The following is a 72089-nucleotide window of genomic DNA, read 5'->3' as shown; positions in this document are numbered from 1 at the left end:
ATCAATAAAGCAGAACAGAGAGCCCAGAAATAAACCCAAAATTATATGGAAAATTAGTCTTCCACAAAGGGGGCAAGAATATGTAACGGGAAAAAGGAAGTCTCTTAAAAAAGCGGGGCTGGGAAACTGGAAAACTGGTCAGATACATGCAAAAGAATGAAACTGGACTACTATCTTACACCATACACAAAAATGAGCCCAAAATAGGTTAAAGATATAAATGTTAGACCTGAAACGCTAAACATACTAGAAGAGAGCACAGGCAGTAATTTTCTCTGACACTGGCTGTGTCAACATCTTTCTAGATATATATTTTCTAGATATATATATATATATGATATATATATTTTCTAGATATGTATCTTTCTAGATATATATTTTGAGCCAAGAGGAACAAAAGCAAAAATAAACTATTAGGGATTCTTAGTTAAATAAAACGTATCTGCACAGCAAAGAAAACAATGAACACAACTAAATGGCAACATACTGAAGGGAATAAAATATTTACAAATGATATATCTGATAAACAGTATCCAAAATACATAAAGACTTACACAACTCAATACAAAAAATCCACTTAAAAATGAGTAGAAAATATGAATAGACGTTTCCCTGAAGAAGATATAAAGATGGCCAACAGACACATGAAAAAAATGCTCAATAACCATAATCACAAGGGAAATGCAAATCAAAGCCACCATCAGATGTCACTTCACACCTGTCAGAATGGCCAAAATAAAAAGCACAAGAAATCAAGTGTTGAGAAGGATGTGGGGAAAAAAAAGGAACCCCTTATACATTGTTGGTGGAAGTGCAAGAGGGTGTGGTCACTGTGGAAAACTGGAAAATAATTTCAAAAAGTTAAAAATAGAACTACCATGTGATCTGGTAGTTCCACTACTGGGTATTTACACAACAATACAAAAACACTAATTCATAAAGATATGTGCATCCTATATTTATTGCAGTATTATTTACAAAAGGATTTTAGGATTTTAGGTTTCACATTAGGTCTTTAATCCATTTTGAATTTATTGTGTGTATAGTGTAAGAAAGTTGTCCAGTTTCATTCTTTTACACATAGTTGACCAGTTTTCCCAGCACCATTTGTTGAAGATACTGTCTTTTTCCTAGTGTATATTCTTTGCTGCTTTGTCAAATATTAATTTGCTGTATAGTTGTGGGTTTACTTTTGGGTCTTCTGTTCCACTGATCTATGTGTCTGTTTTTGTGCCAGTACCATATTGTTTTGATCACTACAGCTTTGTAATGTAAGTTGAAGTCTGGAATTGTGATACCTCCAGCTTTGCTTTTCTTTTTCAAAATTGCTTTGGCAATTCAGGGTCCTTTGTGGTTCCATATAAAATTTAGGATTGTTTGTTCTAGTTCTGTGAAAAATGCTGTTGGCATTTTGATAGGGATTGCATTAAATATGTAGATTGCTTTGGGTAGTTTAGACATTTTAACAATATCTGTTTCCAATCCATGAACATGGAATATCTTTCCATTTTTTTGTGGTATCATCTTCAATTTATTTCATCAATATTTTATAGTTTTCAGAGAAGAATACACTTATCTTGAGGAGCACTGAGAAATGTATAGAATTGTTGAATCAATATATTGTACACCTGAAACTAGTGTTACACTATATGTTATCTGCAGTATAATTTTCAAAACTTCGAAGAAAATCTAAGCTAAATAAATGGAAAACACGGTAAAAGAAAAAACAAGTCTGACACCACCATGGTTAATTTTCTTTTGTGTGTATCCTGCATTTTTTTCTGTATGGTACTATTTAAAGATTTTATCTTTATTTTTATTATTCTAACATTTCATCACTGTGTATCTCAATGTGGATAATTTTCATTCATCCTGTTTGCCATCCAATTGGCAGTTGGATAGTTAAGTCTTACAGTCCAGGTCTTTTTTTAAGTCTGAAATTTTCTTCCATGATTTAGTGATTTTTCTCCTCACATTTCCTCTAAACTGTCACCCTGGAAATCCAACTAGAAAAATATTGGTACATTTGGATCTATTTTGCCAAAGTTCAGTTTTTCTCTCCTACTCCCAAGCATTTACTCACTTAACCTGCTTGAGAAAGGATTTTTGGCTCTTTATTATGTGGTAATTCATTCCTTAGCAGTCTTTTCCACTCAGGCACAAACTGTTAAGTGCCTTACCCCCTCTTTCTAAAAGGTTAGCAGTGTTACATTTACTGTTGCTTACTTTCAGCATTTTACTCTGTGATGTTTGTTTAACTCAAATGTTTGTTAATTTGTATTTGTGTGCTCAACATTATTTTTGAGCACCTCTGTCTCCCTGACTAATCTGTGTGCCATAATCTCTGTTCTGGCTGAATGAAGGAAGAAGATGTTCCTTATGGGGATATCTTTTGACTGTGAGAGATCCCATGCTTCTCCTGGTTATCTAATGGCAATCTGCGTTCTGCTTTTCCTTTCCAGCCTTGGAACTCACACCCACTGCTTTAGCCTACAGCTTTTGGTCAGGTTCTTAGCATGAATAAAAGTGGAAGGAGAAAGCAATAAACATAGCTTCTCCAAACAATGTTCTCTAGTTAATCATCCTGATGTACCCTTCAGAACTCCTTTCTTTCCTTCATGAACTGACTTAGCTTGCAGCTACCACAGAAGCTGTAAACAACTTATTTGCATCTATTGAGATCTCATGTTTCTAGTCAATTCCACTCTGTCTACTTGCCACCTGTTAGGACTCTCTCAATATTTCTGGACCACTTGTGGTACTTTTCCTTATTTATCACGGCTTTAGTAATTTTTCCTCCTCTGCAAGACTTTTTCCCCATTAAAAAAAAATTCATCCGACTAGGAAATTAGAAATGCGTGTCCAGTTTACCATCTTATTCTAAACTCTCATTAGTCTATTATCATATGATTCTTTGCAATTTATTCAGTGTTCCATAAGTGCTAGAATTTTGGAAAATTTTTCCCATAATTAGTAAATGTCCTGTTAATAGATAATGTGTTGAAGAGTACTGCTAGAGACTACTTTGCCCAGAAGTGCCTGGGAAATAATTTCTCTCACCACTTCCCACTGCCAGTCCGCCAGGGCAACCCTTAAAAAATGATTGACTGCTATGTGAGTATAAAAGTATTATAGCTACAGCATCCCATAGCTGGAATAATATGGAAATTTTTTTCATGGTTTGCAAGGTTTCCCTGCAGAATTAATTTCTAGTTGTCCATTATTGTAGGTGATATAAGAACACACTCATTATCAACTGTCTTGTCTTCCCTGTCTCACATCACTTTGTTCCTGCTGGTGTTCCTTCTCCCTCCAAATAAACTACATGTGCTTAAATCTTTGACTATGTGGAAATGCAAAATAAGCATTTGTGTTATGAAATGTGACCAATTAGCCACCATCTAAGTATTATTTGATTAGAGTAGTAAACCAGATATGTATATATGAAGTAATCATGCATTTTTCCTAATGTATCATGGTTATTTAAATCTGAATAAGAAAATAACACATACTACAATAAGCCTTGCTATATGGCATACATTAGAATACTCAAAGTGTATTTTACAGCACAATAGTCTGTCGAAATGTTCAGGAAATAAAGGATTCTGTGATCATATTATCTTGAGAAATACTACATACTATATTCTTTCTTAGAGATTTGCAGTTCATATGAGCATATTAAAAATAAAGAGAAAGTCTACAGTAAAAATAACACAAAAAATCTACAGTAAAAATAACACAAAACATGTTTTCTTTATTTGGATTTAATATTTCTGAAACTAATTTGACCACTTTATAACATAATTCCCGTTAACATCCTGTGAAGTCAGTATTTTGTTGAACATGATCCTCATCAATAGCAATAAAAAGAAATATGGTATGTTTATCTGTGGGAAGCTAATTCACCTATGCAATTATGAAAGCTATAATCTTGATTTTGTTAGACCCATAATTTTACTGATCACACAAAACTGCTGAGACATTAGTAATTAATTATTAAATCTGTGGGCTACATTGGAAAGTGGCATTGCTTCAAAGAGTCTTTTTAAAACTTGAATTGGAATTCACATAAAAACATAGACCTCCAAAATGTGTAATCTTTTTGATATTTTGCTCCACTTTCTTAAATATCACATTGGTAACATGATGTCGAGGTGACAAAAATAATGGCTATGTATACTCTATCAAAGTCCATAAATATAATTTTATTGTTGGTTCAATGGAGAAGTCTTATCTGATTAAGTCAATAAATCACTTTGGTAGATGACTATAGCTGTTTATTCTTTTCTAAAGATTGAAAAATAGTCTTTAAATACTCATTAACTGATACAATATAATTCCTAAATGATGGCATTTTTGAAATTCATGTGATAGTAATAGACATTTAAGTGTCCCCCTTTTTGAGTACATAGATATCATTGGCTTCTAAGTTCACTATACTTTTGAGCACTGGTACATAGTTCGTCTCTAATTTTATAGACTAGCTTAAATTACAAGGATTTTGAGAGTTATTAAAATATGCATTTCTCACAGTGTCAATTTTCATTCAAGATGAATTTAATGTCTAGTTTTTTTGTTCTTGATAAGAAGTATTTATACTTTCCACTATTTTCTTCAAATTTCTGTCAAAGCTGTCTTCAAAGTACAGTCCCAATTAGTGTCACCTCCTCACTTAAAAATCTTTGCTACTGTTTTGGTGTCATTAAGCTATTCTCTAAATATGTTTAGGAAAATCTCACCCATTTCCAAAAAGACCCAGTTCAAACGCTTTTCCATCAAAGAAACAGGTCTTGAATTGCAGTCCACTGGCACCAATTTGTTCTTTCTCTGGGTTCTTCTAGAACACAGCTTCTATAGTTTAAAGACTTCACCTCCTTTTTCTTTATATATTGAGATGGTAATAGCAATATCACTAGTTATTATATGCAATACATAAGCTGAAGTATATAAAGTACCAAGCATAAGGTTTGGCAAATATTAACTCAACAAACTGTAACTATTAATATGCTTTATTATTATAGCCCGCAGTCTGCTGTGTGTTAGGGTTATATGTGAACAATCATGTCTTTTCTATTAGCATATAAACTATTTGAAGTAAGATTTTAGCCTAAATTGATACCAATATACCCCAAGGTGTTGAGTATTTCTCTGACATACATATTTGTTTTACTCTTAATCCATAGTAATCTAATGTAAAAATAGGCATATGGATTCATATGTAATACCTCTGTCTTGTAATTATTAAAACCAATACATTTTTCTTTTTTTATTTTTGTTAATGTTTATTTTTTTAGAGAGATAGTAACAGAGGGCATGTAGGTGAGGGGCAGAGAGAGTGAGAGACACAGAATTCGAAGCAGGCTCCAGGCTCTGAGCTGTCAGCACAGAGCCTCACAGGGCAGCTCAAAATCACTAACCAGGAACTCATGACCTGAGCCAATGTCAGACGCTTTACCGACTGAATCACCCAGATGCCCCTAGAACCAATACATTTTTCAACTCACAAATTCCCTGAGCCTTTACCATGTGCTTATCTCATTGTAGGTTCTATGAGCAATAATGGAGTAGGATTGTCTATTGCAAAGTGATATTTTGAAATATTTACTTAATGTATATTTGTATGTGTTCATCTCCCTATGTAATAGCTTTGTCTTCCCCATTGACAGCTACTGTTCAAACAAGACTTTTACTGTCCAATGCAATGTGGGCCATGGCAGAATTTAACTAGAAATACTTTGGGGAAGAGGAACAGAGTCTAAAAATAAGCACAGAGTAGATGCTTGAATGAGTTTCTGACATGGGATCTTCCATGAGGCCTCATTGGAGGCACATCCAAGTGTTGATGGGGGTGGAAGGGGAATAGAACTCCAAAACAGATGAAAAAATTTTGAAGTTGTTAGAATATGTGCTTTTTTAGTAATGTAATCTAGAGATCTTGAAGATTCAAGCATTTTTTACACTTCAGCATGGTGCAAGAGCAAGTAAAGTAAGCAAGGATATAAAGTTTGGCTAAGTGTATAAATCTGGTCTAAAACAGTTCATGGAGCTCATGGAGTTCATGAAACAGTTCATGCAGTCTCCAGAATGGTAAAGGAAAGAAGCCAAATTTTCCTCTGCTCTCAAGAGTAGCACAAAAGTAAGCTAAAAACTGGTACTTGCAGGGGCACCTGGGTGGCTCAGTTGGTTAAATGTGTGACTCTTGGTTTCAGCTCAGGTCAAGATCTCACAGGTTCATGGGCTTGAGCCCTACATTGGGCAGGGCCTCCTTGGGATTCTCCCTTCCTCCCTCTCTGTCCCTACCCTTCTCTGTCCCTACCATTCTGGTGAGTGCTCTCTCTTCCTCTTGCAAAATAACTAAATAAACTTAAAAAAAAATAGAGCTTGCAAGTAAGTGAGAGAGCTAGCTGGAAGATCCTAAGGGTCACATTGTTGAAATAACAGGGTGTTATGGCAGAATATAGCATGGACCTCATAACTGGGAATTCAAAGACCTACCTTAGTAAATGTCAGGATGGAAGATGATTATAGTTGAGAGCATGACAGAACAATAAACATTCCAAAGGATGCATGAGATGGACACATGAGAATCTGGAACCCGATCACCCCTTCTCTAACACATTTAAAATTCTATATGAGCGTCCCATATATACCCTTAATTGCATATCACCTCAGGGAAAAGAAGAGGGAAAGTAAATCCTTTCCTAATGTAGACAATCCTGAATTGAATGAAAAACAAAATATTGAGTTAATTGTTTTACAGAAATGACCAAGTCCAATTGTGTCCTACTGAGTTGAAGAGTGACTCAATAGAGAGATCACTATAAATTATAAAAAGAAAATTTGTCCACCTGAGTTACACGATGTGAATTTTGTATCTAGAACATATTCACAGTGCCTTGAAGAGTGTCATTCAACAGTGTAGATGATTTTTCCACCAATTACAGTTTTGGAGAAACATAATATTGCAAAGCATTGCACACACACATGCCTACAAACACACAATCCATAAGTAACAATAGAAAATAGTATAAAATTCAGTAGGAAAATGAGAGATATAGGTTTATAGTGTTTATTACTCCCAATGCGGAATGTTATTTTCATTTATTTTTAGCGTTAATTTTCAAATATAAGTTGTATATATTTAAGGTTTACAAAATGATTTGGATATATACACTGTGAAATGACTACTACCATCTAATCAATTAACATAGCATCTCTTCACATAGTTACTATGTATTTTGCATGTGATGAGAACACCTGAAATCTACTTTCAGCAAATTTCCAGTATGCAATACAGTATGATTAAATATAGCCACCATGCTGTACATTAGATCTCTAGCCTTACTCATTCTGTATAACTGCAATTTTGTAGCTTTTGATCTACATTTCCCCATTTTCCCCACCTCTTTACCCCTGATAACTTATTTTTTTAATGTTTGTTTATTTTTGAGAGAAAGAGAGACAGAGAGCAAGTGGAGGAGGGGCAGAGAGAGAGGGAGACACAGAATCTGAAGCAGGCTCCAGGCTCTGAGCTGTCAGCACGGAGCCCCATGTGGGGCTCAAACTCACAGACTGCGAGATCATGACCTGAGCTGAAGTCAGATGCCTAACCAACTGAGCCATCCAGGCACCCCCCTGGTAACTTATTTTTAATGGAACATATATTTTTTCCAGCTTTGCTAAGATATAATTGACATATAACATTGTGTAAATTTAAGGGGTACAGTGTGATGATTATATATATATATATATATATATATATGTATATATATATATATATGTATATATATATATATCTCAAAATGATTACCACAGTAAGGTTAATTCATATATCCATCACCTCAGTTATCTTTTTGTGTACATATGTGTGTGGTGACATATTTCAAGATCCATTCTCTTAGTAGTTTTCAAGTATACATTACCGTATTGTTATTACCTATAGTCATCATGTTGTACATTAGATTCCCAGAATTTAAAGTCATCTTACAACTGAAAGTTTGTACTCATTGAATACTTCATCCATTTTTCTAACCTCTCCACCCTGGAAACTACCAATCTACTCTCTTTCTGTAATTTTTGTTTTTTAGATTTCACATATGAGATCATTCAGTATTTGTCTTACTTTGACCTATTTCTCTCAGCATAATTCCCTCAAGGTTCATCCATGTGGTTGCAAATAGTTTACATATTCCCTTACTTAATGAATGAATAATATTTCATTGTATATGTACTCCACATCTTCCTTGTCATTTCATCTTTGGATGGACACCTAGGTGGTTTCCATGTCTTGGCTATGATAAGTAAGCTCCAGTGAACATGGGGTTCAGATATCTCTTCAAGATAGTGATTTGATTTCCTTCATATATATATTCAGAAGTGGGATTGCTGGATCATATTATAGTTCTACCTTTAATTTTTTGAGAAACCTCCCATACTCTTTTCCATAGTAGTTATACCAATTTATATCCCCTCCAATGGAGTTCAAGTCTTCACTTTTCTCTACATCCTTGTCAATACTTTTAATCTCTTGTCATTTTTTAAATGTTTATTTGAGAGAGAGAGTGTGCGCGCAAGCGGGGGAGGGGCAGAGAGGGACAGGCCCCAGGCTCTGAACTGTCAGCACAGAGCCTGATACAGGGCTTGAACTCACAGACTGTGAGATCATGACCTGAGCTGAAGTTGGACGCTTAACCAACCCAGCCCCCCAGGTGTCCCAATCTCTTGTCATTTACGTACTATTCCTTCTAACAGGTGTTCAGTGATACATCATTGTAGTTTGACTTCAATTTCCCTGATGTTTAGTGATGTTGAGCACTTTTTCCTGTATCACTTGGTCATGTATATAAGTCTTTGGAAAAACATCTATTCAGTTCCTCTGACCATTCTTAATAGAATATTTTTATATGACTTTATTTTATTCTTACACTATCCAGTTAAACTTTATAGGGCTAATTTCTCATAGATCCTGTATTAGTTTAGCCTACTATAACAAAATATCATCGATTAGGTAAATTAAACAACATATATTTACTTCTCACAGTTCTAAAAACAGGGAATTCCAAGAGCAAGTTGTCAGCACAGTCAGTGTCTGGTGAAAGCCTTCTTCTTGACTTGCAGAAGGCCTCCTTTCTGTGTCTTCATATGCCAGAGAGACAACCAACTCTGGCTTCTTCTAATAAGGATACCAGTCCTATTATGGGGAACCTATCCTCATAAAATCTTTTAAATCTAAGTACTGCCCAAAGGTTCCACTCTTAATACCATCACATTTGGTCAGGGTTTCAGATTTTGTGTTGTTGTTGCTGTTGCTATTGCTGCTGCTGCTGTTGTTGAGTCGTATGAGTTCTTTATGTATTTTGGATACTAAGCTCTTATCTGACACATTGTTAACAAATATTTTCTCCCATTCTGTAGATTGCCTTTTCATTTTGTGGACTTTTACCATTTCTATGCAGAAGCTTTTTAGTTTGATGTAATCCCACTTGTTTATTTTTGCTTTTGATGCTTATGCTTTTGTTGTCATATCAAAAAAATCATTGTCAAGACCAATATTAGGGAGTTTTTTCCCTATGTTTTCATCTAGGAATTTAAAGGATTCGAGTCTTACATTTAAGTCCTTAATCCATTTTGAGTTAATATTTTGAGTAGTATAAAACAAAATTCATTCTTTTGCACATTAGTATCTCATTTTCCCAGTACCATTTTCTGAAGAGGCTCTCCTTTCCCCATTGAGTATTCCAGGCTCCTTTATCAAATATTAGTTGACCATATATGCATAGGTTTATTTCTGGGCTCTTGTTTCCTTTCCATTGGTCTGTATGTCTATTTTTACGCCAGTACCATGCTATTTTGCATACTATAGCTTTGAAGTGTAGTTTGAAATCAGGAAGTGTGATGCCTCAAGTTTTGTTCTTCTTTCTCAAGGTAGAACTCGTTCTATTATAGGAGGGGGTGTCATGATTCCATGAAAGATAATATTTCTATTATCGTCATAGAATCAAAATTTTAGTCAAGGAAAGATTTTACTCATCATTTGGTCTAGTCTAATTATTTCAGAGATTACAAAACAAAATTCATTTATTTAAGACATATTTTTGAGATTTTCCTATGTGACAGGCAGTCACAATGATAGCTTATTCCATTGAAGAAAAATAGAAAATAAAGCAAATTCATTCCCTATATAGATGTTGAATACTGATAATACTAAAAGACAATAAATTCAGAAGTTTTGAGGTAAGGGCAAGGTAAGGGTGATCTTTTAAATAGGGTGGAAAGAGAAGGGCTTCTTACTATGTGAGCAAGTAATGTGTTAGCAAGAATATAAAATTCTAATGACTAAGGTGAGGAATGTGATCAAGGTGCTACTTTTATCCTTAAGGAAATAAAAAGTGATACATGAGGGTGAAAATAGTATAACTTACAAGGCTGTGAATCATTTGCTTTGACTTACTGTAGACCAAAAAATTAAAATACAGACTACTGTTGTGCAGGATTGGACATCTTTGAATCTTTAGAAAATTATTTGACATTAAAAATAATTAGAAATACTATTGGTGTTATTTTACTCAGTATTTCAGCTAATTGTACAGATGTGAGAAATGTCTCGCAAACAACTACTAATAATGATGATATGTTTATTTTTTAAGCTTATTTACTTATTTTGAGAGAGAAAGAAAGAGAGAGAAAACAGGGGAGGGGCAGAGACAGAGAGAGAATTCCAAGTAGGCTCTGCAAGGTCAGCATCAGGTTGGAGCCCGATATGGTCTCAAACTCACCAACATGACCTGAGCCAAAATCAAGAGTTGGACGCTTAACCGAATGAGCCACCCAGGTGCCCCATGATGATGATCTGTTTAATATACACACACAGACCCATTCTGAAAGTATGGAAAGAGTATAAAATGTAAACAAATGGCTTTTATTAGAAAAAGAAATAAGACAAAGAAAGGCCTTTTAAATAGATTCCAATATAAGCAAGACCTACATGGGACGTGAGGGAGTGAGCCATGGAAAAGATGCAGTCACAAGTGCAAAGTCCTGAGATGGCAACATTTCTTGGGATGTTACAAAATAACTGTTAAGTTACATGTTTAAAAGTCAAATTCTCGTTAGAGGCAGAGGCAAATCATGAAAATACTCCCTAGATTCCCAGTGCAATCTTCTTTCCTCCATAGGCTAATCACCCTAATCACCATACTTAGTGTTGGTAGAGTATTAATGTGCAATTGCCCAGAGGCAATTAGAGGTCTAGTCCCAGTCCTTTACATTTAGAAAATGTTACAGTAAATTAATGAAGAAACTGGTAAAATGGGTGAGCTCTCCTTGACACATAAATGCCCTTTTAGACTAGCTAAAATCTAGCAATTTTTATCTCTAGGAATTGGTAAAAGGTTTCACAATTTAAATAATTTCTATCCAATCTTGGAAACCCACATTCCATTTTTTGTTTGTTTGTATGTTTCTGCAACACTGTGATGACAGAATGATGTGGTATTGACCTAAACATAACTCTTCTCTTTGTTAAAACTCAGAAATTCACATGAAAAGTACATGCAGAATAATATAATAATCTGGCAGATTTATTCAATTTTTTCCTTTATTTAAAAATATTATAGAGGCGCCTGGGTGGCTCATTCGGTTGAACATCCAACTCTTGATTTCAGCTTGGGTCGTGATCTCTCAGTTTGAGATGGGGCCCCACCCCAGGACTCCCATGCAGGGTGTGGAGCCTTCTTAAGATTCTCTGCCCTACCCTGGCTAGTTCGTTCTCTCTCTCTCTCTCTCTCTCTCTCTCTCTCCCCCTCTCTCTCCCTCCCTCCCTCCCCCCCTCCTTCCCTCCCTCCCTCCCTCAAAACAAATATATATTGTATAGTTTTGGGGCATTTGGGTGGCTCAGTCAGTTAAGCAAAGGACTTTGGCTTGGGTCATGATCTCACAGTTCGTGAGTTTGAGCCCCACATTGAGCTCCATTGTGACAGTGTGGAGCCTTCTTGGGATTCTCTCTCTCCCCCTCTCTCTGCCCCTACCCTTCTTGGTTTTGGTTTTGTTTTTTTTTTTCTCTCTCTCTCTCTATCTCACTGTCAGATATATAGATAGATAGATAGATAGATAGATAAAGATATAGAGATATAGAGATATATATCTATAGATAGATATAGATATAGATATAGATATAGATATATAGATATATATACATATACCTTAAAATATATTAAGGCACTGTATACTCACCCAGTGTCTAAAATGAAAAAGATTTTAAAAAATAACAAATGTTGTTGAGGATGTGAAGCAACCAGAACTCCATATACTCCTGTTGATAGTCTACATTGACACATGGAATTTGGATAGTTGGTAGTTAATTGTTAAATGTGAATATAAGCACACCCCAGTGAATATCCTCCCTCTATACATAACAGTGTGCATATAGTCACCAAAATAAATGTGAAAAGATGTTCATGGCAGCACTATTCATAGTAGCCCCAAAGTGGAAATTACTCAGGTGCATGGATAACAAAATTTTTTTATTTCTGGGCAACAGAAAACACACAGCAATAGAAAAACTTACAACACCAAACAATGTAGATGAGCCTTCTTTCATCACCACTACACTTCCTGGAAACCCACTATGCTTTATTTTCTATGTATCACTTATCACCCTCCAACATCTATGTGTTAAACATATTTATGATAACTTTCCCCCTTTGAATTGTAAGCATTATAAGGGCAGGATATATTTTTATATTTCATTCACTGCTCTGCCTCAGGATATAGAAGAGGAAACTCACAGTAAATACTTAAATGAATGAATACTGTGTTCTTATTTCTAAAGAATCTACACACAAAAGATCAGGAACTGTATGGATTCATTTATATATAGTTCAATAACAGACAACACTCATCTATGGGTTTACAAGTCAGAAAATAGTAATTAGTGCTTGAGAGGAGCTTCTGGGATGCTGGTAATATTCTGTTTCTTAATCTAGGGGTTCATGTCACAACTGTTCCATTTGTAAAATTAGGTCAGGAATATACTTATTAGCAGTATACGTATGAATCATGCATGTTTTCCAAAAAAAAAAAAAAAAAAGGAAAACAACACAATGTAACAATAATCCAATAACTACCATATACCCACCAACTAACTTCTGACATTAAATATTATTACAATACAGAGGAAGGCCCCTGTGCTTTTCTTTTTGAAAATATTATGCATTCTTCCCTTGTCTCCCCTCCCAGTGGTTATGCCTGTGATGTTAAGTCATTCTCCCAGATTCAAAGGCAAGTTCTAGCTATACTAGTTCTGTGACCTTAGCAATCGGTTTTGTACCTCAGTTTCCTCATCTATAAAATGAAAGAAACAATGGTTTTTAATTCATAGGTAGGAGTCAGGATTGAAGGTTTGTATGTATACAGAGTACTTAGACTAGCCTTACGTGAAATAAGCAATATAAGCTCTATTACTAACCTGAATTTGGTGTTTTTCATTTTTCATTTCAATGCATGCCTTTATCCTTTCATCTATAGGTATGTATTGGTAAAGCTATGCACATGCACACGCACAAACCTATGGATATTATTGTTTTGATGGCTTAAAATTTAATATAATTGGGAAAAATTAAAACTTTGTATACATAGTATATCATACAGCATAGTATATCATACAGACTCTTCTGCAACTTTAAAAAATATTATATTTGTGGTGTTTCACTCTAATTTAAAAACTAGAAGTTTTGGGGCGCCTGGGTGGCTCATTTGGTTAAGCGATTGACTTTAGCTCAGGTCACGATCTCTCAGTTTGTGAGTTCCAGCCTCCCGTCAGGCTCTGTGCTGACAGCTTGGAGCCTACTTCGGATTCTGTGTCTCCCCCTCTGTCTGCCCCTCCCCTGCTCACGCTCTGTGTCTTTCTCTCTCAGTAATAATAAATAAACATTAAAAAAATGTTAAAAACTAGAAGTTTTATGAAGGTACATATATAGGATAGAAATTATTGAAATTATATCTACTCGGTAATATCACGTTTCTTTCCCCCAAAGTAGTTGTCTCAATTTATATTCCAGAAAATAGTTTGTAAGATTTCTTATTACTTCACATATTTGCCTAAACTTCATGTTGTCAGACTATTAAATTTTGCCATTTTGACAGGTGTGAATTGTATTTCTGTATAGTTTTAATTTGCATATCTCTGATTATTAGAGATTGACCGTTTTTTCTTAAGTGTATGGCTTTTTTCTTTTCTTTCTTCTGTGAATTGCGTATTCAACTTTATTGCCCATTTTCTCATTTGTTTATGTATTTTTTATTTGTAGAAATTCTTCAATATTTGCTCTAATAATTCCTTGTGAATCATAATATATTGAAAATCTCTTCATCAAGTCTGCAGTTTATCTTTTCAATTTCTTAAGGTGCCTTTTGGCATTCTTTATATATAAATATAAATACATGCACACACACACATTTTTGTGGTTTGGTTAAGCAATCCTTCAAAAAATATGAAGCACCTGAGTGGCTCAGTCAGTTGAGTGTCCGACTTTGGCTCAGGTTATTATCTTACAGTTCTTGAGTTTGAGCCCTGCATTGGGCCTTGTGCTGACAGCTCAGAGCCTGGAACCTGCTTCAGATCCTGTGTCTCCCTCTCTCTGCCCCTCCCCAACTTGCTCTCTGTCCCTCTCTGTGTCTCAAAAATAATAAATAAATGAGGGACGCCTGGGTAGCTCAGTTGGTTAAGCATCCAACTTCAGCTCAGGTCTTGACCTCATGGCTCATGAGTTCAAGCCCTGCATTGGGCTCTGGGCTGACAGCTCAGAGTCTGAAGCCTGCTTTGGATTCTGTGACTCTCTCTGTCTCTGCCCCTCCCTTGCTCATGCTCTCTCTCTCTCTCAAAGAATAAATAAATGTTAAAAAAGTAAAAATAATAATAATAAAATGTTAAAAACAGAGAAATCATTAAAAAAATCCTTATATTCCTTGAGGTGAAGAATAAATACTTCATCATTACATACCAAACATTTAAAAATTCCACTTTTCATGATTCATTCTTAATATATCTTGAATTGAGTTTTGTTTATTGCATGAAGTAGGGAATCAATTACAGTTCTTTTATTTAAAAAATTGTTCTGGCATTCTTTACTGGATAACCTATCTTTTCTTTAACTATTTGCAGCAGCCACTTTGTCAAATATCAGGTTTCCATGGATGTATGAACTTATATCTATGCTATTATTTTATAATAGAAATATTATTTTTTTTAAGTTTATTTATTTTGAGAGAGAGAGCTCAAGCAGGGAGGGGGGCGGAGAGAGAATCTCAAGCAGGTTTCCCTGTCAGCCTGGAGCCCGATGTGGGGCCTGAACTCACAAACTGAGATCATGACCTGAGCTGAAACAAAGAGCCAGATGCTTAACCAACTGAGGTGTCCCAGGTGCACCATAAAGGGCATTTTGAAGAAATTTAATTAGCATTAAAAGATGGTAAATATGATTCTTAAGAACATCAAAGTTCAAATTAGGTTTTGGGGGGAAGATATAGAGATGTGTATTTATGTTCCTAGGGTTAACAATAACAAGTAAGTGATGACTTTTATATGTAACCTCTTGTTTCCAACGAGTAACAATCTTAGATGAAAGCTGAACCCATAAATCCATGTTTCATAAAGAGGGTATATCAATGTCTTAGAAGGATCATATTTGGGGAGAAAATATGTTCGAAAGCCAAAGATAATTTACAAACCAGGAACTTTGCATTTAAGAAATTATAAACCATTAAGGGGCGCCTGGATGGCTCAGTTGGTTAAGAAATTATAAACCATTAAAATAATATAAATGGATATTGAATAAGCATTAATTACTTCCAAATCCTAGGGAATAAAGTCAGATCTGTAACACTGCCATTTGCACTGAAATAATATTTTGTTCAAATTATAAAGCACAAAATGAACTTCAGATGACATGAAAGTTTCTGAAACCTCCACCTTAGAAGTCTTTATTATAAATATTTATTCTCGAATTTTAATTAAATTAATATAAATAATTTTAACTTATCCCTTGTGCAAAAGATATTGGATGTCTGTACATCTGACAGATTTTTTTAAATGATAAATATTTAGACTATGTTGTTAATCAAGATGTTAAAATGTCATTGTTATCTAAATTATGGATAATATTCACTGATTATGATAAAATCTGTGTTCACTAAAAAGTAAACAAATGAAATTAGAAATGGAAGATACATATCTGAAAGCAGTATGCATAAAAAGCTGACAGAAGGCACAGATGGTAATATGCTAAGTGTTCTTCCTAATTGCAAGGAAACCTTTTCTCTTGGGCAAACCACTCCGAAGCTTGTTTAAATGTCTTTCATGTGAAGATGCTTGGTACAACAGAATCCTATTGTCAATTGCCATAATCTCTAGAGGATTAAAGAGTTATCTGAGTGGGTGATGCCAAAAATTTAGGAATAATTCCCTTACAAAGGTGGCAATATGCCTAATGGCAGTGTCCTGAGGATGAACTAATGCTAAGGCCTTATTAGAAAGATGCCATGTGAACATAGATCTGTTGGGAAATAGTACATGCTTGCATGGATAGCATGGTGTTTTGTAACCTTTATTGAAGAAAGAAGAACCCTGGAATTCAAGTGATCCTAAGAAAAAGAGCACTCAGTTTTAGCTGTTCCTTTATTTTTACCATTTCCTTCCAAATTCGTCTTTGTGAATGTGGAAGTAGTCAGGAAAGGTAAACAAACAATGAAACTATTTACATTTCCCTTAAAACTGCATAGGCAGAGGCTTATTACACCAGATAGAATGTTTAAGACAGGATTTTCTACAACCAATTTGATACCATTTTTTCTTCTTGCTTTGATTCACCCTTCAAATAATTAGTGTAAATAGTTACACTGAAGGCAAGTGAATTACTGTTAATTTAAGTATAATTAAATGTATTTATAAGCCCATATTATTAAATTTATTTTTAAAAACCAATGTGCTAAAAATGCAATTCACAAGCATGCTAACAACTTCATATACATAATTGGTATTAATGTAAAATAATGGACAGTTTCCCGGTAAATTGAAGGATAAACAGGCATTAGCAGATTGATTTACATATGAGAAATTGTTGGTTAATAATTTAGAGAAGAAAATATAAAGGAATGTGAACTATAAAAATTTATAAAGGAAATAAAAGAATATTTTTCATAAACCTTTGGAAACAGGATATCAAAGACTTATTTGTGCATTCATGTTCATTGTAGCACTATTCACAGTAGCCAATAGGCAGAAGCAACCTGAATGTCCACTGATGGATGCATGGATAAAGACAATGTGGTATACACATACAATGAAATATTATTTGGCCTTAAAAAGGGAGGAAATCTTATTATACATCACAAAATGGATGAAACTTGAAGATTTTATGCTAAGTGAAATAAGCCAGTCACAGAAAGACAAGACTGCATGATGACCCTTATTTGATGCATCTAAAATTTTCAAAGCCATGGGAACAGAATATAATAGGCGGTTGCCAGAGGCTGAGGGGAAAGAGAGCAGTTTCTTGTTTGGTGGGCACAGAGTTTCAGTCATGTAGGATGGGAGAGGTTTGAGAATCTGTTGCAACAACCACATGTGTGTGGTTGACATTATTGCACTGTACACTTGGAAGCTGTTGGGGAGGTAAATTTTTTATGTTTGTTTGCCACAGTAAAAAAATAAAGTAAAATAAAAAATATATACGTGTGTTAGGCACAGACTACGTCTACTGAATGGATATCTCTGTGCTGTTGGTTGTGACCAGGGTAGTTGCAGTGATTTATAGTTTTACTTTTTCTTTCACACATTTCTGGACATTTAGATATTTTTAGACAAAGATTTTCTGTAGAATAAAAAATTCAGAGAAAAATTACAATTCAGTGCAAAAAAGTTTCTTATATAGATAAAAACAAAGCTAAAGCATTTGCAGATAACTAGCTAGCAACCTTTTCTTTGATTCCAAATAGCTAAATGAATACACTTTGCTCTTGCCATTTAATGAAAATTCTAAAGGAAGAAGAGCTGTGTCCTAATACAACAAGATAAAAAAAGTGTTGTTGAATCAAGTGTTGTAAAAAGCAATATTAAGGAAATACTTTTATCTGAACTAAGCTGAAGATGAAAAGAAAATAATTAAGTTGGGACTTCCCCCAAGAATATTAATGCAGAATGTGAAGTTCAACTGTGTGGGTGCTGAAGCATTAGATGCTGGCTGCTTTAGTCTACGTACTATTCCAAGTGAGCAGATGCAATTATTTAATGCTAATTTTTTATCTTAATACTATAGCATAGGAAATTGCTAATGGGGGTGGGGGATCCTGGAGTTACTTAGGAACTAGCTCAAAGAGAAATACTTAATTGGAGTTAAAGATGATGGCAGAACACATAGTCATTTAGCAAGTACTCTATAGAGAGGTTCTCACCTTAGTCAGAGGAAAATCAAGGGTTCAGATCAGGGAACATGGATGATAAAGAAGGAGGTGGATTAATAATGATGATAATAATAGCTAACATTTCATGAGCATTTACTCTGTATCAGGCACTGTGTTATTTATTGTCTTATTATTTATTTATTTGTTTATTGTCTTATTTTATCCTAAACAAAACTCATCTACCCCATTCATGGATGAAGAAATTGAGGACTAAGGATGTAATGTAACTTTGGTAAGGTGGTATTTCCATTGAACACTGGAGCAGGATTTGAACCCAAGGCACATGGTATTGGAGTAATACCGACCTGGATTTGTATCTTTTCTTTACCAAGGAATCATTTTATAAATTTAGACAAATTTTTAACTGCTCTCTGTGTTATTTTTCTTATCTGTAAAATGGGAATAAAAACAAAACCTATGTATAATGCTATTATACATAGCATAGTATAGCATAGTAAAGAATCACTGGGGTAATATATGTGACAGGCACAGAGTTAAGTACTTAGTAAACAGTTATATACTTAGTAAACAGTGATATTCCTATTGATTTTCTTTTTAATGAACAAGCAGAGGAGGTGCAGAGAGAGAGGGAGACAGAAGATATGAAGCTGGCTCTGTGCTGACAGCAGAGAGCCCAATGTGGGGCTCAAATTCCCAAACCTCAAGATCATGATCCAAACTAAAGTTCGATGTTTAACCGACTGAGCCACCCAAGTGACCTGATATTCCTATTTCTTGATGACATGAAGTGAGAATAACAGCCTAAAAGAGTCTCCAAGAACTTTTGCTGTCAGGTTGACACAAACTCATCAGGCCTTCCTGAGGCAACAATTAAATTTAACTGTTTTGTGAAAATAATAAACTTTTAAGTTAATAAAAAAATCCAAAAGATATAAATTAGTGTTAGATTAATATGTCAAAAGTTAGTGGGAAATACCTAGGAAATTTAAAACTGCTTCTGAATGTCTATCATAAATTTACATGCAGGTTTTTGCCTGTTGATTTTAGCCATTGGCATACAAATGATCCTAGAGAAAAATAACTGAATAAAACGTGTAAACTGCTATTCTTTTCTAAGGTACATTCTTTATTTTTTTTTTTAATTTTTTTTTCAACTTTTATTTATTTTTGGGACAGAGAGAGACAGAGCATGAGCAGGGGAGGGGCAGAGAGAGAGGGAGACACAGAATCGGAAACAGGCTCCAGGCTCTGAGCCATCAGCCCAGAGCCTGACGTGGGGCTCGAACTCACAGACCGTGAGATCCTGACCTGGCTGAAGTCGGACGCTTAACCGACTGCGCCACACAGGCGCCCCCTAAGGTACATTCTTTAAATGTGGACTGAGAGTCCTGGAATTCCTATATGATAGTCCTTCTTGTGGGAACAGATTGGACTAATAAATGAGAATCATTCTTTTAAATAGTTTGCTGGGCCCTTTCTTAAAAAATAAGCTGCACACCTACAATGAGTAAAAATAATTGACATTTGGAAATTCTTTCCACTGTTTAGGGATCCAGTACCTTTTAGATCTGGTAAAATGTCTCCATAAAGAAATCAAGGAGACTTGCATCTTTTTCTATCTCAATTAAGGTAAAAGAAAATGTCACTGTATTTAATCATGGACCCACAATTTCTACCTCAGAAAAAAGTTTAAAAAAAAATTTAGAGTATAGAGTACTCCCACCCTTTGGTGAAGTATTTTCTGTGTTTTCTCTACAGAAAATTGTCTATGGGCCAGAACATTTCATCACTGACACCTGGTCCTTCAGTGAGGTAAGCAACTCTGGGGATCAAAATTGTTGTGACTTAAATATTCTCACCTTCACACAGGGACATTTAATGGAGTATAGACAATACTTAGATATTGCTTTTTATGGATTAGATTCAGGATAAAGACTGTAACTTTTTTTTTAAGTTTTTTTTTTAACATTTATTTATTTTTGAGACAGAGAGAGACAGAGCATGAATGGGGGAGGGGCAGAGAGAGGGAGACACAGAATCTGAAACAGGCTCCAGGCTCTGCGCTGTCAGCACAGAGCCCGACGCGGGGCTCGAACTCACGGACCGCGAGATCATGACCTGAGCTGAAGTCGGCCGCTTAACCGACTGAGCCACCCAGGCACCCCTAAAGACTGTAACTTTAACTGGTCTTGGCATCCTGAAATGTCAACCTCTTTATGATTACAGAGAATCAGCGTATGGACTGGTACAAAGAGAATAAAAAAAATTAAAAAAGGAATCCCCAAACCTTGAAAATACTCAGTTTTTTATACTGGTGCAAAAAGAGAAGTCGGGATGGATGAAACCTAAGTCCCAGCAGACTTGATTTCAATATGGTGTGGAGGTCACTTTACTGTTGTGTCAGACAAAGAAGAAAACAATCTAGTAGCTACAAAAGAAAATACATGGGTTGTAAGGTTTTAATATCAGAATAAAATAAGAAAATATTTGGTATAGTTAGTGTGAAATGAAAATAAGGGAGCTGTTCGTTTTAAAGGGCTACCTCCTGGGGCGCCTAGTGTCTCAGTCAGTTAAACGACCAACTTTTGGCTCAGGTCATGATTTCACACTAGGTTAGTTGGAGCCCCAGGTCTGGCTCTGTGCTGAAAGCTCAGAGCCTGGAGCCTGCTTGGGATTCTGCGTCTCTCTCTCTCTCTCTCTCTCTCTCTGCCTCTCCCCTGCTTGTGTTCTCTCTCTCTCTCTCTCTCTCTCTCTCTCTCTCTCTCTTAAAAATAAATAAACATTAAAAACTTTTTTTAAAAATTTTTAAAAAATTAAAAAAGGGCTTCCTCACAAGCACTCACATGACCTACGTTTTTTCTGGCCAAACAACAAGTATTCATATGAAACAATGTGCACATAATATCATAGTTTTCTAGGGTTGCTGTAGCAAAGTATCACAAACTTAACGGCTTAAACAGAGATTTTTCTCTGACAGTTCTGGAGGCTAGAAGTATTGAGATGAGGACACTGGCAGGGCTGTTTTCATCTGAAGACTGTGAGGAAAAATCTGTTCCATTCTACTTCCCTCGCTTCTGGTGCTCTTCTCCCAGTTTTTGGTGTCCCTAGGCTTGTAAAATCATCACCCAGATCTCTGTCCTTGTCTTCATACGTGTTCTTCCCTGTACGTTTGTCCCTGTATTCAAATTTCCCCTTTTTATAAGGACTCCAGTCATATGGAATGAGCTCTAATGACCTCATTTTAACATGATTACCTCTGCAAAGGTCCTACCTCCAAATAAAGTTGCATTTTGAGGTAGTGGACAATAGAATTCCAATATATCTTTTTGTGGGAGGGGGAAACAATTCAACCCAGAACACCTTGAGACCTAGCTGGTGCTATTTCTAGGGAGACTTGAAAATCAGTATGGTCCAGGACATCCAGTTATTTTCAGAGAGCATAGATAGTTTTAGAACTGAATAAGAGAGAATTGAACAATTTAGAGGCATTGACAAGGCCACATTGGAAATTAATCCCCTATCAAGGGCCTTATTCTATAATACCAAAGGAAAAACTCCTTCAATGGTAAGGTTGGATAAGGCTCTAAAATTGGATTGTGAAACAATCTGAATGGAGGTTTTGTTACATTTGATTGGGATTTTAGGGAAGTCTGGGCCCCTTACATTATTACAAGATCTTTATATCAAACTTTATTTCAGAAGGTTAAAATAATGTGTTGAACTATTGTCTGAGAAGTTTACAGTCTAGACAGTTGAGATTTGGAGGTAATTATCGTAAGCTGGTAATGTACAGTCTTTTCCCTCTCCTTTTGTCTTAAAAAAAGGTCTGCTACACACTGAACATCTGATGAGTCAAAAAGGACTAAAAACCATTTTAAAAAGTATTTGTTTGCTTGCTAAATAATGCAAAGAGGCCAGCTGAAGGTATTTCCACTGGATAAATGATGAAAAGCTGAGCATCTAAATAAATAGATAAATTAAAACAGATATAGCCAATTGCAATAGTCGGGTCTTTAAATGGATCTATGACTTCATGATAAGTTTCTTTTATTATTATTATTGAGGTATAATTGACATACATTATAGTCGTTTCAGGTAAACTGCATAATTTAATATTTACATATATTGTGAAATGATCGCCACAGTAAATCTAGTTAATATCCATCACCATACATGGTTACAGAATTTTTTTCCTGTGATGAGAACTTTTACGATCTACTCTCTTAGCAACATTCAATATGCAATACAATATTATTAACTATAGCCACCATGCTGTAAGTTACATTCCCATGGTTTAGTTATTTTATACCTGGAAGTTTGTACCTTTTGACTATGTCATTAATTTGTCCCATTCCCCTCCTCCCCACCTCTGGCAGCCATCAATCTGTTCTTTGTATCTATGAGTTTGTTTGTTTTTTAGATTCCACATATAAGTGAGATCATACAGTATGATCTCTTTTTCTGACTTCTTCACTCAACATAATGCCCCCAAGTCCATCCATGTTATTGCAAATGACAGATTTCCTCTGCTTTTCAGGGCTGAATAATATTGCATTGTATATATGTACCACATTTTCTTTATCCCTTTATCCATTGATGGACACTTGGGTTGTTTTCATATCTCAGCTATTGTGAATAATGCTGCAATGAACACAGGGCACAAATATCTTTTCAAATTAGTATTTTTATCTTCTTTGGATAAAAACCGAGAAGTGGAATTGCTGGATTATGTGGTGGTTCTATTTTTAATTTTTTTTGAGGAAACTTCATACTGTTTTATTCAACAAATGCACCAGTTCAGGAGTGTCTGGGTGGCTCAGTCAGTTAAGCTTCCAACTTCCAGCTTCCAGCTCAGGTCATGATCTCACAGTTCATGGGTTCGGGCCCTGCATACGGCTCAGTGCTGACAGCTCGGAGCCTGGAACTTACTTCTGATTCTGTGTTTCCCTCTCTCTCTGCCCCTCCCCAGTTGTGCTCTGTCTCTCTCTGTCTCTGTCTCTCTCTCTCTCTCAAAAATAAATAAACATTAAAAAATTTAAAAAAATGCACGAATTCATATTCCCACCAATAGTGCAACAGTGGATGTTCCTCCACGTCCTCACCAACACCTTGTTATTTATTGTTAGGTTGTGGTTTTTTGATAATAGCCATTGTAAGAGCTGTGAGATAATATCTCATTATGGTTTGATTTCCACTTCCCTGATGAGTAGTGATGCTGAGCATCTTTTCATGTGTCTATTGACAATCTGTATATCTTCTTTAGAAAAATGTCTGTTCAGGTCCTCTGCCCATTTTTTAACTAGATTGTTTTTTTCTGCTATTGAATTGTATGAATTCTGTATATATTTTGGATATTAACCCCTTGTCAGATACATGAATTGCAATTATCTTCTCCCCTTCAGTATATTGCCTTTTCATTTTGTTGGTGGTTTCCTTTGTTATGCAGAACTTCTTAGTTTGATGTAGTCCCACTTGTTTATTTTAGCCTTTGTTGTCTTTGCTTTTGGTGTCAAATAAGAAAAGAATTATTACCAAGACTGATGGAAAAGAGCTTACTGCCTATTTTTCTTCTAGGAGTTTTATGATTCTAGGTCTTACATTCAAGTCTTTAATTCATTTTTAGTTAGTTTTTGTGTATGGGGTAAGAGAGTAGTCCAGTTTCATTCTTTTGTATGTGGCTGTCCAGTTTTCCTAACACTATTTATTGAAGAGACTCTCCTTTGTCCATTGTATAGTCTTGCCTTCTTTGTCATAAATTAATTGAGCATATAAGCCTGGGTTTGTTTCTTGGCTTTTGATTCTGTTCCATTGTTGTATCTCCATGTTGAGGTACATTCCCTTTATGCCCACTTAATTGAGTTTTTTATTGTAAATAGGTGTTGAATTTTGTCAAATGCTTTTTCTGCATCTGTTGAAATGATCATGTGATTTTTATCCTTCATCTTCTTAATGTGGTATATCACATTGATTAATTTGTCGATGCTGAACCATCTTTGCATCCGGGGAATAAATCCCACTTGAATATACTGTATGATTCTTTTTATATATTGTTGAATTTGGTTACTAATATTTTGTTGGGAAATTTTGCGTCTGTGCTCATCAGGGATATTGGCCAATAATTTTCTTTCTTTTTTTTCTTTCCTGTGGTGTCCTGGTGATTCTTTTTGAAGTAAGTTCCACACCCATCATTGAGTTTCAACTCATGACCCTGGAATCAAAAGTTGCATTCCTTAGGGGTGTCTGGGTTGTTCACTTGGTTAAGCATCCAACTTTGGCTCAGGTAATGATCTCAGAGTTCAAGGTTTTGAGCCCCATGTTGGGCTCTGTGCTGAAAGCTCAGAGCCTGGAGCCTGCTTCAGATTCTGTATCTCCCTTGCTCTCTCTGCCCCTCCCCGACTCATGCTCTTTCTCTCTCTATCTTTAAAAAAATAAATGTTAAAAAAATTTTAAAAAAAGAGTTACATACTTTACTGACTGAGCCAGCCAGCTGCCCCGATGATGATTTTTAAAAGAGACAAGATATTCTACAAAATATCAAGCACATTTACTATATTGATGACACCACAGTTATCAAATCTAGTGAACATAAACTACAAGTTCCCTATATTCCATAACTAAAATGTGTTCCACAGAGTAAGGGGTACATCACACACAAATTCAAGACTCAAACACTTTGGTAGACTTGAGGGATTCAGTAGTCTATGGCATACTACAGCATCTCCTCTAAGGAAAAGGAATTTCCCATGTTACCACTAATGAAAGACTTCATACTTGGTGGGCTTATTTGGATTTTGGAGGCAGCATGTATCACATTTGGGAATACTGCCCTGACTTATTTTGAATGATCTGGAAGTCTATCAGTTTTCAATGGGATCCAGAGAAAGCGAGGACTCTGCTTCAGGTATAGAATCTGGTTGTAAGCAGTCCTGCTACATGAGCCATATGATCCAGTGAACCCAATAGTGCCAGATGTATATGGGATATATACCTTTCCTTGATAACATATATCAGAGAGATGTGGTGCATTTCTAGAATAATTCTATTCCTTCTTTGGCAGAGAATGAATCTCTATTTGAAAAATCGCCTATAGGAAAGATAGAGTAATTGACCATGGAACACCAAATAAATAAGCAATCATATATACATCCAAAAAAGTGACTGTTCTCTGCTTTACAAAACACATGTCAAACTACTGTCCCATGGTCCAAATCTAGCTTTTCACTTGTTGATGCAAATAAATTTTTATTAGAATGCAGCCATACACATTCATTTTCAAATGGTCTATGGCTGCTTTCATTCTACACCACCAGTTGGTTAATTGCAACAGAAATCTTATGTCCCACAGAGTCTAAAATATTTACTCTCTGGCTCTTTATAAAAAAAAAATAGCTGATCCCAGTACTAAGGCATAAGGTCAGGCAATGTAATCATGATCCATTGTAATGTTGAATTTTCCATTCTGGACTTGGATTGAGAAAAATAAGAATACCCATGAACAAGTAGTGGAAACTCCCATGGCCCCTACCTTTACTCTGCTGATGCTTCTTCTTCAACCCACACCTATTGCTTTGAAAAAGATAGGTTAGGTGGGTTATTTAAACATTTGTTGGAGAATAAATTACTTTAGCCTGCTTCACAGGATGTGAATGTATCTGGGAGTGGGTACATGACAAGTTGATATTTTTGTCTGGCATAAATTTCAACTAGATAACATCCACCACAAAAAAGTTAGTCAAAAATCAGGTGAACATCTTTAACAAATGGTGCTGGGAGAACTGGACAGCAACATGCAGAAGGTTGAAACTAGACCACTTTCTCACACCATTCACAAAAATAAACTCAAAATGGATAAAGGACCTGAATGTGAGACAGGAAACCATCAAAACCTTAGAGGAGAAAGCAGGAAAAGACCTCTCTGACCTCAGCCGTAGCAATCTCTTACTCGACACATCCCCAAAGGCAAGGGAATTAAAAGCAAAAGTGAATTACTGGGACCTTATGAAGATAAAAAGCTTCTGCACAGCAAAGGAAACAACCAACAAAACTAAAAGGCAACCAACGAAATGGGAAAAGATATTCGCAAATGACATATCGGACAAAGGGCTAGTATCCAAAATCTATAAAGAGCTCACCAAACTCCACACCCAAAAAACAAATAACCCAGTGAAGAAATGGGCAGAAAACATGAATAGACACTTCTCTAAAGAAGACATCCAGATGGCCAACAGGCACATGAAAAGATGTTCAGCGTCGCTCCTTATCAGGGAAATACAAATCAAAACCACACTCAGGTATCACCTCACGCCAGTCAGAGTGGCCAAAATGAACACATCAGGAGACTATAGATGCTGGAGAGGATGTGGAGAAACGGGAACCCTCTTGCACTGTTGGTGGGAATGCAAATTGGTGCAGCCGCTCTGGAAAGCAGTGTGGAGGTTCCTCAGAAAATTAAAAATAGACCTACCCTATGACCCAGCAATAGCACTGCTAGGAATTTACCCAAGGGATACAGGAGCACTGATGCATAGGGCCACTTGTACCCCAATGTTCATAGCAGCACTCTCAACAATAGCCAAATTATGGAAAGAGCCTAAATGTCCATCAACTGATGAATGGATAAAGAAATTGTGGTTTATATACACAATGGAATATTACGTGGCAATGAGAAAAAATGAAATATGGCCTTTTGTAGCAACGTGGATGGAACTGGAGAGTGTGATGCTAAGTGAAATAAGCCATACAGAGAAAGACAGATACCATATGGTTTCACTCTTATGTGGATCCTGAGAAACTTCACAGGAACCCATGGGGGAGGGGAAGGAAAAAAAAAAAAAAGAGGTTAGAATGGGAGAGAGCCAAAGCATAAGAGACTGTTAAAAACTGAGAACAAACTGAGGGTTGATGGGGGGTGGGAGGGAGGAGAGGGTGGGTGATGGGTATTGAGGAGGGCACCTTTTGGGATGAGCACTGGGTGTTGTATGGAAACCAATTTGTCAATAAATTTCAGAAAAAAAAAAAAATCAGGTGAACAGTGTGATTCACCCTACTTCACTTGATCCTTCCTTTGCACAGTGGGTACTAGTTATGAAAACAAAGGTGGAGGCTTTGCATTAGTTCTAAAGCATGAGCTTCCTCCCCGCATAGCTCATATCACTTCTACTGCTCCTGAGGGCCCAATCTGTGGGCAGGAGAGACTTTTACTGGGTCTTTGATAAGATAAATTATTCCTCAAGGAGATCAGTTGGATACTTGTTGGTAGGTAGATTATAGATCTCATCCTCCTTGCAGGGGTCACTGGTTAATCTTTATCCAAGTTCATACATAATCCAGAAATGAATTTGGCTTTTCTGCCTGAGTGTTTGTACCAGCATCACAATGTGAAAGTATGTAATCCCTTAGTTATTGATATGGTACACTATTCAACATTGTGTTGGACAAAAGGAAAGAAAAAAGATGCATGAATAGGCTCATGATCATGAGATTTACAAGTTGTACTATGTGGCTATCTTCCAGATGCAGCTGATATGATATAATATTGCATAGAATAGTGGCTTATTTGTGATCCAATTAAAGTCACCAACCCAGAGACAACAATCTGGATTTTTGAGTGCTTTCCTTCAGGCCATGGTGTATGCATTGAACTAATGGCTAATAACGGATGATGTGGCCTCAAGAATTTGAATAAATATGTTTAGGAACCAAGGAGTGGAAGTAAGAGTGTTCACAGTCAACATCACCTTCAATACGTACCTGAAGAATTTGTGCTTCTCATATTCACATACTCAAGCTATGCTGAGCTAGTGACTTTGATTTCTGGGGGCAGGGCATATTTCATTCAGGGGATTCAGTGAGTTATTTTGTACTTGAATATGATTAACGCTTGACCTTTAGAGCTTTTTAAAATTTTATTTATTTTACAGAGAGAGAAAGCAAGCTAGGGAGAGGGGCAGAGGGAGAGAGAATCTTAAGCAGGCTCCATGCTCATTGCAGAGCCTAATTCAAGGCTAGATCACACGACCCTGGGATCATGACCTGAGCCGAAATGAAAAGGTAGACACTCAATTGACTGAGCCACCCAGACACCCCTAGAGTTTTTGTTTTTCTTTGTTTGTTTGCAGTAAACCACAGATGCAAGAAAGGATTTACTGTACTGGCTAAGGTAATTGACCTTGATAACCATTAGGACCAAAGTCTGCAAATACACAATGGAGGCAAATAATATTATATCTGAAATCTTGGGATTCGCTGAAGCATATCTGAGCATTCCCTCTTGCTAGAGTGGGATAAGGTGTCCTTCTGCCGTATCAAAAGTCCTGCACCTCTGTAGCTTCCATCACACATTTCTTCTGGATTTTCTAAGCCAATGTTTCATTTCCCTTTGTTCTTCATAGCCACATTTATTAAGTAAATTGTGAGTTTATACCTTCAATGCACTGCTTTAATCAAGTTTATTTTCTTATGGAAATCTTCAACTCTTGAGGTGTTAGCAGCATTTGACACTATTTACCAATCCCTTCTTTCTAAACAGTGTTTATTGGGTTTTCCCGATATCCAAATCTTCTGGATTGTTTTTCCTTGTTTTTGCCCAGTACCCAGCACAAAACAAGCAAGCTATAAAGTATTAAATAATTGTATAGATTATGCCATTTGGTTATTAATGATATAATCACTTACATGTTTTTTCTGCTCCACATAAAGCATTATTCATCTAAGGGAGGAGTTAAGATGGTGGAGAAATAGGGGACCCTGAGCTTTCCTCATCCCTCAAACACGGCTGTATTGAGGTCATATCACTCGGAATACCCATGAAATCAATCTGTGGAGTAGCAGAAGGATCTCCACAGTTGGAGAGAGACAGCCTGGTGGGTGCAGGTAAATTTAAGGGAATTGGGGGAGAGAAAAATGGCAGTACCATAGAGGAGAGGGAATCCTTTCTGTGGGAAGACAAAAGGGAGAGAAAGAGAGAGGGGTTGAGAAAGTGGAGCATTGAGTTTGCCTAAGAGGAAAACCCCTCTAGACCACAGACTGGGGTTGAGAAATACTGAGTGTCACAAATGTTTTTTACAAACAGCATTTGGAGCTTAAACTCTGAAGTTTTGGAAGTGTACCACGTTCTCCAGAGCAGAGCTCTGGTCCCAGAGTGCATAGTATGGTGTAGGGATATCTGGGGTGACTGGGAGAGAAATTACGCTTCCTGGAGTGTTTCTGAAGGAGGGTACATTGTCTCCCTAAGGATAAAAGACCTTCAGGCACCAGCAAAATGCCTTTCACTGGCAGGGAAAGAGGTGCACCCAGAGTGGGTATAACTTTTGCTGCTTTGAGTGGTGCTACACCATAGATTCTGCACACTGTGCAGGCATGGGACTGATTTTCAGGGACAAGGGACTTAAGACATAGGGTGGAGAGGCCCTACTCTGGAGCAGGGGAGCAGATCCATGTGGTACCAGTCGTTTAGGGCTTCAGGTTTTGAATCACAGCCATGTTGCAAAGAAAAAACACAGGAGAGCTGTGGTGCAAGGGAAGCTGACTGCCCTCGCTCTTCTGTGAGGGCTGCCTGAACAGCAGGGTTGTTAAGATCCCTGTTCCAAGGGGGGCCTGGGTGGCGCAGTCGGTTAAGCGTCCGACTTCAGCCAGGTCACGATCTCACGGTCCGTGAGTTCGAGCCCCGCGTCGGGCTCTGGGCTGATGGCTCAGAGCCTGGAGCCTGTTTCCGATTCTGTGTCTCCCTCTCTCTCTGCCCATCCCCCGTTCATGCTCTGTCTCTCTCTGTCCCAAAAATAAATAAACGTTGAAAAAAAAAAATTTAAAAAAAAAAAAAAAGATCCCTGTTCCAGGGACGAGACATTGGGGTGGTGCCATTTTCTCCCCAACACCAACACTGTGGGAGAGCACACAGTGGCCCCAGTGGAGGCAGGACCCACTTACAACAAACCCAGCCCCCCTGTCCCTGGCAACTGCTTATTTAGTGGGAAAACATGGACCCTGAGCCAACACAGCTCACCATGATTAAGTGGAATTTATTCCTGGGCTGCAGGGCTGGTTCAGTATTTTAAAATCGATCAACATCACATAGTACATTAATAAAAGAAAGGATAAGAACCATATGGTCCTCTCAATAGATGCAGAAAAAGTGTTTGACAAAATACAGCATCCTGTTTTTATAAAAATCCTGAAGAAAGTAGGGATAGAAGGAACATACCTCGACATCATAAAGGATATACATGAAAGACTCACAGCTAATATCATCCTCAATGGGGGAAAAACTGAGGGCTTTCCCCCTAAGCACAGGAACATGACAGGGATGTTTACTCTCACCACTGTTGTTCAATATAGTACTGGAAATCATAGCCTCAGCAGACAACAAAAAGAAAAGGCCTACAAATGGGCAAGAAAGAAGTCAAACTTTCACTCTTCACAGATGGTGTGATACTTTGTGTGGAAAACCCAAAAGACTCCACCAGAAAACTTCTAGAACTGATACATAAATTCAGTAAAGTCACAGTATATAAAATTAACATACAGATATTGGTTGCATTTCTATACACCAATAATGAAGCGGCAGAAAGAGAAATCAAGGAATTGATCCCATTTATAATTGCACCAAAAACCATAAAATACCTAACAGTAAACCTAACCATAGAAGTAAAAGATCTATATGCTGAAAACTACACAAAGCTTATGAAAGAAAATGAAGAAGACACAAAGAAATGGAAAAACATTCCATGCTCATGGATTGGAAGAACAAATATTGTTAAAATGTCAATACTACCCAAAGCAATCTACACATTCAGTGCAATCCATATCATAATACCAACAGCATTCTTCAGAAAGCTAGAACAAACAATTCTAAAATTTCTATAGAACAGAAAAGACCCTGAATAGCCAAACCAATCCTGAAAAAGAAAAAAGAAAAAAAAACTGGAGACATCACAAGTTTAGACTTGAAGTTGTATTACAAAACTGTAATAATCAAAACAGGATGGTACTGGCACAGTAACAGACACATAGATCAATGGAACAGAATAGAGAACCCAGAAATGGACCCACAAATGTATGGCCAACTAATCTTTGACAAAGCAGGAAAGAATATCCAATGGAAAAAAGACAGTCTCTTCATCAATTGGAGCTGGGAAAACTGGACAATGACATGTTGAAGAATGAGACTGGACCCCTTTCTTACACCATACACAAAAATACATTCAAAATGGATGAAAGACCTAAATGTGAGACAGAAAACCATCAGAATCCTACAGGAGAAAACAGGCAGCAACCTTTTTGAACTCAGCCACAGCAACCTCTTACTAGACATGTGTCTGGAGGTAAAGGAAACAAAATAAAAAATGAACTTTTGGGACCTCATCAAAATAAAAAGCTTCTGAACAGAAGCTTGAAACAGTCAACAAAACCAAAATGCAACCAACAGAATGGGAGAAGATATTTGCAAATGACATATCACATCCAGAATCTATAAAGAACTTATCAAACTCAACACCCCCCAAAAAATAATCCAGTGAAGAAAATAGGCAGAAGACGTGAATAGATACTTTTCCAAAGAAGATATCCAGATGGCTAAAAGATGCATGACAAGGATGCTCAACATACTCATCATCAAGGAAATACAAGTCAAAACCATAATGAGATACCACCTCACACTTGTCAGAATGGCTAGAATTAATACCTCAGCAAACAACAGATGTTGGCGAGGATGAGGAGAATGGGGAACCCTCTTTCACTGCTGGTGGGAATGCAAACTGGTAGAGCCACTCTGGAGAGCAGTATGGAGGTTTCTCAAAATATTAAAATTAGGTGGGGTGCTGGCTCAGTCGGTTAAGTGTCTGACTCTTGGTTTCAACTCAGGTCATGATCTCACAGTTTGTGAGCTCAAGCCCCACATCAGGCTCTGCTGACAGTGCAGAGCCTGCCTGTGGTTCTCTCTTTCCCTCTCTCTCAGCCCCTCCCCTGCTTGTTCTCTCTCTCTCTCTCTCAAAATAAGTAAACCAAAAAAATAAAATTAGAGCTACCCTATCACCCAGCAATAGCACTACTAGGTATTTATCCAAAGGATACAAAAATACTGATTTGAAGGGGCACATGCACCCCAATATCTATAGTAGCACTATCAACAATAACCAAATTATGGAAAGATCCCAAATGTCCATCGACTGTTGAATGGATAAAGAGGTTGTGGTACATATATTCAATGGAATATTCCTTGGTGACCAAAAAGAATGAAATCTTACCATTTGTAACAACATGGATTAAACTACAGTGTACTATGCTAAGCGAAATAAGTCAGTCAGAGAAAGACAAATATCACATGATTTCACTCATATGTGGAATTTAAGAAACAGAACAGATGAACATAGGGGAAAAGAAGGAAAAATAAGATAAAAACAGACAGAGGGCAAATCATAAGAAACTCTTATATACAAAGAACAAGGTGAAGGTTGACAAAGGCAGGTGGGTGGGGGATGGATGAAAAGGGTGATGGGCATTAAGGACAGCACTTGTTGCGAAAAGCACTGGGGGTTATATGTGAGTGATGAATCACTGAGTTCTACTCCTGAAACCAATACTGCACTGTATGTTAACCAACTTGAATCTAGATAAATACATTTTTTTACAAAGATAAAAAAAAGCATTATTCATCTATATCCTCATTGGAATCCTTATGGATAGGATGGAAAAGAATTCAAATGATTCCATGGGGATATCTAAAAATTCATAGATGCACACATTTAGTCACAAGAATTTATTCGTATCAATTTTTTTAGCTAAGTCACCAGCCCATATATTTCTACATGATCTAATACTTCTGATATCTGTTTAAAATTAGTAGGACATTCATCCTACATTTTTTAACTTTCTAAGCTATAGACTTATCTCTGTAACTGCAATTAGTCATAAAGAAAGTAGTATTTGAATGGGATACAACAAACTGCATCACTTTTAACAGTCTGTGTATACATAAAGATGGAAACATAATATACATTTAAGTACAATTTGTAATCTTGCAGATATCCTCCTTTCATTCTTTCAAACACAGAATTTTATCTTCTGTAGAAAAGTCTATAAACCCCACAGAGATTATAAATTGAGTACAATGAACTGAATTTTCTGAGAAACTGTTAAGATCCTTTCATGTTAATAGCAAAGCAGCAACTGAAAATGGCTCTCCACCAGCACAGATTGTGGTGTTCCACTTCTCCTCTGTTCTATAAACAATACATTAACAACCATTTGCTATAAAAGACCTAAACATATTTTTAAAACAATGGCCTGGAAACTTTGGGAGGAACACCATGGGAAGCCTCTAAGGCTACCTTTAGTGGTGAGATAATAGGCTACCAGCATTCCACAGCAACAAAAAGCAGCCCAGCATGTAACTTATGGTCTAATTTGATCATAGAGATGGAAGAGCATGCATTTCTGAACCAGATCCCAGAAAATGAAGCATTTATGGAAATAACCACATTGATTCTGAGAGAAATTTGTGTTTTTTACAAGATGTGTCTTTTCAGGTTAGTGATACTCAACACTTATCAAATAACTAACTATAGCATTAAACTAATGGGGCATTTACTTCAGAGCATGGTTTTGTTAATAAATTCAGATGACTTGTGATTAAGCCTCAAGAAGCAACAGGGATACACCTTATCCGAGGATTGACCTAGAAGCAAATAAAATGAAATAATATAAACACAAATTTCCAACAGGCATTTCATTCCAGCTATTAGCACAAAGAACCAAGAGGCCTTCCAAGATGAATGAATCCAAGTCCAGAAAATATGACCTCTAGGACATAACTTTATAATGAATTTCCTCCAAAATGTTTGGCTTGGTCTAATGTAGTCAGGAAAGTAAGTCAAAATTCTGTTCAAAAGCTCTTCTCATAGATTTTTCTGTCCTTTGGAAACTGTATTCTGTAATTTAGAAGCACAAAAATCTTTTCAAGTCACTGCATAGTTTGAATTTGCTTATCTCTATAATGTAAATCTGGATCTTATTCTAATACACAAAACACTTGTTTTATTAAAAGATAGAGGTGAGATTCGTCAATGTCTTAGAAGACAATTTAACAATTCTTATGTTTATCCTAAGGAGGATGGAGTTAATAATAATAATAATAAACAATGTTTACAAAACATTTTATGCCGAACATTAGGCTGAGTTACATGGATTGCCTTGTTTAACTTTTACAACCTTATAAAATACATACAATTATTAGTTCTTTTACAGATGAGAGAAGAAAGAGTCATTAATGTTAAGTAACTTGCGTAAGGTCAGATAACCAGTGAGTGGTCAAGTGTAGTTTGAATCTGGGCTATTTGAGTCTACAACCACAATCTTTTATTATTATTATTATTATTATTATTATTTTGAGAGAGAGAATGAGAGAGAATCCCAAGCAGGCTCCACGCTGTCAGCTCAGAGCCCAGTGTAGGGCTCAGTCCCACAAACCATGAGATCATGACCTGAGCCAAAATCAGGAGTCAGACTCTTAAGCAACTAAGCCACCCAGGTGCCCCCACAATTGACACTCTTTTTAAAAAATTTTTTAACGTTTATTTATTTTTGAGACAGAAAGAGACAGAGCATGAGTGGGGAGGAGCAGAGAGAGAGGGAGACACAGAATCCGAAGCAGGCTCCAGGCTCTGAGCTGTCAGCACAGAGCCCGATGTGGGGCTTGAACTCACAGACCATGAGATCAGGATCTGAGCTGATGTCACATGCTCAAGCAACTGAGCCACCCAGGCTCCCCCTCCCTCCCCCACTCCCCCGGTCCACAACCCACACTCTTAACAGCTTTATTAAACATTTTTAATACACTTTCTTACATATGGAATATTCCACACACACACACACACACACACACACAAAAACTTGTAAAAAATTTTGCGTTAGAATCTGTCTCTTCAAAATGTCTATTGTCTTAAGGGGCAGCTGGGTGGCTCAATTGGTTAGGCGTCCCACTTCGGTTCAGTTCATGGTCTCAAGGTTCACAGATTTGAGCCCCGGATCAGGCTTTGTGCTGACAGCTCAGAGCCTGGAGCCTGCTTCAGATTCTGTGTCTCCCTCTCTCTCTGCCCCTCCCCAACTCGCACTCTGTCTTTCTCAAAAATAAATATTAAAAAAATAAAATGTCTATTGTCTTTGAATCAAATTATAAATATAAAGCTATTCATATGAAAGTCTCCACAAGGATTTTTTTTAATGATTTTTAACGTTTATTTATTTTTGAGACACAGAGACAGAGCATGAACGAAAGAGGGGCAGAGAGAGGGAGACACAGAATTGGAAGCAGGCTCCAGGCTCTGAGCCATCAGCCCAGAGCCCAACGCGGGCTCGAACTCACGGACCCAGAACGTGAGATCGTGACCTGAGCTGAAGTCGGACGCTCAACGGACTGAGCCACCCAGGCGCCCCTCAACAGGGATTTTTTTTAATTAATAAATTATTCTGGGGTCGCCTGAGTTGCCTAGTCAGTTAAGCACCTGACCCTTAATCTTGGCTCAGGTCATGATCTCACAGTTCCTGAGTTCAAGCCCCATATTGGGCTCTGTGCTGACAATGCAGAGCCTGCTTCTCATTATCTCTCCCTCTCTCTACCCCTCCTCCACTCATACAGACACACACACACACACTCTTTCTCTCTTAAAAATAAATAAACTTTAAAAATTAATAAATTATTAAAAATTAATAAATTACTCTGGATTCATATAGCAGAATAAATGGGTACAAAAAGCTGCTGTTATTTTGGAAAATATCAAGAATGAAGGTGTTTCCTTTAAAGAAATAAAATACATTATAAAGCTAAAAAAATATAATATTGTGTTAGGGCCAAAGGAATTAATAGCAATGCAAATAAAATACAGTGAAAAAAAAACAAAAAATGTTACATGGGTGAGATTTAATAGGCATATTATTTGAATATTTATCTGCATATACTAGATAGAGTAAGGGAAAACTGCTTTTACAAGGAGATGGAATTTAGGTAAATGAAATGAAAATGAGTAAATGAATCCAGTACATGAAAAAACACTTGGGTTAAATGGAATAGTCTATACAAACATAGGGGACCATAGCAATCAAGTTTTCAGAAAATTCAGAATAGAGGGCAAGAAGCAAGAATAAATCAAACAATTCTCCCTACTCTGTTTGTATATATTATTTCCAGACAGGATTTTTTTTAATTAAGGTATAATCGACATACAACATTATATTAATTTCAGGTATTTAATATAATGATTCAATGCTTATATATGTTGCAAGGTCATCACCACAGTAAATCTAGTTAACATCCTTCACCACACGTAGTTACAGAATTTTTTTCCTTGTAATGAGAACTTTTAAGGTTGACTCTCTTAGCAACTTACAAATGTGCAATGCAGTATTATTAACTGTAGTTGCCGTGCTGTACATTACATCTGCATGACTTACTTATTTTATAACAGACTAGCTGATTTTGAAAGGACTTTAACTTATTTTGAAATGATTGTTCTCATAGAAAAGAATCATATAGCATTTCATCTTTAAAAAGCAAAAGGCACAGAGTAGACAAATAGATTGGGTAACCCAAATAGATTACTTCTGTTGATGGGATTGTTTTAGGGTGGTCTCTTCTGGGTAATTGGATTGGTTTCCTGCTCCACCCCAGAATTTTTCACTGTACCCTTTATAATCCATTGCACACTGTGAACCTCCAGGAAAAGTTAGAGCAAGGCTATTAGGTCACATCTGAGTGTGGTGTGAGAGTAGTGTTTAAACTCTGTTCCTCACTATTTGAAGGTTCCACAGGAGTGATCTGGGGACATGTGGTTAATATGAAAGATTCCAAAAGGTGTCCAAAAAAGTGTTCAAGAAGGCAAAACTACCAGAGCCCTCTCCTATCCTTCTGTCAATAGAGTAACCACACAAAAAAACAAAGCAAGAAAGCAAGAAAACACATTATAAAGCTAAAATAATTAAAATATTGTGTTAGACCCCAAGAAATTATTAGGAATGTAAATAAAACATAGTGAAAAAAACAAAACAATCTTATATGGGTGAGATTTTATTCACACATTTTTTGAATATTTATATGTACATTTACTAGAGGGTGTGAGAAAACTACTTTTTCAAAGAGACTGAGTTCAAGTACCTCAAATTTTTTGGAAAATAGGAAGTATATTCTCAGGAGAGAGTGCTTGCTTTGTCCTTTAGTCTGGGCTAATATCTCACCAGCTCTATTCTTTTAAAAAGAGAACAATTCTTCTCCTTCTCAACCTACAATGGAATGTTGTATTAAAAAAAGGAGTAAAGCAAAGAAAGGGTTCGTGTGGTACATCATAGAAAATAGGAGGGATTTGAGAGTTGTGTCTTCAGTGACTGAGGGGAAAGGTGCCCCAAAATGGAGAGTAATGATATCAGGGTGGTTAATTTACAGTGAGAGATCTTAGATTATAGTAGGAAATTATGTAATTAGGAATGGTCACAGCCAACAAGGAACTTCCATGGCAAGTAAAGACTTCTCATTGTTTATAAAAAACTGAAGACTGAGGCTGTATGTTAAATTTCTATTACCCTGTAAGAAATCACTCTGTAATACCCAAGACATTCATTAAAACTCTCATAACTCTCGTTGTGGTTGGTCAGTGGTGTTTTCTAGGAAAGAACAGGAGTAATAGCAAGGGCAGATTCAAATGGGACAGTGATAAATCATAGGTGTTTCCATTTAATGAAAATACAATGTTGGGAACATTGACTCTTAATGAGCTATTTGGAATCAAAGCCCAGCTTTTCCCTTGCTAATTGTGTGACTTCAAGGAAATTACTCAACCCCAATGTGCTCAATATCCTCATCTGTAAAATGGGGGTAATAATAGGGCTATGGTGACTATTGATAAGTTCATTCATACAAAGAATTTGGAGAGTGCCTCTCACATAGGAAGCACCTATTAAGAGATAGCTATTACCATTATTGCTAGAACCAAGAGCAATGAAGAGGAAAGACAGCAGAGAAAGACTGAAGAGAGAAATGACTCAAGAGTAGACCTGATGAGACAAACACTGTTTTCCCAAAATACACTGGAGGGAGGTGGTCCTGAAAAGTCAGGAATAAGGAAGCAACACACGGTGTAGTAAAACCTATGCTGCGTGTTTGGAACACTATCTTTTTCTCTCCAAGCACACAAAGGAAACTCTCTCTGCGTTCTGCTGCAGCCTGGATTCCCTGGAGGCAGACCTTGAGACGGTGTTGGTGTTGGGAGCCAATGATATTTATGAATGATCAACACCTGTGGAAAAAAGCAGGCAGAAGCAGGATTCGGCAGTGGGAAAATCCTGAATGGTGATTTTTTTTCCAAGGGAGTTTGTCATAATTCCCTCATAGCACTGTTTTCCATCGCCAATACCAATACCTCCAATACCATAGGATGTAAGATGTTGTACAAGAGACACAACCTTTACATCACAACCTGGACCTACTGCAGTACTTTTCCATACTCTAGACTGTTCTCAAAACTTGTGACCTGCAGTAAAATGGCTACAGCAGTCTCTATAGTGTTGGAATAAGCCACCTCAGAGCCTAAAGATGCTCACCAGTGTGGCCCTTCCTTCTGTGTAAAATTTAATGATTTTTCTTTTGCTTTGAAGGGCATATCCAAGCATACCCCTAAAAGTTTGAGGGATGTAAAGCTGAAACTTCATTGAGTTTGTCTCTCACTCTCTTGAGAGCATGTTTATCACCAAGACTTTTTGGATGCTAGCTATTTTTTGCTCATCTAGACATTAGTCGAATATCATAGTGGATTCAATGTGATGTTCTGCAGGATGTCTGGATAGTCCAGCTCTCTTGGTATTCTATCATGACAGACGGCAAATGAGTTAACATAATTCTGGAGCAAAACCGTGAATGCTTTTGTTCTTTCAATGTGAATGCAAACTAGTAGGAAAAAAATGCATTCACCGTATCACTGGCTGCAAACCAAGTACCCGAGGCTGGGATGATCTGCTCCCCCATAGTGGCTGTCATTGGGTCTAGTACTTGGTTGAGTTTGCAGTAGTCTGCTGCCATCATCCAGGATCCACACAGTTTCTACAGGGATCAGACACATAAATTAAATGGGGATGTTATGGAGACAACCACTCTGAATCTTTTATATCTTGACAAGTGACATTAATTTCTGCCATACACTGCCCAGGATGCAAAATGTTTTTGATTTAGTGTGTTGGGTGATGCAGACCGGTTTCAGAGGCTTCTGCTTAACCTTCCCCATAATGTTAGCCCTTACTCGCACAGGTCAGGCACCCAATGTGGGGGTTATGCTAACTTCCAAGTATGTCAATGCCATTTATACATTCAGGTACAAGGGAAGGGACCAGCAGGTGGATTCACGAACCCAGTGCACCCACCGTAAGCCACACCTGAGGCAGGACTCTATCACCTGTTCCCCACATGCCTGTCCCTCTAATGGCAAAGGGGTGCATAATGATACATAGGGCCTCCTTGGTATCATTGTCAATTTCCTTGAAATATTTGGGTATTTTTATTTTCCCAGTGTAACTGAGTGAATGACTATGTTGTTTTGGGGGAAAACTAATGTAACCATTACTGTTTATCCCCTCTCAAGGTATTGATGAGGTTTTTTTTTTCTTTTCTCCTGGAGATCATGACTCATTTCAGTCAGTGTGTTTCAAGTCTCAAAAGTAGCTCATGGCTTGGAGCTAGGCAATGGATTTGAGATTTTATTTCTTTTAATGACACAAACTGAGTAATACTCTAGTTGCCTACCCATCTATATTTGCCCCCAGGTACCCGTACTCTCTTAACCATCATGAAGTTCAGTCAGACCTCCTTGGTTGTCACTCCTACCCTTCTAATGTATGATAATCACATCCATTTGACTTCTGGCAGTTATGTGCCTCCCCCTGAATTTATTCCCCTCATTCCTATCATGTCTATTTCTATCAAAAAAAAAAGTGAAAACACATCTAAATATAAGATGGTAATGCAAAAAGAGAATTAGAAAAGTTCTATCCAGGAGGTATCTAAGGACTTTCAAAAGGATATAGAGGTGTAGATAATTTTAGGCCAAGCAATTTTCACATTCTCAACTATCATGTGTATTCTATCCTAAAACTGATTTGTGTCAGTGAGAATGAGTAGCAGGGTCAAGGCATCATCTTGTCTCCTTACTGACTCTTCACTTGTACCCCCGACTCTCTTTTTTACCCTCTCTTACTTTACAAAAGAAAGACTTCCCTTTCACTCATCATATTAGGGTTGTCCACTGGCATAAATACCTATAGTTTTAACAATGAACAATTTACAAATATTGCTGTCAACATTAAGAAAATTAATACAATTAATGACTAGGTATCAAATTGTTTCTCAATTCAGGTGATTTTCAATTCTTTGCTTTCAACAGAACTGAAGATGGTTTAGTTTCCAAATAACTGAGAAGGCATACAAATACTTGAGCGATATTGCTATAACATAACTCGATTATCATCTATTTATGTCTATAAAAAGTTTAGTCAGCACTTACATGTGTAAAATGAGAAATAGAAACAGAATTGATATCATATTTTGACTCATACTAGCAATATCTAATATCCATATACAGATACATAAACCAACTGAGGAAGGAAAAAAACGAACTAATTCATCTCCTTTTTGAATACACTGCTGACAATGTTTTATACTTTGGGTTGATTGATTTTTTTCAAAATTTATAAAATATGCATGTTTCTTTGATTGATTATTTACCACTAATATGTATAATTGGTAACAAAACGGAAGGAAATTTAGCACTTAGAGCTTCATGGTGATGGAACATTTGTAAAAATAAAGTCAATTTAAATCCATGTTTTATTTCAAGAACCTACATTACTATAATCAATTAAAGATTTTAAAATATAAAATATCTCATATTATGCTAAGATTATGTGGAGGAAGTACAATGTTAATATGATTTAGAAGAGAAGAATAATACAAAATTTCTGAATGTGAAATAAGAGCTTTGATGATGCATTATTTTTCACAACGGTGTTGTATCAGATCGTTATGGTATTTGATGATATTTTGAAAGACAAATGTAACTGCTTTATTTTAAAATGTCAATGTATGTATTATGGCAGAAATGATATCTTTTGCAACTGCTTAAACTTAGGTTAAAAAAAGATATCACATTATAAATGTGCCATGAATAAAAACTTTTTTGAAATCCCTTTAGAGGGAGCGTGTGTAAGAGGTTTGAAGACCACTGAAACAGAGGGGCTAGGCCAGGAAAGAAAAAAACCGTGTGTTTATATCTACGTTCTCGTTATTGGAAGTGATTGAAGAGCCATTAAAACACTTCAACATATTCAGCTTGCATATCTTCTGTTTTTCATAATAGAATTCATTGTTTGCTATTTAATTTCAGTATATGTTCAGCTCAGTGGAGAAAGAGACATTTCTTTATTGTTAACTTTTATACATGGCTCAGTATGGCAGATAAAACTAAACAGTGTGCAAATTATAAAAACTTGAAATGCAGTGGACATACTGAAACTTCCTGGAATGTTTTAAAATGCAGATTTCTTTTATTTATACAGAGAGAGAACAAATGGGAGTATTAATGTACTTTAAAATTTTTTCATGTATAAAGTAGCATGTGCTATGCTTCTTAAAGGCATCTCTGTAAATCTGTGTGTGTGTGTGTGTGTGTGTGCGCATGTGTGTATAGTTGCCTGCCTAAAATGTTGTATATTTTAGGTATCTAATATAAAAGAACAAAAACTGGAGATGTGTTTCATGATTTATATATATATATATTTTTTTTTCATATGTGTTTTTAAGATTTATACTCAAAACTGAATGCAGTACTCCAAAACATTTTTTTTAATCTTAAACATGACAATAGAATTTACAGTTTTTCAAGTTAGTTTTTAATATGCTATGTGCTCATGTGAAAGAGACTGATATATCTCTCTCATTTCTGTCTTCACAGCAAGTTTCCCTCTTGAGTATGTATCTGTGTAACTGACTTTTATTTCAATATGTCTATGAAGAGGTAAGAACATTTAGGCTATCTCACTAGTAATATATACCACTTCTTCAGAAACTACATCCAAGTCATTCACATATTTTGTTTGTTTTTAAACCAATTCAGAACTTTTTAAAGTTAAACCAATCCAAAATATTTTAGTTTCTCAAAGTTTTTAACTAGGGGCACCTGGGTGCTGCAGCTGGTTAAGCATCTGACTCTTGATCTCAGTACAGGTCATAATGTCACAGTTCGTGTGTTCTCGCCCTGCATTGCCAACCTCGTTTTATACCATTAACCATGAGGTTAACAAAAATTTTTACCTTTGTGCAGAAGGAAAAAGAAAAGAATGGTTAAGGAAAAGATGCGTCACTTCTATACACTCCTATAACCATGACATTACATTTTTAAAAAATAACCACCTTTTAAAAATAAACTATTTAAATCATGAGACAGAGAGAAAGAAAGAGTCAGGGGTGGGGGAACAAATGCTTATAAATATCTGAGAGGAAAGTTATATATTTCAACTAAAAAAAAAAGTTAATGGCACAAAAACAGACACATAGACCAATGGAATAGAATAGAAACCCCAGAACTAGACCCACAAACGTATGGCCAACTCATCTTTGACAAAGCAGGAAAGAACATCCAATGGAAAAAAGACAGTCTCTTTAACAAATGGTGCTGGGAGAACTGGACAGCAACATGCAGAAGGTTGAAACTAGACCACTTTCTCACACCATTCACAAAAACAAACTCAAAATGGATAAAGGACCTGAATGTGAGACAGGAAACCATCAAAACCCTAGAGGAGAAAGCAGGAAAAGACCTCTCTGACCTCAGCCGTAGCAATCTCTTACTCGACACATCCCCAAAGGCAAGGGAATTAAAAGCAAAAGTGAATTACTGGGACCTTATGAAGATAAAAAGCTTCTGCACAGCAAAGGAAACAACCAACAAAACCCAAAGGCAACCAACGGAATGGGAAAAGATATTTGCAAATGACATATCGGACAAAGGGCTAGTATCCAAAATCTATAAAGAGCTCACCAAACTCCACACCCGAAAAACAAATAACCCAGTGAAGAAATGGGCAGAAAACATGAATAGACACTTCTCTAAAGAAGACATCCGGATGGCCAACAGGCACATGAAAAGATGTTCAGCGTCGCTCCTTATCAGGGAAATACAAATCAAAACCACACTCAGATACCACCTCACGCCAGTCAGAGTGGCCAAAATGAACAAATCAGGAGACTATAGATGCTGGAGAGGATGTGGAGAAACGGGAACCCTCTTGCACTGTTGGTGGGAATGCAAATTGGTGCAGCCACTCTGGAAAGCAGTGTGGAGGTTCCTCAGAAAATTAAAAATAGACCTACCCTATGACCCAGCAATAGCACTGCTAGGAATTTACCCAAGGGATACAGGAGCACTGATGCATAGGGCCACTTGTACCCCAATGTTCATAGCAGCACTCTCAACAATAGCCAAATTATGGAAAGAGCCTAAATGTCCATCAACTGATGAATGGATAAAGAAATTGTGGTTTATATACACAATGGAGTACTACGTGGCAATGAGAAAAAATGAAATATGGCCTTTTGTAGCAACGTGGATGGAACTGGAGTGTGATGCTAAGTGAAATAAGCCATACAGAGAAAGACAGATACCATATGGTTTCACTCGTATGTGGATCCTGAGAAACTCAACAGAAACCCATGGAGGAGGGGAAGGAAAAAAAAAAAAAGAGGTTAGAGTGGGAGACAGCCAAAGCATAAGAGACTGTTAAAAACTGAGAACTGAGGGTTGATGGGGGGTGGGAGGGAGGAGAGGGTGGGTGATGGGTATTGAGGAGGGCACCTTTTGGGATGAGCACTGGGTGTTGTATGGAAACCAATTTGTCAATAAATTTCATATAAAAAAAATTAAAAAAAAAGAAAAAAGAAAAAAAATTAAAAAAATTAAAAAAAGTTAAGCATTGATTATCTGAAATAAAAAACACATAATAGTCATAAAGTCTTATAATTAGCATTTATGATGGGAAAATACTGGGAAACACTGGGACTTAACAGGAGTGGAATCATTCATCCTTCTGTTGAGCTTGACTAAGCCATTGAATGATTCTTTTTTTTCAAGATATTTCAACATTGGAGATTTATTTAATTTTTCTCAAAATAATTATGCAAGCATTTGATGAGATTACAAACAGGTTTTTCACTCCTCCCATGCATGATTCCTGGACATATATATTCTACCCCCTGAGGATACAACATGTTAAGTGCTACTACAAGGTGTGGTATCTGGCAAGATCATGGTATTCAGTCATCATGTGCCTCTCTTACTACACCCCTTTGCTATATAATGGTTTCTTAGTTGAATAATTCTTTAATGTAGTTTATGACAGCATACTAATGGGCATTTAGAATACAGATGAGTTCAACATTGATTCTGCCTTCAAAAACATATAAATTAATATATGAAATATGTGTCTAAATGTTATAATTCTGCATAGAAAGTAATGACTCATAATAAAAAGTAAAAAATTAGGGCTCTGAGAGTTCAAAGGAGAAGTATTTACAGCTATAGACTTCAGAGGAAGTATTATTATTTTCACCTATGGGGTGGTTACAGGAGAGCAAAGCATCAAGGGAAACTTGAAGAAAAGAGCATAGAGACTAAGTTACTTTTGCAAAAAAGTCACGGAGGCAGGGTGTTGTGTGCTCATGCAGCAGGTCATGTAATTATCAAACCAGACTCTTTTCATTTGGAAAAGTTGAGGACACATAAGAAATCAGAAGTAGCACATAAACTTGTGATAAAATTAAGTGATTTGCCAAATAATGTATAATTTTACTTCACAAAGTTACTAGAGAAAGAGCTGAAACTCATGTTAATAGCTAAAACTTTTTAAATTTTTTAAAAGTTTATTTATTTATTTTGAGAGAGAGAGAGAGCAAGCAAGCACAAACAGGGAAGGAGCAGAGAGAGAAGGAGACACAGAGCTAAATGAAATGTTATAAATTTTCCAGTAAGTTTACTAAATAATGAGTAGTCAATTATGGAAGTTTAGGCAACAGATAATAATAATAATAATAATAATAATAGAATCACTACTATTATTTCTAATAATTCAATTAGTATGAGTTTGCCATTTATAAGACACTGTGTTAAATTCTTTTTTTTAATTTTATTTTTTGAATTTACATGCAAACTAGTTAGCATATAGTGCAACAGTGCTTTCAGGAGTAGATTCCTTAATGCCCCTTACCCATTTAGCCCATCCCCCCTCCCAAACCCCCTCCAGTAACCCTCTGTTTGTTCTCCATATTGAAGAGTCTCTTATGTTTTGTCCCCCTCCCTGTTTTTATATTATTTTTGCTTCCCTTCCCTTATGTTCATCTGTTCTGTGTCTTAAAGTCCTCGTATGAGTGAAGTCATATGATATTTGTCTTTCTCTGACTAATTTCACTTAGCATAATACCCTCTAGTTTCATCCACGTAGTTGCAAAGGGTAAGATTTAATTCTTTTTGATTGCTGAGTAATACTCTGTTGTATATATATACCACTTCTTTTTTATCCATTAAACCATCGATGGATATTTGGGCTCTTTCCATACTTTGGCTATTGTTGATAGTGCTGCTGTAAACATTGGGGTGCATGTGTCCTTAGAAACAGCATACCTGTATCCCTTGGATAAATACCTAGTAGTGCAATTGCTGGGTCGTAGGGTAGTTCTATTTTTAATTTTTTGAGGAACCTCCACACTGTTTTCCAGAGTGGCTGCACCAGCTTGCATTCCCACCAGCAATGCAAAAGAGACCCTCTTTCTCCACATCCTCACCAACATCTGTTGTTGCCTGAGTTGTTCATGTTAGCCACTGTGACAAGTGTGAGGCGGTATCTCATGGTGGTTTTGATTTGTATTTCCCTTATGATGAGTGATATTGAGCATTTTTTCATGTGTCAGTTGGCCATCTGGATGTCTTGTTTGGAGAAGTGTCTATTCATGTCTTTTGCCCATTTCTTCACTGGATTATTTGTTTTTTGGGTGTTGAGTTTGATAAGTTCTTTATAGATTTTTGGATACTAACCCTTTATCTGATCTGTCATTGGCAAATATCTTCTCCCATTCCATCAGTTGCCTTTTAGTTTTGCTGATTGTTTCCTTCACTGTACAGAAGCTTTTATTTTGATAAGGTCCCAATAGTTCATTTCGGCTTTTGTTTCCCTTGCCTCTGGAGATGTGTTGAATAAGAAGTTACTGTGGTCAAGATCAAAGAGGTTTTTGCCTGCTTTCTCCTCAAGGATTTTGATGGCTTCCTGTCTTACATTTAAGTCTTTCACTCATTTTGAGTTTATTTTTTGTGTATGGTGTAAGAAAGTGGTCCAGGTTCATTCTTCTGCATGTCACTGTCCAGTTTTCCCAGCACTACTTGCTGAAAAGACTCTTTATTCCATTGGATATTCTTTCCTGCTTTGTCAAAGATTAGTTGGCCATATGTTTGTGGATCCATTACTGGGTATTCTATTCTGTTCCATTTATCTGAGTGTCTGTTTTTGTGCCAGACACTGTGTTAAATTCTTTACACAAATTATCTCATTTAATACTCCTAGCAGCATACTCCTAGGAGTATTACCACTTCCATTTTCCATAGAAAGAAACAGATTTATAATACCAAAACCTTTAATTTTTTTTCTCTGATTTTTTGAAGAGACATTTTCTATCTTTCTGGCCCTCTGCTCTACTTTTTTGCCTCCTCCAGGTGGAGAAATGAGTTATCATGTTGGGAAGTACAGAAATTATTTTGAATACTTAAATTGTGTGATACTAATCTATCAAAATTCCTGATTTGGGAAATTCACACCCTTTCTGCCCTGTTTCCCGATTTCCCCCCTCAGTGAGAGGCAGCAATCATGAGCGAGTCCTCTCCCTCAAGACTCTAAGTTTCCCTTTTATTAGTTGTGTCAAGATCTGACCTGGTGTGGTCAAGAGTATCATGAAGCTCATTACTGTGATGCATTTAGTCCATATTTGATAACCCAGATTTTATCAGTAATTAAGCTGCTATATTGATCTCCATCTGCCTACCTTCTCTAACTCTTTCAACTGGTGTTATTTATGGATAGTCATAAAACTACAAAATTTATAGATATCAAGTGGCAGAAGCAATATTCAAACCCAAAGATTCCGAGTCCACAGAATGTGCCTTTTGCAGCCTCATGCTTATGAGGATATTATCTTCTAAGGAAACCAGGAGTTAGAGGAAACCTGAACTTTCAGCATTGCTCCTACAATGTGAATGCATTTCCGTGAGAAACTTCTTTCAGACTATTTTCTTGTGAACACTGTTTCTTAAACCCTTCTGCTTCAAAGTGCACGTTCCATTTTATTTTGATATTGAATGTGAAAAGAAAAGAATCCATCAAAGAAAATACATAAGGAGGTTGGGGCATCTTCCAGATGTTTGATGAGATGTTGAGTGGTTTAAAAATAACCTTTAAGCTTCCATATTAATTAGGGTAGACCAAAGTATTCTGAAATATGCATCCTAAAATATGTAAATGTATACTTGACCAAACCATAGGTTTATTTCACACTCTCATAACATGTCCAGTGGCTAGGTGGCTCTCCTCAATAAGATCCGATGAGCAAGACTCTTTCCATCTTGTCTCCATTTTCTTGAGCCAGTGCTGTTCAACAGCATGATCTGTAATGATGAGAATACACTTACTAAACTTTTGAAATGTAGCTAGGATGAATGAGAAACTTAATTTTTAATGTATTTAATTTTAATTATTTAATACTTTTTTAATCTTTATTTTTGAGAGCGAGAGAGAGAGAGAGAGAGAGCAAGTGGGGAGGGGCAGAGAGAGAGGGAGACACAGAATCCAAAATAGACTCTAGGCTCTAAGTTGTCAGCACAAAGCCTGAAGCGGGGCTTGAACTCACAAACCACATGACCTGAGCTGAAGTCAGATGCTTAACCGACTGAGCCACCCAGGTGCCCATAATTTTAATTATTTTAGATTTAAACAGTCACATATGACTAATGGTTACTGTATCAGACAGTACAGTTCTTAGACCCTATAATTTTAAATATTCAGCTAAGAGAAGGAAAGAAAAGCAAACAAAGTAGCACATTTGTTTTTTCAAAGCCTTGACCCAGTAGTGGCCATCATTTTCCTATTTGAATCCCATTGATGAAAACTAGTCACATGATCACATCTTGATGGTTATATGCAAATATAGACTTGTTCTGACCAGCTGTTTCTCACTTAGGGCTGTCCACTTTAGAAGGGGGAATTGATTTTATTGGCCAGGGGAAGTCTTGATTACACTTGACTAAAATTTTAGATTTTTAGATATTTAGATAATTTTAGATCATTTCGTTTTTTTCCTAAAAATGGTTAATATTAAAATAAAGTGGAAAATTAGAAGGAGGAATTAGAAGAGTGACAAAGTCATGGTTGGTGATTGCTAAGGGCTTTCTCAACTTTTCTGTTCTAACTGAATAAGAAAGAAAATATTTGAGAAGAGAGAATTGGCATAAAGCTCCAAATGGAGAGGACATTTAGGGTTTTCTGGAGCTCATTTATGAATCCCCTAAAGGAAATGAATCCCATTTCTATAATAAGCTACAAACAGATGGTTGGAGACATTTGATGCTACTGAATACACTAAGTAGTCATGAAGTTGCAGAACTGACAGAAGTTGTACTTAAGCAAAAGGACCCAGTAGTATCGATATCCCAACACATAAATAGTACAAAAGTAGATGTTTTCACAAAAGAAGAAGAAATGGCAGAGGCAAGAAAAGAGTCAGGGAAGTTTAAAAGACAAGTTTAAAGAAGAAAGACAGGATATTAGGCCGTCAGGCTATTCTTGGATCATTCACTATCTAGTAGAATGGTATAATTTTCTTCAGTTCTTTCAGCATAATTTTGTCTTCTGTATAATTAAGGTATTAATATTGCCCATTAATCAGGATTCTTTCAGTTACACATAATAGAAAATCAAATATGGTTAACTTATACAAAGAAGGTAATTTATTAGTTCATGCAACTGTGCAAAGCCAGCCTGGAGTACTCAACAAATTGAAACTGTATTATTGGGACTTTTCTCAGCATTTCTGTTGATGAGTGCAGTTGGCCAAGTCTGGGTCATGTGGCTATCGTAGTATTCAAGGGGAAGTTAATTGAAATTCATAGCTGAATGACAACCATATGCCATGAAGAAAGATGAGAATGACAAATAAAAATAAAATAAGGCAAGACAAAATATAATGTGCAATAAGCTAAACAAGTGCTAATGTTCTTTATAATTATAAAATTCTGAATTTATGATATAATTTTACCAATTAACTGGAAGAACAAATGTTGTTAAAATGTCTATACTCCCCAAAGAAATCTACAGATTTAATGCAACCCCTATTAAAATACCACCAGCATTGTTTACAGAGCTGGAACAAAAATTTCTAAATTTTATATGGAAACACAAAAGACCCCGAATAGCCAAAGCAACCTTGAAAAAGAAGAACGAAACTTGAGGCATCACAATTCCAGACTTCAAGTTAGATTATAAACCTGTAGTGATCAAAACAGTATGGTACTGGCACAAAAATACACATATAGATCTATGGAACAGAAGAGAAAACCCTGAAATAAACCCACAACTATATAGTCAGTTAATCTTTACTAAAGCATGAAAGAATATTCAATGGGAAAAAAAACAGTCTCTTTAACAAATGGTGTTAGGAAAACTGGACAACAACATGCAAAATAATGAAACTCCATCACTTTCTTACAGCATACACAAAAATAAGTTCAAAATGGAGGAAAGACCAAAATGTTAGACCTGAAACCATAAAAATCCTAGAGGGGAACACAGGCTATAACCTCTTTGACATCAGCTGTAGCAACTTTTTTCTAGATAGGTCGCCTGAGGGAAAGGAAACAAAAGCAAAAATAAATTATTGGAACTACATCAAAATTAAAAACTTCTGCATAGCAAAGCTTTGCATAAACTAAAAGGCAACCAACAGAATGGGAGGAGATATTTGAAAATGACATATGTGGTAAAGGGTTAGTATCCAAAATCTTTAAAGAAATTATAAAACTCAACACCCAAAAAAGTAATAATCCAAGTAATAATGGGAAGAGACAGGGGCACCTGGGTGACTCAGTTGGTTGAACGTCTAACTACAGCTCAGGTCATGATCTCATGGTTTGTGGGTTTGAGCCCCACTTTGGGCTCAGTGCTGACAGCTCAGAGCCTGGAGCCTGCTTCAGATTCTGTCTCCCTCTCTCTCTCTGCCCCCTCTCCTGCTCACTCTGTCTCTCCCTCTCTCAAAAATAAATTAACATTAAAAAAACCTTTAAAAATAATGGGAAGAGACATGAATAGACATTTTTTTCCAAAGAAGACCTACAGATGGCCAACAGACACATGAAAAGAAAAGATGCTCAACATCACTGATCATCAGGGACATGCAAATCAAAACTACAATAAGATATTACCTCACACCTGTCAGAATGGCTAAAATCAACAACACAAGAAACAACAATTGTTGGCGAGGATGTGGAGAAAACAGAACCCTCCTGCAGTGTTGGCGGGAAAGCAAACTTGGGCAGCCACTCTGGAAAACAGTATGGATGTTCTTCAAAAAGTTAATAATACAACTATCCTCTAATCCATCAATTGTGCTACTAGGTATTTACCCAAAGAATACAAAAACACTAATTCAAGGCAATATGTGCACCCTGATGTTTAAAGCAGCATTATCTACAATAACCAAGTTATAGAAACAGCCCAAGCGTCCATTCCATCAACTGATGAATGGATAAAGAAGACATGGTATGTGCATATACATATCATATATATATATATACACACACACACACACACATATACACACACACACACACACACATATAGTGGAGTGTTATTCAATCATAAAAAAAGAATGAAATCTTGCCATTTGCAATGACATGAATGGAGCTAGAGAGTATTATGCTAAGTGAAATAAGTCAGAGACAGAAAGACAAATATCATATGATTTCACCCATATGTGAAATTTAAGGAACAAAACAAATGAGCAAAAGGCAAAAAGAGAGAGAGAAAGAGAGAGGCAAACCAAGAAACAGAGTCTTAACTCTAGAGAACAAACTGATGGTTACAAAAGGGGAGAAAGGAGGGGGGATGAGTGAACTAGGTGATGGAGATGAAGGAGTGCACTTGTGATGAGTACCAGATGATGTATGCAAGTGTTTAATCACTACACTGTACACCTGAAACTAATATTACACTGTATGTTATGTACCTGGAATTCAAGTAAAATCTTTTTAAAAAATTAAAAAAATTAATAATTTCACAAGTTAAATTTCACCAGGCAAAACTACTGGTAATGTTTACAGGTATTTGATTTCTTTACTCTAGCTTTATGTGACATCTCTTTGCTATTGCAAAGAAATATCTTCATTATACTCTAATTTTCAGTTTTAAAAGATATTTATTTTATATTTCTTGGCCTAAATATTTGAACTTTCAGATAATATCACTTTCCTAGTATGCTTAATTTAATATATATGCTATTTTAAAATATTAAAATCCTAATATACATTTATAAAACTCGTGGCTTTATTTTATTTGACAAGTAAACAAGTAAGGAGGTATATTTGAGTGGTAGAGGCAGTATGATAGATTCATTAGGATCACATTTTTCAGAATACAGCAGTCCCCAAGATGTAATATGAGAACTCTGTCAAAAATGCTAGAGGTTCAACCCTTGGAAATTTATTCTTTTTTAAAAATGTTTATTTATTTTTGAGAGAGAAAGAGCATGAGTGTGGGAGGGGCAGAGAGTGAGGGGGAGAGAAGATCCGAAGTGAGCTCGGTGCTGACAGCAGAGAGCCTGAGCATTGAGCCTCATTCATTCATTCAATGTGTATGGAACTTCTGACAATGTCCTAGATGTTCAAGTATGGCACCGAACAAACCTGAGATAAATCTTTGCCCCTGTGGATCTTACGCTTTAGTCAGGGAAAGAGTAGTAATACACTGCAACCATTCTCAGAGCTGTACATCCACATCCCTACAGAAAACATGTAGAAAAGAGATAAAATAGAATTCAGTGTAAGGTACAGTCAGTGGTGAGCCTGAGGCTAAACTGGGGAGTACATGTCTTAACTGAAGATAATCAAGTAAATTTCATTTTTTAAAGCATTATACCCAGCAAACAAAACATAGCTCCCTCTGAAATCAGAAAATGGCTGACCACCTCTAGATTCCTGCTTCATATCTGAATGCAACTGTAGTGTCTGAATGCTGCATCACCTTGGTGAGGAAAACAGATGCCATTTTCTCTAACCTCCTCCAACATAGCATCTCTCTTTGCCACTCCACTCTTTGGAAACAGCTTGCTTTATTTTAGAACAAGCCTCCTTTCTTTTCAGATTAGCTTAAAAAATGGAGACATTTTTGGCAAAATGTTATCCAAAAAATGAGGCCAAAAATGAATAATCAAAATATAAGAAGAAAAGACAAAAACAATGAAATTGATAAATTGAGAAAAAGTGCCTATTCCTGAAGAAACAAAAATCTGGCCAGAGTTTGACTTGGCTGACACAGTTTACTGAAGATGGCAGTACAATTCTTCTCCTTGACTCAACCTTGTCTGGGCTTGTTCCAGCTATTCAGATTCTTAGCCTGAAATAAACTCAGATTTGCTATACATCTATGCTTCTTAGAAAAATTTTAGCTCCTGTTAGAAACTACTTAATCTTTTCATTCAGCTGTGTTTCTCGTGTTGTCTACACTAGCCTTCAGCTGCTGTCCGATTTAGTACCTTAGCTCCTCTAGGATCTTGTGCTTTGAGTGAGACAGCCTATCTAAACTTCATACATCTTACCTAGGTGTCAGGTAGTTCTTTCCCGGTGCTGGCCATAGCTTCCTGGCCCTTCTTGGAGATTCCTACAGCTCCAGATTTTGGAAAGTCATCCTCACCCATTTTTCTTCCTCTCTCTGGTTTGCCTGCAACATATTCTTGAATTATTTCATAAGGCATGCCATGTCCTTAGTAAAAACGCTGTCTCTTCAGTCATCATCCTTAATTTAACTCCTCCCATATTTCCCAGTGATCATACAACATCTTATTACCTATTTCAAACTCTGGCCTTCAAACTGGGATCAAAGTTGATAGTAGGAAAGACCATCATGAAAAAGTGCAATAGTGGGAAGAAGGAAGTTGCTTCTGACAAATATCGTTGGGTCCCAGTTAATTCACTATATGAACAAATAAATCATAGCTTCTTTAATGGCAAATTTGATCTGATCTCAAGTATCAGATAGTTTCCCTTGTGTGCAAAAGAGCCTCAGCTGGATCTGCCTAAAACCAGCCAGAAGTGGAGACTTTCCTACCAGCATAATTTCCTGTCAATCCCTTCTTTCCTCCAACAGTCATTGTATAATCTCTGTCTTCTGCTTTCTAGGAAGAGAGGTAAATGGTCACTTGCTGTGATTAGCTCTGCTCAGACCAGTTTTCCAGATTCCTATAACCTTTCAAGTAAGCATTATTCTTTCTCCCTCTCAAGCCCAAATTTACCCCCAAACCTTAGGACCACTTTTGCTACTGTAATTGAATTTTACTTTCTGAAAATGAGTTCAGTCTTTCAAAAATACAGAGTTAAGACAGACTCTTAAAGATGACCCTTTCTTATACATTTTCTATCCATATGTAACTCTGCAAATGAAACCATCTGTTTCACAACTGTAGCCAAGGCCTCAACATGGTTTCTCTCACTAATTTTAGTTTAGGAGTTTCATCTAACTCATGGTGCATATAAATTCTTGCTACACCCAGATTCTTAGACATTCCAGGCTAGTCCTGACATGTTGTGGAGTCACAAATGCAATATCACTACACTCAGAAGTGCAAAGAAAACATGGCTTCCTTATTTAATCTTCCTTATGATTTTGTCCCCCACACAAAGACATTTCTTTTTATAGTGCAGGCAATTCTGGTCTTATTCATCTTTCATTACATACAAGGTTCAATCTTACAGCACCTGCAGTTCCAGACCCCATAACTTCTGGTTAGCCTTGGATAACGGGTAAATCTCAGCCAGACAAACAGCTGCCTTCTTTGCTTCACCTTACTGGCCTGTGGGAATTTCTTTATTCCTGGCTCCTTCTCTACCTTTGTCATCCCTCCTAAAATCAAGTGTATTCCATGAGTACTTAATCAGGCTCTTTCTTTGTCTAATCACTCTCTAATGCAATTTTTAGTCTGCTACAGATCCCCACCCCATGCCCAAGTTGGTTCCAGGGTAGAATAGGATTAGAAGGTCCTCTGTAAGGGAATGTCTAACAAAAGACCAATCTCTACTTTTTCTGTCTGACCTAAGCCATGCCCCTTCAGGGACTGGGGCAGAGATAGGAGGACAAAATCCAAGACACATCTATCTCACTGTTAGCTTCTTCCCCTTCTCTCCTTAGCTTTTCTTCCTTTTCTTTCCAACTAGCACTCAAAGGGGAAAGTATGGACTTTTTCCCCTTTTCTTATTTGTGCTAAGGACACCTTTAATACCATATTCTTCTTGATCCACCGAGTTAAATGGTTCTTCATTAGTGTTGGAAGGCACAGTCTACATGATGAAGGACATGTCTAAGTTCTAGTAGATCTAGTTAGTTCACCAGGCCTGGCTCTTGACTTGTTACAAATTTGTGAGATTGAGAAATCTATTCGCTCTTCACAAAGACTATTTTCCCTCAATTTTTAAAGTCAAGCTATTATTTGACCTCTTTATTCTTAATGGTACATACTCTCTTATTCCCTCTCCTGTTTACTTGGATGGTAATTTTTGTGGTTCAACCTTGGAGATGGATAAAAAGGTAGATGACATAAGGGGAAGTGAAAATATGTGAGTTGAAATGTTAAAAGTATTGGATCCATTTCAAAAATTTTAAGTATTTTACATGTTTCTATAAAATATATGCTAATTAGAAGGTTTATGTAATGCAACTTCAATTAATCTGAACTCTACAACATTGTCCGTTATCTGATGTGGGCTTGATTTCCCCCTTAGTGTCAAATATTCCAGTAGGATATATATTTCAAATATGAATCTATTCTGATTCCCTAGAGGGATTCATGGCATTGCCTAGTGAAAAGGGAGAAGAGAGAAAAAGAGAGAGGAAAAGACTATGAGAGAGAGAGAGAGGATGGAGGGAAAAAGAGAGTAAGGAAGGAAGGGAAGAAGGAAGGAGAAAAAGGAAAGGAAAGAAAAGGAAGAAACTCTTGAGTAATTTCCTTTCAGTTTCCCTGATACAAGGATTTGAGCCTATCTTATTCTCTACCTATTTTTTTTATATAAAGGCTGTGCTTCCACACATTTTACTCAAGATGGTCAAATGTGCATAATTATTATTATTCTCATTTCACCCCATTATATGAAAAATTATTTAAAAGCTACAGAGAATTCCACAAAGGTGACCTTGATAAGATTCATCATGCAGAAAGCATCTTCAACAGTCCATCAGCCCTGCACAAAGAGGAACACAAAGTGCTAGCCTTCTGGATATGCTGAGCTATGAATTACCTTAAAACCACCGTGATCTTAAGATACTCCACATTATTATATTCCTCTTTTTACTGTACCTCCAGGTTAAAACTCCCCAATTGCAAACCTAACACTCAAATTGCATATACAACATACTAAGAAACAAGTGAATCAGGAAATTAGGTCTATAAGAAAGGGGGATTTCCAAGTCATATGTAATCTCAGGTAGTAAAAGTTCTCAAACTGTTTTTAGTATGGTTGTTTGTATTTCTCTCATTATGAGGCCAATCCAGGTCATCTCATTGACTACAGGATTGCAGACAATATCATTGTTGACCTTAGTGTATATTATTATATTTAATGTGCTCAAAATTAAGGATGTTAGCAAGAGCATATGTATTCAAGACTGCCTGTTCTCTGTCCCCTTAATTCAGCTCTCCTTTTCGATACAAAGCATGAGAAAGAGAGAGAGAGAGAAAGAGAGAGAGAGGGAGACATAAAAATAAAATTACTAATTTTTTACTCAAAATGTATAAGGCTTTGGTATCAAAAGCAAGCATTTCCAGAATTCATTTACATGTGCATTATGTTGTGTTGTGCCCAATTTACTTATATATCCCATCTGCTTCACTCTGTGCATTTTCCATCCTGGGAGTCTGACCTGTCTGGTGGCCAGGATTACCTCTTGATGTCGGCCCATGCCCTGTATTACTGCTCTCTGCTTCCCTAGACCCTGTCCACAACTTTACAATAGTTTTATTAAACTCTTTTTAATTACATATTTATATCTTGCTAGAACCCTGACAATAAATGTGCTTATATAAAATATTGAACACATGGGCAAACTTTATTCTTTAAAATGAGTGCTGTTATTACCTATTAAATAAAATCTTGTGACTACATAAAACTACAAAAAATTTGTTTCAAAGAATTGCAGTTATCCAATTTAGAGCAACTGTCAGATTTAATACTTTTTCTGATTAATCTTAAACTTAATGCCAAGTTAAATATTCTTACATATATACAAATAATAATATTCCTTACATCTTGAAACTAACAAGCGCACTTAGTTTGAGTAATTTCTAAACAAGTGAGAGAGTGAATGATAAAATCCTTTTCATAGCAAGAAGCCTTTTTAAAGCACAAAGCCCTAAACTACATTCAAATCAGAGGTAGATTTTTAAAAACATTTAGCTCTAGAATAGTAATGATCCTAGATTTCCAAAAGATAGATTTGATAGGTTCTGAACTCAAGCAGTTTATCATGAGCCCAAGAATGAAAATATATCACAAATTATTTGTGGCAAACACAATAGCTCTATCTCATTTTATTTACTTTTTATATGTTTTTACAAACACTGTATTATTGAACTTCCTGTAACATATGTATATATTTGCATACCCATTCACCCATCCATTCACTCATTCCTTGGTTAATTATATCAGGCATTTTGCTGGATATTGAGGAATATAGTGCTGGAAATTGGCAAGGTCTCTGCCTATATTAAATTTAAGTTAGTGAGAGGGAAATGGATAGTAAACCAATACACAAGGTGACTGGATTTTTTGATAGTATCTACGCAGGTAATAAATGAGGTGTTGAAATACAGAGAAACAGGAATGTCCTCTCTGAGGACATGACATTTGAGTTGATGCTTAAAAAGGAGGCTGAACAATGAAAGGAAACAATGGAAAATGTTAGGAAATTGCAAGGAACAGAGAATAATATAGTTAAGTAGAATAAAGAAACCTCACATGTGTAATTCAATTTTTCGTAGATTTTAACATTATTTTAATACTTTTTGTAAATCCAGATTAGATTGTGAAGGAATTTGCTTTCATCTACCTCTTTTTGTATTGCAAAAAGTTAACTATATTTTAAGTCGTGTTATCATACATAATCGATAAAACTTTATCAACTTTTGCCTCATAAATACTTATTTCTTGAGCCCCTATGATATGTGCTGACTGTCAAAAGATAAAGAAATACATTGCCTATCCTCATAGAATGAAAATTCTGATGAAGAAGACACACATTTAAACAAGTAATTAAAATAAAATGTGACAAGTGCTTTGAAAGAGGAACAGAATGTGAAGGAAGTCCAGTATAGATGAATCCAATACAGTGCAGCAAATTTGGGGAAGGCTTTTTGGAGCAAAGTTGTTGTTACTCGAGAACAAAGAGAATCTTTGGAATTAAATTATTTTATAAGCTAAAGTTTCTCTTAGGCTAGCAAGCAAGATAGTTTTTAATGACCTGTGCAATCAGTAGAGGTTTAATAATTGCAAAATGTAGTATTTTTTACTGCAAACAGTGTGCTTGCTAAAATATGACATATTTTAATTATATAGTTTAAAAACAATAGTGCATATAAATAATAATGAATATGAAGATATTAACACATTATAAATTCTCTTATGTACTTCCAGGAAATCTTATCACTATCAAGATCTAATTAATGAAGCTGCTTAAAATCTGCAGGAAGTCAAAAAAAGTTTGATTTTTTTCTGCTTTGTGACATTATATTATTAATTAGTAATAGCCTTAAGTTCTTTCATGGCACCCCTTTCCCCCAAAATAAAAGTTGATGAAGGGCCTCCTTGCCCCTTTTTAATTGCAAAGTGAAAAGTCATCCATCTAAGAGAAAGTCTCTCATTATTTTTGTGGGCCCCTTTGGGGAGTATAAGATTAATAGTCACTGTATATATTTAGATGCACAATATGAGAAACTGAAACTAACTTTCAGGTATCTTGTCTCTGCAATGTTAATTATCAAGATTCCTAGTGATAGTATTTCATATATATCCCCAAATAAATAATTTATATTGTATTAAAAATCAAGATATTTATAATAATATGTAATAAAAATAAATTTTAAGAACTTTCATTGCAATCATATACTGAAAAACTATAGTTTTAGTATCTAACACACCATCATTTATTCATAGTGGTGAGATGAATAAACATTATAAGAATATTATGGAGTGTTTATCTTATCTTTTCCATGCTTAGGCATTTGCCTAGAGACTTTTTCCACTCACACCCTAAGCAGTTCAATGATCAGTGTAAGGCCTATGTTATCTTAGGTAAAAAGCTGCTTAAAAGTGTTAATGGTAAGGTATCCGTATACATTTTTGTATAATCTAGAATAGGAGATACTCTCAATTATTACATTCATGCAATAGGCATAAATCAGGACTATCTTTAGCAAACTAGAACCTATAGCCACCCAATTGAGTCCCCTTTTAGGCTTAATTCAGTACAGTATCAATTTTAGGTACAATTGATAAGTTGGACTTCATTAAAATTAGATACTTCTGCTATGTGAAAGACACTGTTAAGACCATTAAAAGATGAACCACAGACTCGAAGAAAATATTTCCAAATCACATATGTGGCAAAGGACTCATATCCTGAATGTATAATGAAAACTTAAAGCTCAACAATAAGGAAACAAAATCTCCAATTGAAAAATATGCAAAATATCTGGACACCTCAAGAAAGAAGATATACTAATAACAAATAAGCATATGAAAAGATGCTCAACATCAAATGCCATTAGGGAATTACAAATCAAAATGAGATACTGCTACATAGCTATTAGAATGACTAAAATCCAAAAAACTGAATACACCAAATGCTGGCAAGGATGTGGAGCAACAGGAATTCTCATTCATTGTGAAATGATACGGCCACTTTGGAGAGGAAGATACCTTTAAACATACTCTTACCATATGATCCAGCACCAATGCTTCTATGCATTTAAACAAATGAGAAGAGAATTTATGTCCACACCAAAATTGGATATGGGTATTTATAGCAGTTTTATCCATAATTGCCAAAAATTGGAAACAACCAAGATGCCTTTCAATAGGTGAACAGATTAAAAAGCTGTGGTATACCTATACAATGGAATATTGTTCAGCTACAAAAATAAATGATTGGTTAAGCCACACAAAGGCATGAAGGAACCTTACAAACATATCGTTAAGTGGAAGAAGCTAGCCTGAAAAGTCTACATATTGTATAAATCCAACTATATGACACCTTGTAAAATATAAAACCATAGAGACAACAAAATTTTTAGTGGTTACCAGGTGCTCAGGGAGAGGGAGGGAGGGATGAAACACAAGGGAATTTTAGGGCAATGAAACTATTCTACATGATACTGTTATTGTGATACATTATACATTTATTAAATGCCATAAGATTGTACAATACAAAGAGTGAACCCTAATATACACTATGGATTTTAATTAATAATAATGTATCAATATCAGCTCAATTGTAACAAATGTATCTTACTAATGCAAGCTGTTAATAATAGGGAAAAATGTATGTGTGGGGAAGAGAGGATATATGGGAGCTATCTACTCTCTGCTCAGTTTTTTCTGTAAACCTAAAAAATGGTTTATTGGTACAAAAAATGAACATTTGAATGCCTTGTTCAAATACAAATTGCTGGACTCCATCTCCAGAATTTCCGATTCAGTTGGTCCTAGATACCAGGTGATTGCAGTGTTGCTGTCACTGGAGCTGCACTTTGAGATCCAATGATTTAGAACATTTGGATTCATCGAAGATATTTAAGACAACGTTTTAGGAAGGTATGTTGCACCAGTTTACAGAATGAATTGGAGGACATGATTTTGGAAGCAGAAATTTTAAGTAATTGACTTTTGAATTTCGTTGGTGAGAATTAAGATAGGTGATGGAAAGGTGGTGCAATTGTAGAATGGCTCATAGCCAATCATTTGGATGTGGATTTTGAAGGGAAAGGAAGGGAATATTTGAGTTTTCGAGTGAGCATGTCTTGGAAGAAATTAATTATGCCATATATAGAAATAGGTAAGAGATATGGAGAAAAATTGGATCAGAAATACTATGAGACAAAGAGAAAATATAAAATACAGTTGATCTTTGAAAACCATGAGAAGAGTATCCAATGGGAAAAAGTCTTTTTACCAAATGGTGCTGGGAGAACTGGACAGCAACGTGCAGACGAATGAAACTGGACCACTCTCTATACCATACACACACAAACAAAATGGAAATGGATGAAAGACCTAAAAGTGAAACAGGAAACTATCAAAATCCTAGAAGAGAAAACAGGCAACAACCTCTTTGACTGAGGCCACAGCAATTTCTTACCTGACACATCTCCAAAGGCAAGGGAAATAAAAGCAAAACTGAACTTCATCAAGATAAAAACTTATGCACAGCAAAGGAAATAATCAACAAAACTGAAAGGCAACTGACGAGGTGGGAAAATATATTTGCAAATGACATATCGAATAAGGGGTTTGTATCCAAAAATCTATAAAGAACTTACCAAACTCAAGACCCAAAAACCAAAATAATCCAGTGAAGAAATGGGCAGAAGACATGAATAGACACATTTCCAAAAAAAAACAAAACCTTACAGTTGGCTAACAGACACATGAAAAGAGGCTCAACATCACTTATCATCAGGGAAATACAAATCAAAACCACACTGAGATACCACCTCACACCAATCAGTGTGGCTAAAACAAACAGCTCCGGAAACAACAGATGCTGGCGAGGATGTGGACAAACAGGAACCCTCTTGCACTGTTGGTGGGAATACATACTGGTGCAGCCACTCTGGAAAATGGTGTAGAGGTTCCTCAAAAAATTAAAAATAGAATTACCCTACAACCCAGTAATCACACTACTAGGAATTTATCCAAAGGATACTGGTGTGCTGATGCATAGGGGCACACGTACCCCAATGTTTATACCAGCACTATCTACAATAGCCAAATTATGGAATGAGCCCAAATACCTGTCAACTGATAAATTGATAAAGAATATGTGTTATATATACATATATATGTATTTATATATACATAAATATATAAGGCACACACACACAATGGAATACTCGACAATAAAAAAGAATGAAATCTTGCCATTTGCAACAATGTGGATGGAACTGGAGGGTATTATGCTAGGTGAAATAAGTCAGGCAGAGAAAGACAGGTATGATATGTTTTCATTCATATGTTGAAGCTGAGAAACTTAACAGGAGACCATGGGGGACGGGAAAGAAAAAAAAATAGTTACAAACAGAGAGGGAGGCAAACCATAAGAGACTCCTAAATACAGAGAACAAACTGAGGGTTGATGGGGGGGGAGGCTTGGTGGGGGGCAGGGAAATAGGTGATGGGCTTTGAGGAGGGCACTTGTTGGGATGAGCACTGGGTGTTGTATGTAAGTGATGAATCACAGGAATCCACACCCAGAGCCAAAAGCACACTGCATGTGCTGCGTGTTAGCTAACTTGACAATAAATTATATAAAAATGAATATAAATAACACTACTCACTGTTCTATGTTGCAAAAAAATAAAAACATAAAACAAAAAACATGGGTTCGAACTGCATGGGTCCACTTGTGGACTGATTTTTTTCAATCAATACAGTACAGTACTGTAAATATTTTTTCTCTTCCTTATGGTTTTTTAATAACATTTTCTTTTCTCTAGCCTACCTTATTTTAGGAATACTATATTTAATACCTATACAAAATATGTTTTCATTGACTGTTTATGTTATCGGTAAGGCTTCTGATCAACAGTAGGCTATTAGAAGTTAAGGAGCAACTGCGTGGCTCAGTTGGTTAATTATCCAACTCTTGATTTCTGCTCAGGTCACGATCTCATGATTTGCAGGTTTGAGCCCCGCATTGGGCTTTGCACTGATAGTGTGGAGCCTACTTGGGATTCTTTCTCTGTGTCCCTGCCCCTCCCCTGCTCTCTGTCTCTCTCTCAAAAATAAATTAATAAAACTTAAAAAAATAGAAGTTAAGTTTTTGAGGAGTCAACACTTATACACAGTGTTTACACTATGCAGGGAGTCAGTACACTTGAACAGTGCAGGGGTCAACTACGTTGTTCAAGGGTCAACTGTATATTTGCCAATTTTCAACTTTTAATCACATTCACTGTAAATGGCTTTGCTCTTACATAAATATATTAACCATCAGCTTTTCATGAACTTACATTGAACTTGTCTTCTACAACTTTTAGGAGACCTAAGGTAGAAAGAGAACTGCTTTTACAAAGCTGAAAGAGAAATCCAATATTCCAGGAGTTAACTGAGGCGGGTACTTGTCTATCCTGTGTTAAATGTCATCAGAAATTCAATGTCCAAAACAATATTACGGGTTTATTTTCCTAATAATCTCTTTATCTGTTTCTTGAGGTCAAATTGGAACTTCCCAATAGATGCAAAAGAAACATTGTGATTTAAGTGCTTTCTTTATCAATGTTGGCCAGTTTCTCTCTGACCACACAATCCTGCATGGCTGCCTAGCAAGGGCTATGGTTAATTTTACATTTGTTAATATTGTTGTTAAATCTGTGTAGCACAGTGCAGTACTGTGAGCATAGTTACATCAATATATGTGAATGGTGAAAATGAAAGTGATTAACAATAACTGTCATGAATCTCCTTTTATTTTTTGTTTTTAAAACTGTTTATTAAGACAATTTCAAATTCACCTTAAATTAGAGAAAAAAAGGAAAATAAACTCCAATATATCATAGATCTTTTAGTAACTACCTAGTACTTAAAAACTGAAACTAAATCTTTGACTTTCTACACTGCTCAATTTCTCCAACTTGTTTTCTTTCAATAATAGTGTGTTATTCTTTTTTTTTTTTTTCACAATCCGGATTCTGCTCAGCTTGTATAACTTTTCTCTACAACATGGGAATGAGTGCAAATCCCAGTGTCCCAATAAAAGTCTGATTAGTGTTCAGTAAGAATTACAGATGTGCACCTGAATTATCACTTTATGTTTAGCTCAGATGATTTATTTTAGCCCATTTTCTGATGATTAAAACCTGGTCTGGATTCACCTGAGATCTATAGATATGAGATTACAATTGATGCCCAGTAGTTTCTTCCAGAAAAAGGGAACACTACTTTGCATCTAAACTCATTTCTCTGGAGTTAATCTCATACTTCATAATTGTCTTGGGTGGTATAATTTTCAATCTACTTTTACCGAAATTACCTCATTTCTCAATTGAAACTGCATAATAAGAATGTGATACTCTCATTTGCATTATGTAGAAAAAACTGAACAGCCACCAGATTCATTTTTACCAAGTTTCATAAGACTACTGATGGCTCTAAACCCAGAATTCCATTCTCCAGTGTTCTCTGCTGTCTACTGTGCTGTCTCCATAAACCAGGATTGTCAGCTACAGTAAGATGTTGGTAAAGACTGGCTGCTTGTTTACATCATCTCAGTTACTGAGTGGTGATCAGGTCAATATGATTTATGTCTCACTTTAACTTGTGTGCCCAAGGCTACTGTAACGATTCATCACAGGGAAAAGGAACGTGTTACTTTAACTTTGGTAAAAATGCATTACACACAGTTTGTAATTCTTGGGACCTAGATCACTTTTCATGTCTCAAATACCTTCACTTTCTGTCTTAATAATTTCTCCCAAAGCTTTACTTTCCTCATGATTCCTGTGTCACCAGTCTTATATACATTTAATCTATTTTTCTAATACATTAATTTAAATCTGTCACAGTGAGGTCTCTCACTTTTTTCCACAGAAAATTAAATTTCTGACTTCAATGTCACACATCTCTCAACTACATATTTTTATGATTACCTATAACTTCTTTTATCACCCACTAAAATGCATTGATGGATTAACATGAGAATTAAAATCCCACAGGATGGATACAACCATTAGACAAGGTCAAGGAACTTGGAGTTGCTGGATTTGTTGTGTACGTCACATTCCATCTCTAGAGTTATTTTATTTCCAGTATTCATGAGCCTTGAGTTAGCCATAGAAGTAAACAATGGAGATTTACTGTAATTTTTATATTTCCCAAGATATGAAGTCATACCCACTAAGACCATCTACCTTTTGAGATGTGGCATGGATATGGTGAACTCTGTTTCCTTCTCCATCTCCATTGCTAGTCTTACTAGCAAGACTAGTAAGTTGTAACGTGTAGATTCATAGAAAATCAGTCATGTGCAGCGATAAAAGTGGCTTTTTGGCAGAAACACAGAATCTGAAAATCTCCACATAAGTCACTAGTGTGTTATATAAAAAAAAAGATAAACCCATTAACATTAGAAGTTAATAATGTATCTATTCCTTAGGCCAACTCGATAGGACTTAAGATAACATTTAAGGAACGTCTGTTATATTCTTCTCTTATTAGAAAATAGCAGACATTCCTTGGATACTCTCTTAAGGAGCTGAACTGAGGAATAGATAGAGTATAGCAAAGTACAAGGGACCAGGTATCAACGGTTTGTTCAATTAAAAAATGCTAAATTTTGTATGTAAAGAAGCAACGTGAAGAGAAAACTAAGTATGGTCAGGACAAATGTTTGGGGACAGCTAGAGAGAGTAAATATAATAATTTCACTCTTTTTAATTGTAAGGATGTTGGAATTTCACTAGGAATTATGTCTCATTTATATACCTACCTTACTTGAAATGAGGCAGTGTAAGTTTTCTGGTAGAGAAGATGCTTCTGAGACTCGCTAACCTATGAGTTTGACCAATGAGAAGGTGCTTGAAAAGACCTAAAATCAAAAGCTATAGACAAATCAAGCTATCTTGTGGTAATTGATAATTGGATCACTTTGAAGAAATCACTATGAAACCAGAAAACATCTATGAACTTCATGCTGACATGTACAAATGGTTACTTTCTGGCCAGTGGTTTACTGTGTGTTTACTGAGAATAGGCTAGATTTTTCGGCAGTAACAAATAACCCCTGAAATCTTAGTAGTATGATAAAACAAAGATTTTTTTTTTTTTTTTTTACTTCTTCAGATCACACACCAACATAATTGGGTGGCTCACCTGGGAAGTAGTCCAAGTGGCAATTTAGGCATCTAAGTTCCTTCCATCACATGTGGCTAAACCACTTAAAGCACACGACTTTCAGGACTGCCTTGGTGGCCAGAAGAGAGAATGTAGATGAATCGTACAGGTAGTTTTCTGGCCAGGCCTGGTAGGAACACTTGATCTTCACTTAGCTGCTAAGGAGCATGGAAAATGTGGTCTTTTCAAGAAGAGAAAATTGAAATAAAATTTGATGAAAACATAGTATTGTCTCTGACACAGTATCCACTTACTTATGTTTTGCTTATCGGTATTGTTTTAGTCCTATCACAGTAGAGAATAGTATATATTCTGTCTTTTTTCCTAACCTTGTGGAAATCAGTAACAAAGAGCTTAGCACTTTGTAGATGTACATATGAACGGGTATATGAAAGAATAAAGAACATAAACATTCCAAATGGATTCTTACACTAATTTTATATCTTGGTTTCTTCACTCAGGCTCTTGCCTCGGTTTTTAATATCAGTAAAAGAATCAATTGTTAGTGTTATGTAATTTCTTAGGAACAGAACATCATTTTTATTTTTATTTAAAAAAAATTTTTTTTAAACATTTATTTATCTTTGAGACAGAGAGAGACAGAGCATGAACAGGGGAGGGGCAGAGAGAGAGGGAGACACAGAATCCAAAACAGGCTCCAGGCTCTGAGCGGCCAGCACAGAGCCCGACGCGGGGCTTGAACTCACGGACCGTGAGATCATGACCTGAGCCGAAGTCAGACGCTCAACCAACCAAGCCACCCAGGCGCCCCTGGAACATCATTTTTAGTACCAATGGTCTTAAGTATTGGGCATAAGAGATAACAATTTTCCTTTTGTTATGTTGTGCAAATATCCCATAAAGAAGGGGAAATTCCTGTCCATGTTGTAGCTACTTCCTAGTAATCACTTACATACCCACACACTTAAGCTCGTACCAAAACCATAAAATTGAACAAATTCCTCAGTATCTGAGTCATTGAATAGGTCAACAGTGAGTTCATGTAAGGGTCTCTATACTGGCTGTTCACTTTATCTGTGATATTCTTCCCCCAAATACTTATGTGACTCACATTCTCACTTTATTACATGATGGTTTCTAGTTAAATAACAGCTTACCAAAGAAGCTATTTGTGACCACGCTGTATAAAATAGTAACTCACCTCTCGCCTTCTCTATTTTGTTATCATGCTTTATTTTGCTTCGTCTTTAGCAATCATCACCACTTGATATATTGCATATATTTTATTATATTTTTATTTGCCTTTCCTGTGTAGAGTATAAGCTACATGAGAATAGGAATTTTTATTGTTTCCTTTACCATTATGTTCTTATGTCTCAGAAAACACATAGCACACAGAACACATTCAAAAAATATTTGTTAAGAGTATAAATGTATATAAAAGGAATGAATTTTGGGAGAGGCAAAACTTATTTTCCTGAAGTGATGGTGTTTATGTTATCCACTGCCACATAGTAAACGGCACAAAGATTTGTGAGTCAGAAGTTCAAACAGGACCAGTGGTGTTTATAGAAGTCTCTTAATGATGTTTAGCTTAGAGATGTCCTGGTCTATCTACTGAGGAGGCCTCACATACATGTCAATTGACCAGACAGAGATGGCTAGAATGTGGGGCTCAGTGGGTTCTGTCAATGGAAATACCTAGACATGTCCTATCCAGCACAACGATGTCTGAGTATTCAGACTTCTTACTTGGTTTCCCCAGGATCCCAGAGCAAGTGCTCCAGCAAATAAGGAGGAACCTGCATAGCCTTTTATAAGCTAGCCATTAGAAGCCACATGACGTCAGTTCTGCCATACTATATGGGTTGAAGCTTCACAAAATAGCTTTGATTCAGCAGAAAGGTATATACATCCCACATCTCAATGAACAGGGTGTGAAATAATTTGTGGCCATGTTTTATTTTGTATTGAGATATAATTGACATAAAACATATATACTTCAGGTGTAAAACATAATGATTTGATATTTGTGTATTGCAAAGTGATCACTACAATAAGTCTAGTTGACATACATCAATCACCATATATACTTATACCTTTTTTTTCTTATGATGACTTTATTTTTTATTATTATTTTTTTATTTTAGAGAAAGAGAGAGCATGAGGTGGGGAGAGGTGCAGAGGGAGAGAAAGAGACAATCTTAAGCAGGGTCCACATTCAGTGCAGAGCTTGATGTGGGGCTCAATTGCACGACCCTGGGATCATGACCTGACTTAAAATCAAGAGTTGAATGCTCAACAGACTGAGCCATTCAGGCACACTTGTGATGAGGACTTTCAAGATCTACTCTCTCAGCAACTTTCAAATATATAGTACAATATTATTAGCTACAGTCACCAATGCTGCATGTTACATCCTCGTGACTTATTCATTTTATAACTAGAAGTTTGCACCTGTGACCTTGGTACCTTTATACATTTCACTCACTGCTGTCCCCCCCCCCCCCCGCCCCTGCTTCCACATCTCTGGCAACCATCAGTCTGTTCTCGTTTTTTAGATTCCACACATAAGTGAATCATATAATGGTTCTATTTTTCTATCTGACTTATTTCACTTAGCATAAGGCCTGTATAGTCCATCCATGTTGTTGCAAGTGTCAATATTTCATTCTTTTCTTTGGCTGAATAATATTCCATTGCATATACATATACCACATTTTCTCTATCCATTCATCCACTGACAGTTGCTTCATAGGTTGCTTCCATGTCTTGGCTATTGTAAATAATGTTTCAATGAACATGGGGTGCAGATATTTTTTTGAGTTAATGTTTTCATTTTCTTCAGATAAATACCCAAAAGTGAGACTACTGGATCACATGATAGTTCGATCTATATTTCTTTGAAGGACCTCCATACAGTTTTCCATAATGGCTGCACAAATTTACATTCTTACCAATGGCATGTACACAAGGGTTCCCTTTCCTCCACATCTGTGCCAACACATTTTATCTCATGTCTTTTTTCTAACAGCCATTCTAACAGGTGTGCAGTGGTATTTCCTTGAAGTTTGATTTGAATTTCTCTGGTGATTAGTGATGTTGAGCACCTTTTCACATCCCAGTTGGCCATTTGTATGTGTTCTTTGGAAAAAAATGTTCATTTCCTCTGCCCATTTTTAATTGGGTCATTTTTATTATTGAGTTGTATGAGGTTCTGAAGTATGTTGGATGTTAGCCCCTTATCTGATATAAATAGTTAGCAAATATTTTCTCCCATTCTGTAGATTACCTTTTCATTTTGTTGGTGGTTTTGTTTGTTTGTTTGTTTGTTTTTTACCCTGTGTAGAAGCTTTTTAGTTTGATGTAGTTGTGCTTGTTTGGTTTTGTTTTTATTGCCTTTGTTTTGGTTTCAAATCCGAAAAATCATTGCCAAGATCTATGTCAAAGAGATTACCACCTATTTTTTTTCTAGGATTTTGTTGGTTTCAAGTCTTTCATTCAAGTCTTTGGTCCATTTTGAGTGGAGTTTTGAGTTTTTCTATGGTTTAAGATAGTGGTCCAGTTTCATTCTTTTGCATGTGGCTGTCAGCTTTCCCAACACCATTTATTGAAGAGACTGTTTTTTCCCTACTGTATATTCTTGACTCCTTTGATGTAAATGAATTAGCCATATAAGCAAGGATCTACATCTGGGCTCTGTATTCTGTTCCATTCATCTGTATGTCTGTTTTTTATGCCATACTGTTTTGATTACTATAGTTTTGTAATATAGTTTGGAATCAAGGCGTGTGATTCCTCCAGATTTGTTCTTCTTTCTCTAGATTGCTTTGGCTATATGGGGTCTTTTGTCGTTTTACACAATTTTTAGGATTGTTTGTTACATTTCTATGAAAAATGTCATTCAAATTTTGATATGGATTGCATTGAATTCTGAGTGAATTCTCACAGATGGCTTTTGTAATTGGTTTGGATTATTAACTGTTTTTGTCACCTGCTTGCCTCAAGAGATGGAGTTTATCCAAAGTGGATAAAATAACTTTTAATCCAAAGTATACACAATGTACAAACAGCTATCTCATAGGGTAAACTGACTTGGGCCAGGCCAGGAGTGTGGAGTGAAATTTGGAACGGCTGTGTGACAGGAAGACTTACTTTGGTTTCTAAGCTGAAGACATGTTTTCCCCTGCCCTTTACCAGTGAAGTGCTACATTACAGATTATAGGCTTGCTGCCTCACTATTAATAAAGTAGTAAATTTTTAAAGTTGGCTATGTATTTATTATCATCACCATCATTATCATCACCATTCATAGCATTCACCTGTCAGGAACTCTTAATGGAGAGATCATTTGAGATCTGCCCATCCAAGACTCACTCTTATCTATAAAGATCAAACTGATGGCTACCAGAAGGAAGGTAGGTGGGGGATTGAGTAGAATAGGTGATGCAGATTCAGGAGTGCCCTTGTGATGAGCAACGGGTATTTTGTGGAAGTGTTGAGTCACTGTATTGTACACCTGAAATGAATATTACACATGTGTGTTAACTAACTAGAACTTAACTAAAAATCTTAAAAAAAAAAAAGATTTGCCTATCAGAGTAACACTGAAACGTTAAGTGAGAGTACTGTAAAAAACACAAAATATATGATTTGTTTACCCTGTGTGTGATTATTAATTAAACTTTAATGTGAAGCCGTTAAGGTTTTTCCTATGATATGGGGCACCTGGATGGCTCAGTTGGTTAAGCATCTCCCTTCAGCTCAGGTCATGATGTCACAGTTCATGAGTTTGAGACCCACATCAGGCCCTCTGCTGTCTGTGCAGAGCCCACTTCAGATCTTCTGCCCCTTGTCTCTCTGCCCCTCCTCCCCCTCAAAAATAAATGAAACTTGACAAAATTTAAAAACGATTTTCCTATTATAATATAGTTTTAATAAATTTATATTATTAGTTAAATACTGTAAATATAGAGAATATTTAAATACTATAATATGTTATGACTTAAATATGTTAAATATCATGTATAATAATTTATGAAAAATCATGATGGTTTTCCATAAAATACTGTCTGACAATTATGAATATATGAAAACATTATTTGCATTAGATGTACCTTCTAACCCCAGCTTTGCTACTGCATTTGTAATCTTCATCTCATTTTACTTCTCTACCAAACTTCACCTTTTTTTTAGTTTAAATTTTGATTAGTTAACATACAGTGCAATATTGGTTTCAGAAGTAGAATTCAGTGATTCATCACTCACATACAACACCCAGTGCTCATCACAACAAGTGCTCTCCGTAAAACCCATCACCCATCTAGGGGCACCTGCGTGGCTCAGTCGGTTAAGCATAGGTCTTTGGCTCAGGTCATAATCTCATGGTTTGTGAGTTCAAGCCCCACATCGGGCTCTCTGCTGTCAGCACAGAGCCTGCTTTGGATCCTCTGTTCCCCTCCCTCTCTGCCCCGCCCCCCTGCTAGTGGTCTCTCAAAAAAATAAAGAAACATAGGGGCGCCTGGGTGGCGCAGTCGGTTAAGCGTCCGGCTTCAGCCAGGTCACGATCTCGGGGTTGGCGAGTTCGAGCCCCGCGTCGGGCTCTGGGCTGATGGCTCAGAGCCTGGAGCCTGTTTCCAATTCTGTGTCTCCCTCTCTCTCTGCCCCTCCCCCATTCATGCTCTGTCTCTCTCTGTCCCAAAAATAAATAAACGTTGAAAGAAAGAAAGAAAGAAAGAAAGAAACATAAAAAGAACCCATCCCCGGGGCGCCTGGGTGGCTCAGTCGGTTAAGCGACCGACTCAGGCTCAGGTCGTGATCTCGTGGTCCGTGAGTTCGAGCCCCACATCAGGCTGTGGGCTGACAGCTCAGAGCCTGGAGCCTGTTTCAGATTCTGTGTCTCCCTCTCTCTCTGACCCTCCTCCATTCATGCACTGTCTCTCTCTGTCTCAAAAATAAATAAATGTTAAAAAAAAAAAGTAAAAAAAAAAAAAGAACCCATCCCCCATCTGGTCCATTCCCCACCCACGTCCCTTCATCAACCCTCAGTTTGTTCTAAATCATTAAGAGTCTCTTGTGGTTTGTTTCTCTCCTCTTTGCCCTCTCCTTCCCATATGTTCATCTGTTTTGTTTCTTAAATTCCACATATGAGTGAAATCATATGATATTTATCTTCCTCTGACTTATTCCGCTTAGCATAATACATTCTAGCTCCATCCACTTTGCCTTTTTAAGTGA

The sequence above is a fragment of the Prionailurus viverrinus genome, chromosome X (genome assembly GCF_022837055.1).
Source record: "Prionailurus viverrinus isolate Anna chromosome X, UM_Priviv_1.0, whole genome shotgun sequence".
NCBI lineage: Eukaryota > Metazoa > Chordata > Mammalia > Carnivora > Felidae > Prionailurus > Prionailurus viverrinus.
Note: the sequence above shows the minus strand (reverse complement) of the source record.